This window comes from Micromesistius poutassou (genome assembly GCF_964030765.1).
Source record: "Micromesistius poutassou genome assembly, chromosome: 6".
Classification (NCBI taxonomy): domain Eukaryota; kingdom Metazoa; phylum Chordata; class Actinopteri; order Gadiformes; family Gadidae; genus Micromesistius; species Micromesistius poutassou.
This window is the reverse complement of record NC_140276.1, coordinates 7,156,029-7,227,877: the sequence shown is the minus strand read 5'-3', so window position 1 is coordinate 7,227,877 and position 71,849 is coordinate 7,156,029. Positions and strand designations below refer to the sequence as shown.

General features: G+C 43.5%; 5 protein-coding genes across 6 annotated transcripts; all 5 read right to left on the bottom strand.

Moving 5' to 3' along the window:
• Positions 1-26,244: 26,244 nt before the first annotated feature.
• LOC311344794 (uncharacterized protein) lies at positions 26,245-30,492 on the bottom strand (the record flags this gene model as incomplete). Its single annotated transcript, XM_084469134.1, has 13 exons — positions 29,850-30,492; positions 29,608-29,716; positions 28,623-28,723; positions 28,232-28,504; positions 28,029-28,122; positions 27,865-27,932; positions 27,492-27,740; positions 27,317-27,376; positions 27,049-27,195; positions 26,875-26,940; positions 26,645-26,722; positions 26,432-26,507; positions 26,245-26,315 (listed from the first exon to the last, which is right to left on the bottom strand). Exons 2-13 carry the CDS (start codon positions 29,714-29,716, stop codon positions 26,245-26,247), a joined length of 1,392 nt encoding a protein of 463 aa, XP_084325260.1. The 5' UTR covers positions 29,850-30,492.
• A 5,080-nt stretch (positions 30,493-35,572) lies between these two features.
• p2ry10 (P2Y receptor family member 10) lies at positions 35,573-38,962 on the bottom strand. Its single transcript, XM_084469341.1, has 4 exons — positions 38,718-38,962; positions 37,640-38,002; positions 37,082-37,262; positions 35,573-36,777 (listed from the first exon to the last, which is right to left on the bottom strand). The coding sequence occupies exons 2-4, from the start codon at positions 37,807-37,809 to the stop codon at positions 35,905-35,907; spliced, it is 1,224 nt and encodes a 407-aa protein (XP_084325467.1). The 5' UTR covers positions 37,810-38,002; positions 38,718-38,962; the 3' UTR covers positions 35,573-35,904.
• A 2,983-nt stretch (positions 38,963-41,945) lies between these two features.
• Positions 41,946-48,279, bottom strand: LOC311345002 (lysophosphatidic acid receptor 4-like). Of its 2 annotated transcripts, none has more exons than XM_084469361.1 (3): positions 47,835-48,279; positions 43,802-44,680; positions 41,946-43,506 (listed from the first exon to the last, which is right to left on the bottom strand). In XM_084469361.1, the coding sequence occupies exons 2-3, from the start codon at positions 44,375-44,377 to the stop codon at positions 42,988-42,990; spliced, it is 1,095 nt and encodes a 364-aa protein (XP_084325487.1). In that variant the 5' UTR covers positions 44,378-44,680; positions 47,835-48,279; the 3' UTR covers positions 41,946-42,987. The 2 variants fall into 2 exon arrangements, with proteins under 2 accessions (XP_084325487.1, XP_084325488.1); XM_084469362.1 differs by having other exon boundaries at positions 48,073-48,279.
• Positions 48,280-57,197: 8,918 nt separating this feature from the next.
• Positions 57,198-62,767, bottom strand: LOC311344914 (uncharacterized protein). The gene is made up of 7 exons (XM_084469253.1): positions 62,694-62,767; positions 61,168-61,344; positions 60,785-60,966; positions 59,711-59,900; positions 58,734-58,907; positions 57,929-58,110; positions 57,198-57,783 (listed from the first exon to the last, which is right to left on the bottom strand). The coding sequence occupies exons 2-7, from the start codon at positions 61,316-61,318 to the stop codon at positions 57,313-57,315; spliced, it is 1,350 nt and encodes a 449-aa protein (XP_084325379.1). The 5' UTR covers positions 61,319-61,344; positions 62,694-62,767; the 3' UTR covers positions 57,198-57,312.
• LOC311344793 (uncharacterized protein) lies at positions 62,448-66,143 on the bottom strand (the record flags this gene model as incomplete). The annotated part of the gene is made up of 3 exons (XM_084469133.1): positions 62,448-62,502; positions 64,705-65,304; positions 66,058-66,143. The coding sequence occupies 3 exons, from the start codon at positions 66,141-66,143 to the stop codon at positions 62,448-62,450; spliced, it is 741 nt and encodes a 246-aa protein (XP_084325259.1).
• Positions 66,144-71,849: the final 5,706 nt, after the last annotated feature.

Here is a 71,849-nt window from a genome sequence, read left to right as displayed (position 1 = left end):
CGTCACGTGCGGTCCTAACATGTGCACATCTTGCCAGCACACATGTTACGACGGCACGTGACGCGGCCGCAAGCCGGCGCGATTTTTTTTTAAAACTGCGCGCAGTGATGAACGGGACCTCGTAGTGGCGGCTGCAAGCCGGCGCGAGGTCCCGTTCATCACTGCGCGCAGTTTTAATTAGGGACCGAGCAGAACCTGCAAGGTCCCTATTGTTATTGGTCCGATTATTAGGGACCGAGCCAAACTTGGCAAGGACCCTATTGAAATCCTCATGTTTATTAGGGACCGAGCCAAACATGGCAAGGACCCTATTGAAACCCTCATGATTATTATTATTCTTCTTCTTATTTTCCCTCATCTTCGACTGCATTTTTCCCCCCCTGAACATATTCTAAAACTCAATTTTTCTTGGTGCATTTTGTGGGACTGGTGAAAAATTTGATATTCTAGCCCTCAAATTCACATTCGCCCCTAGGTGGCGCTATACCAACTATGCCAAAATTTCAACGTTTGCACAAGCATAACTCGTCACCGGTTGGACCTAAACTCATGAAACTTTGCACACATATGCAAATCCTCATAATGAACAAATTTGCAGATACTAACTTAGCACTTCCGGTAGCCAGATTTCCCGCCATTTTGAATTTAGTTAAAAACAGTAAATTCCCCAAGGATCCCAGGTTTTTCGACTTTGACATAAATCCTTTGGCACATATCATCTATGGCCCATTATCTTCAATCTGACATAAGGATTAGTCTGTAGGATAAATTTCAAAGTACCCATGAGCCATTGAGTTCAAAAAGCGGTGTGTTTTTCACCCCAAAAATAGTAAATTACACATATCTACATTAATTGTACTCCTATGGTGTTGGACCTCTCTACTAAAGTTGTTCAGAATCAAATTCTGAACAAGATTAATTCAACATTTTTTCAAATGGGGCGTGGCTTCGAAATGGGCGTGGCCTGTTACTAAAATAGCCACAGTTCATAGACGCAATGTTTGATTTGAGCACGACCAACTCAATGGCCGTTAGGTACCAAAGTTCTAACTGCTCAATTAAAATTAAGTCGATTTAAAAAACAACATGGCCGCCAGAGGCTCAAAATCACTCTGCGGACACCGTAATAGTTATGAATATGAAATTCACAGGACACGTGTAAACTGATGCCGATAGCTCACATACCAAAATTCGTGTTTCTATTTTTTGTAGCGCCCCCTACAGGAACTTTAAAATGCAGCCCCTACGTCACATTTCACCAATATGTATGAAACTCAGTATTCACGTACAATGTGCCCATACCTACAGAAAAGCCTCTTGGACCCATGCCCCAAACTCCACAGGAAGTCGGCTATTTGCATTTCTAATTTTCACTTTTGGCGGCCATTTTGAATTTTTTTCACTTTTTGGCCTTGTATTTGAATGAACTCCTCCTAGGGAATTTATCGGATCTGCTTCAAAATTGGTCAGTACAGTCAATAAATGGTGCCGAACCAACGCCGTGCTATTTGTGACTGTACGTTGAAGGGCGTGTCCGTGGCGTGCCGTCAAAGTTGGCCATTTTTGAATTCCGTCGCCTTGTATTTGAACTAACTCCTCCTAGGGAATTTATCGAATCTGCTTCCAAATTGGTCAGTACAGTCATGAAATGGTGCTGAATAAACGCCGTGCTATTTGGGACTGTACGTTGAAGGGCGTGTCCGTGGCGTGATGTCAAAGTTGGCCATTTTGAATGGAATTTCACTTTTTCGCATTGTATTTGAACAAACTCCTCCTAGGGAATTTATCGCATCTGCTTCACAATTGGTTAGTACAGTCAAAAAATGGTGCTGAACCAACACCGTGCTATTTGTGACTGTACATTGAAGGGCGTGGCCGTGGCGTGCCGTCAAAGTTGGCCATTTTTGAATTCCGTCGCCTTGTATTTGAACTAACTCCTCCTAGGGAATTTATCGGATCATTGATGTAGGGTTAATAATGTTAGTTAAAGTTGTTACAACATGTAATTCAGTTAAATGTGCTCTTACATGTTAATGTCAAAACAATCAGTAGGACACCACAGGGCACCTCTGCTTCTACAGATTACATAAATTTGCGAATTTTTTTTTAAACTGCGCTTTTTTAAAACTGCGCGCAGTGATGAACGGGACCTCGTGCCGGCTTGCGGCTGCGTCACGTGCGGTCCTAACATGTGCACATCTTGCCAGCACACATGTTACGACGGCACGTGACGCGGCCGCAAGCCGGCGCGATTTTTTTTTAAAACTGCGCGCAGTGATGAACGGGACCTCGTAGTGGCGGCTGCAAGCCGGCGCGAGGTCCCGTTCATCACTGCGCGCAGTTTTAATTAGGGACCGAGCCAAACATGGCAAGGTCCCTATTGAAACCCTCGTGTTTATTATTATTATTATTATTATTATTTTTAGCCACTTCGACTGCATTTTTCCCCCCCTGCACATATTCTAAAACTCAAAATTTTTTGGTGCAATTGTGGGGACTGGTGAAAAATTTGATATTCTAGCCCTCAAATTCACATTCGCCCCTAGGTGGCGCTATAGCAACTGTTCAAAAGTGCAAACTTTGCACAAGCATATCTCGCCACCGGTTTGACCTACACTCATGAAACTTTGCACACACATGCATATCCTCATGATGAACAAAAAAGTCTCTTGAACTGAACACTTCCGGTAGCCATATTTTCCGCCATTTTGAATTCAGTTAAAAACAGTAAATTCCCCAAGAATCCCAGGTTTTTCGACTTTGACCAAAATCCTTTGGCAAATATCATATATGGCCCATTATCTTCAATCTCACTTAAGGATTAGTCTGTACAATAAAGTTTAGAGCACCAATGAGTTCTAAAAGGGGTGTGGTTGAAACCTCGAAAATAGTTAATTGCTCATATCAACGTCAAGTTGGACGCCTATGATGTTGGCCCCAATACAAAAGTTGTTCAGAATCAAATTCTGAACAAGATAAAGTCAACATATTTTCAAATGGGGCGTGGCTTCGAAGTGGGCGTGGCCCGTTACTAAAATAGCCACAGTTCATAGACGCAATGTTTGATTTGAGCGGGACCAACTCAGTGGTCGTTAGGTACCAAAGTTCTAACTGCTCAATTAAAATTGAGTCGATTGAAAAAACAACATGGCCGCCAGAGCCTCAAAATCACTGTGCGGAGATCATAATAGTTATGAATATGAAATTCACAGGACACGTGTAGACTGGTGCCGGTAGCTCACATACCAAAAATCGTGTTTCTCATCTGTGTAGCGCCCCCTACAGGAACTTTAAAAAGCAGCCCCTGCGCCACGTTTAACCAATATGTATGAAACTCAGTATTCACGTACAATGTGCCCATACCTACAGAAAAGCCTCTTGGACCCATGCCCCAAACCCCACAGGAAGTCGGCTATTTGCATTTTTAATTTTCACTCTCGGCGGCCATTTTGAATTTTTTTCACTTTTTTGCCGTGTATTTCAACTAACTCCTCCTAGGGAATTTATCGAATCTGCTTCCAAATTGGTCAGTACAGTCATGAAATGGTGCTGAATAAACGCCGTGCTATTTGGGACTGTGCGTTTAAGGGTGTGTCCGTGGCGTGCCGTCAAAGTTGGCCATTTTTGAATGGAATTTCACTTTTTCGCTTTGTATTTGAACAAACTCCTCCTAGGGAATTTATCGCATCTGCTTCCAAATTGGTTAGTACAGTCAAAAAATGGTGCTGAACCAACGCCGTGCTATTTGTGACTGTACGTTGAAGGGCGTGGCCGTGGCGTGCCGTCAAAGTTGGCCATTTTTGAATTCCGTCGCCTTGTATTTGAACTAACTCCTCCTAGGGAATTTATCGGATCATTGATGTAGGGTTAATGAACATGGAATTTCACTTTTTCGCATTGTATTTGAACGAACTCCTCCTAGGGAATTTATCGCATCTGCTTCACAATTGGTCAGTACAGTCATGAAGTGGTGCTGAACCAAAATCGTGCTATTTGTGACTGTACGTTGAAGGGCGTGTCCGTGGCGTGCCGTCAAAGTTGGCCATTTTTGAAATCCGTCGCCTTGTATTAAACTTACTCCTCCTAGGGAATTTGTATTTGAACTAACTCCTCCTAGGGAATTTATCGGATCTGCTTCAAAATTGGTCAGTACAGTCATGAAGTGGTGCTGAAACAAAATCGTGCTATTTGTGACTGTACATTGAAGGGCATGGCCGTGGCGTGCTGTCAAAGTTGGCCATTTTGAATGGAATACTTTCACTTTTTCGCCTTGTATTTCAACTAACTCCTCCTAGGGAATTTATCGGATCATTGATGTAGGGTTAATAATGTTAGTTAAAGTTGTTACAACATGTAATTCAGTTAAATGTGGTCTTACATGTTAATGTCAAAACAATCAGTAGGACACCACAGGGCACCTCTGCTTCTACAGATCACATAAATTTGTGAATTTTTTTTAAAACTGCGCTTTTTTAAAACTGCGCGCAGTGATGAACGGGACCTCGTGCCGGCTTGCGGCTGCGTCACGTGCGGTCCTAACATGTGCACATCTTGCCAGCACACATGTTACGACGGCACGTGACGCGGCCGCAAGCCGGCGCGATTTTTTTTTAAAACTGCGCGCAGTGATGAACGGGACCTCGTAGTGGCGGCTGCAAGCCGGCGCGAGGTCCCGTTCATCACTGCGCGCAGTTTTAATTCTTCTTCTTCTTCTTATTTTTCCTCATCTTCGACTGCATTTTTCCCCCCCTGCACATATTCGAAAACTCATTTTTATTTGGCACATTTTGTGGGACTGGTGAAAAATTTGATATTCTAGCCCTCAAATTCACATTCGCCCCTAGGTGGCGCTATACCAACTATGCCAAAATTTCAACGTTTGCACAAGCATAACTCGTCACCGGTTGGACCTAAACTCATGAAACTTTGCACACATATGCAAATCCTCATAATGAAGAAATTTGCAGATACTAACTTAGCACTTCCGGTAGCCAGATTTCCCGCCATTTTGAATTTAGTTAAAAACAGTAAATTCCCCAAGGATCCCAGGTTTTTCGACTTTGACATAAATCCTTTGGCACATATCATCTATGGCCCATTATCTTCAATCTGACATAAGGATTAGTCTGTAGGATAAATTTCAAAGTACCCATGAGCCATTTAGTTCAAAAAGGGGTGTGTTTTTCACCCCAAAATTAGTAAATTGCACATATCTACATTAATTGGACTCCTATGGTGTTGAACCTCTCTACTAAAGTTGTTCATAATCAAATTCTGAACAAGATTAAGTCAACACTTTTTCAAATGGGGCGTGGCATCGAAGTGGGCGTGGCCCGTTACTAAAATAGCCACAGTTCATAGACGCAATGTTTGATTTGAGCGGGACCAATTCAATGGCCGTTAGGTACCAAAGTTCTAACTGCTCAATTAAAATTAAGTCGATTGAAAAAACAACATGGCCGCCAGAGGAGGGTCGATCACTCTGCGGAGATCATAATAGTTATGAATATGAAATTCACAGGACACGTGTATACTGGTGCCGGTAGCTCACATACCAAAAATCGTGTTTCTCATGTGTGTAGCGCCCCCTACAGGAACTTTAAAATGCAGCCCCTACGTCACGTTTCACCAATATGTATGAAACTCGGTAAGCACATACAAGGTCACAATATCTACAGAAAAGCCTCTTGGACCCATGCCCCAAAACCCACCGGAAGTCGGAAATTTTAATTTTTTCATTTTCACTCTCGGCGGCCATTTTGAATTTTTTTCACTTTTTGGCCTTGTATTTGAATGAACTCCTCCTAGGGAATTCATCGGATCTGCTTCAAAATTGGTCAGTACAGTCAATAAATGGTGCCGAACCAACGCCGTGCTATTTGTGACTGTACGTTGAAGGGCGTGTCCGTGGCGTGCCGTCAAAGTTGGCCATTTTTGAATTCCGTCGCCTTGTATTTGAACTAACTCCTCCTAGGGAATTTATCGAATCTGCTTCCAAATTGGTCAGTACAGTCATGAAATGGTGCTGAATAAACGCCGTGCTATTTGGGACTGTACGTTGAAGGGCGTGTCCGTGGCGTGATGTCAAAGTTGGCCATTTTGAATGGAATTTCACTTTTTCGCATTGTATTTGAACAAACTCCTCCTAGGGAATTTATCGCATCTGCTTCACAATTGGTTAGTACAGTCAAAAAATGGTGCTGAACCAACACCGTGCTATTTGTGACTGTACATTGAAGGGCGTGGCCGTGGCGTGCCGTCAAAGTTGGCCATTTTTGAATTCCGTCGCCTTGTATTTGAACTAACTCCTAGGGAATTTATCGGATCATTGATGTAGGGTTAATAATGTTAGTTAAAGTTGTTACAACATGTAATTCAGTTAAATGTGCTCTTACATGTTAATGTCAAAACAATCAGTAGGACACCACAGGGCACCTCTGCTTCTACAGATTACATAAATTCGCGAATTTTTTTTTAAACTGCGCTTTTTTAAAATTGCGCGCAGTGATGAACGGGACCTCGTGCCGGCTTGCGGCTGCGTCACGTGCGGTCCTAACATGTGCACATCTTGCCAGCACACATGTTACGACGGCACGTGACGCGGCCGCAAGCCGGCGCGATTTTTTTTTAAAACTGCGCGCAGTGATGAACGGGACCTCGTAGTGGCGGCTGCAAGCCGGCGCGAGGTCCCGTTCATCACTGCGCGCAGTTTTAATTATTCTTCTTTTCCCTCCTTTTCGACTGCATTTTTCCCCCCCTGAACATATACGAAAACTCATTTTTATTTGGCACATTTGTGGAGACTGCTGTAACTTAGATATTCTATCCGTCAAATTCACATTGGCCCCAAGGTGGCGCTATACCAACTGTTCAAAAGTGCAAACTTTGCACTAGCAGCACGTGTCACTGGTTTGACCTACACTCATGAAACTTTGCACACACATGCACATCCTCATGATGAACAAAAAAGTCTCTTGAACTGAACATTTCCGGGTTGCCAGATTTTCCGCCATTTTGAATTATGTTAAAAACAGCAAATTCCCCAAGGATCCCAGGTTTTTCGACTTTGACAAAAATCCTTTGGCACATATCATCTATGGCCCATTATCTTCAATCTGCCATAAGGATTAGTCTTTACAATAAAGTTTAAAGCACCCATGAGCCAAAAGGTGTGTGGTTAAAAACGCTAAAATCTTTAATTGCTCATATCAACATCAACTTTTACTCCTATGATGTTGACCCAGATACAAAAGTTGTTCAGAATCAAATTCTGAACAAGATAGAGTAAAAAAAATAATGTATGGGGCGTGGCTTCAAAATGGGCGTGGCCTGTTACTAAAATAGCCACAGTTCATAGACGCAATGTTTGATTTGAGCGGGACCAACTCAGTGGCCTTTGGGGACCAAAGTTCTAACTGCTCAAGTAAAATCACGTCGATTGGAAAAACAACATGGCCGCCAGAGGAGGGTAAATCACACTGTGGAGACCGTAATAGTTATCAATGTCAAATTCACAGGACACGTGTAGAGTGGTGCCTGTAGCTCACATACCAAAAATCGTGGTTGTCATGTTTGTAGCGCCCCCTACAGGAACTTTAAAAAGCAGCCCCTGCGCCACGTTTCACCAATATGTATGAAACTCGGTATGCATGTACAACATGCCAATACCTACAGAAAAGCCTCTTGGACCCATGCCCCAAAACCTACCGGAAGTCGGAAATTTTCTTTTTTTCATTTTCACTCTCGGCGGCAAGTTTCACTTTTTCGCCTTGTATTTGAACGAACTCCTCCTAGGGAATTTATCGGATCTGCTTCACGATTAGTCAGTACAGTCAGAAAATGGGGCTCAACCAACGCCGTGTTATTTGTGACTGTACGTTGAAGGTCGTGTCCGTGGTGTGCCGTCAAAGTTGGCCGTTTTGAATTCCGTCGTCTTATTTTCGTTTTTTTCGCCTTGTATTTGAACGAACTCCTCCTACGGAATTTATCGGATCTTCTTCACAATTGGTCAGTACAGTCACAAAATGGGGCTCAACCAACGCCGTGTTATTTGTGACTGTACGTTGAAGGGTGTGTCCGTGGCGTGCCTTCAAAGTTGGCCGTTTTTCATGAATTTTTTTCACTTTTTCGCCTTGTATTTCAACAAACTCCTCCTAGGGAATGTATCTCATCTGCTTCTACAGATTACAGAAGTTCGCAAAAAGTTAAAATTACATAAGTTCGGGAAAAATTAAAATTAAAACTGCGCGCAGTGATGAACGGGACCTCGTGGCAGCGCACATGTTACGAGGTCCCGTTCATCACTGCGCGCAGTTTTAAAAAAGCGCACATGTTACGAGGTCCCGTTCATCACTGCGCGCAGTTTTAAAAAAGCGCACATGTTACGAGGTCCCGTTCATCACTGCGCGCAGTTTTAAAAAAGCGCACATATTACGAGGTCCCGTTCATCACTGCGCGCAGTTTTAATTAGGGACCGAGCCAAACATGGCAAGGTCCCTATTGAAACCCTCGTGTTTATTAGGGACCGAGCCAAACTTGGCAAGGACCCTATTGAAACCCTCGTGATTATTCTTATTATTAGGGACCGAGCCAAACATGGCAAGGTCCCTATTGAAACCCTCATGATTATTCTTCTTCTTCTTATTATTTTTAGCGACTTCGACTGCATTTTTCCCCCCCTGAACATATTCGAAAACTCATTTTTTTTTGGTGCAATTGTGGGGACTGGTGAAAAATTTGATATTCTAGCCCTCAAATTCACATTCGCCCCTAGGTGGCGCTATAGCAACTGTTCAAAAGTGCAAACTTTGCACAAGCAGCACGCGTCACCGGTTTGACCTACACTCATGAAACTTTTCACACACATGAAAATCCTCATGATGAACAAAAAAGTCTCTTGAACTGAACACTTCCGGTAGCCATATTTTCCGCCATTTTGAATTTTGTTAAAAACAGTAAATTCCCCAAGGATCCCAGGTTTTTCGACTTTGACCAAAATCCTTTGGCACATATCATATATGGCCCATTCTCTTCAATCTGACTTAAGGATTAGTCTGTACAATAAAGTTTAGAGCACCAATGAGTTCTAAAAGGGGTGTGGTTGAAACCTCGAAAATACTTAATTGCTCATATCAACGTCAAGTTGGACGCCTATGATGTTGGCCCCAATACAAAAGTTGTTCAGAATCAAATTCTGAACAAGATAAAGTCAACATATTTTCAAATGGGGCGTGGCTTCGAAGTGGGCGTGGCCCGTTACTAAAATAGCCACAGTTCATAGACGCAATGTTTGATTTGAGCGGGACCAACTCAGTGGTCGTTAGGTACCAAAGTTCTAACTGCTCAATTAAAATTGAGTCGATTGAAAAAACAACATGGCCGCCAGAGCCTCAAAATCACTGTGCGGAGATCATAATAGTTATGAATATGAAATTCACAGGACACGTGTAGACTGGTGCCGGTAGCTCACATACCAAAATTCGTGTTTCTCATCTGTGTAGCGCCCCCTACAGGAACTTTAAAAAGCAGCCCCTGCGCCACGTTTAACCAATATGTATGAAACTCAGTATTCACGTACAATGTGCCCATACCTACAGAAAAGCCTCTTGGACCCATGCCCCAAACCCCACAGGAAGTCGGCTATTTGCATTTTTAATTTTCACTCTCGGCGGCCATTTTGAATTTTTTTCACTTTTTTGCCTTGTATTTCAACTAACTCCTCCTAGGGAATTTATCGAATCTGCTTCAAAATTGGTCAGTACAGTCATGAAGTGGTGCTAAACCAAAATCGTGCTATTTGTGACTGTACGTTGAAGGGCGTGTCCGTGGCATGCCGTCAAAGTTGGCCATTTTTGAATTCCGTCGCGTTGTATTTGAACTAACTCCTCCTAGGGAATTTATCGGATCTGCTTCAAATTTGGTCAGTACAGTCATGAAGTGGTGCTGAACCAAAATCGTGCTATTTGGGACTGTACGTTGAAGGGCGTGTCCGTGGCGTGATGTCAAAGTTGGCCATTTTGAATGGAATTTCACTTTTTCGCATTGTATTTGAACGAACTCCTCCTAGGGAATTTATCGCATCTGCTTCACAATTGGTCAGTACAGTCATGAAGTCGTGCTGAACCAAAATCGTGCTATTTGTGACTGTACGTTGAAGGGCGTGTCCGTGGCGTGCCGTCAAAGTTGGCCATTTTTGAAATCCGTCGCCTTGTATTAAACTTACTCCTAGGGAATTTGTATTTGAACTAACTCCTCCTAGGGAATTTATCGGATCTGCTTCAAAATTGGTCAGTACAGTCATGAAGTGGTGCTGAAACAAAATCGTGCTATTTGTGACTGTACATTGAAGGGCATGGCCGTGGCGTGCTGTCAAAGTTGGCCATTTTGAATGGAATACTTTCACTTTTTCGCCTTGTATTTCAACTAACTCCTCCTAGGGAATTTATCGGATCATTGATGTAGGGTTAATAATGTTAGTTAAAGTTGTTACAACATGTAATTCAGTTAAATGTGGTCTTACATGTTAATGTCAAAACAATCAGTAGGACACCACAGGGCACCTCTGCTTCTACAGATTACATAAATTTGCGAATTTTTTTTAAAACTGCGCTTTTTTAAAACTGAGCGCAGTGATGAACGGGACCTCGTGCCGGCTTGCGGCTGCGTCACGTGCGGTCCTAACATGTGCACATCTTGCCAGCACACATGTTACGACGGCACGTGACGCGGCCGCAAGCCGGCGCGATTTTTTTTTAAAACTGCGCGCAGTGATGAACGGGACCTCGTAGTGGCGGCTGCAAGCCGGCGCGAGGTCCCGTTCATCACTGCGCGCAGTTTTAATTATTATTATTTTTAGTCGACTTCGACTGCATTTTTCCCCCCCTGCACATATTCTAAAACTCAAATTTTTTTGGTGCAATTGTGGGGACTGGTGAAAAATTTGATATTCTAGCCCTCAAATTCACATTCGCCCCTAGGTGGCGCTATAGCAACTGTTCAAAAGTGCAAACTTTGCACAAGCATATCTCGCCACCGGTTTGACCTACACTCATGAAACTTTGCACACACATGCATATCCTCATGATGAACAAAAAAGTCTCTTGAACTGAACACTTCCGGTAGCCATATTTTCCGCCATTTTGAATTTAGTTAAAAACAGTAAATTCCCCAAGGATCCCAGGATTTTCGACTTTGACCAAAATCCTTTGGCACATATCATATATGGCCCATTATCTTCAATCTTACTTAAGGATTAGTCTGTACAATAAAGTTTAGAGCACCAATGAGTTCTAAAAGGGGTGTGGTTGAAACCTCGAAAATAGTTAATTGCTCATATCAACGTCAAGTTGGACGCCTATGATGTTGGCCCCAATACAAAAGTTGTTCAGAATCAAATTCTGAACAAGATAAAGTCAACATATTTTCAAATTGGGCGTGGCATCGAAATGGGCGTGGCCTGACACTAAAATCGCCACAGTTCATAGACGCAATGTTTGATTTCAGCAGGACCGACTTAGTGGCCGTTAGGTACCAAAGTTCTAACTGCTCACCAAAAATTTAGTCGATTTAAAAAACAACATGGCCGCCAGAGCCTCAAAATCACTGTGCGGAGACCGTAATAGTTATGAATATGAAATTCACAGCACACGTGTAAACTGGTGCCGATAGCTCACATACCAAAATTCGTGTTTCTATTTTTTGTAGCGCCCCCTACAGGAACTTTAAAAAGCAGCCCCTGCGCCACGTTTCACCAATATGTATGAAACTCAGTATTCACGTACAATGTGCCCATACCTACAGAAAAGCCTCTTGGACCCATGCCCCAAACCCCACAGGAAGTCGGCTATTTGCATTTCTAATTTTCACTTTTGGCGGCCATTTTCAATTTTTTTCACTTTTTTGCCTTGTATTTGAATGAACTCCTCCTAGGGAATTTATCGGATCTGCTTCAAAATTGGTCGGTACAGTCATGAAGTGGTGCTGAACCAAAATCATGCTATTTGTGATTGTACGTTGAAGGGCGTGTCCGTGGCATGCCGTCAAAGTTGGCCATTTTTGAATTCCGTCGCCTTGTATTAAACTTACTCCTCCTAGGGAATTTATCAGATCTGCTTCAAAATTGGTCAGTACAGTCATGAAGTGGTGCTGAACCAAAATCATGCTATTTGTGATTGTACGTTGAAGGGCGTGTCCGTGGCATGCCATTAAAGTTGGCCATTTTTGAATTCCGTCGCCTTGTATTTGAACTAACTCCTCCTAGGCAATTTATCGGATCATTGATGTAGGGTTAATGAACATGTAATTCAGTTAAATGTGGTCTTACATGTTAATGTCAAGGGTTAATGAACATGTAATTCAGTTAAATGTGGTCTTACATGTTAATGTCAAAACAATCAGTAAAACACCACAGGGCACCTCTGCTTCTACAGATTACATAAATTCGCGAATTTTTTTTAAAACTACGCTTTTTTAAAACTGCGCGCAGTGATGAACGGGACCTCGTGCCGGCTTGCGGCTGCGTCACGTGCGGTCCTAACATGTGCACATCTTGCCAGCACACATGTTACGACGGCACGTGACGCGGCCGCAAGCCGGCGCGATTTTTTTTTAAAACTGCGCGCAGTGATGAACGGGACCTCGTTCTTATTATTCTTTTTAGTCCACTTCGACTGCATTTTTCCCCCCCTGAACATATACGAAAACTCATTTTTATTTGGCACATTTGCGGGGACTGCTGTAACTTAGATATTCTAGCCGTCAAATTCTGATTGGCCCCAAGGTGGCGCTATAGCAACTGTCCAAAAATTCAAACGGAAACAAGCAGCACACGCCACCGGTTTGACGTACACTCATGAAACTTTGCACACACATGCAAATCCTCATGATGAACAAAAAAGTCTCTTGAACTGAACATTTCCGGGTTGCCAGATTTTCCGCCATTTTGAATTATGTTAAAAACAGCAAATTCCCCAAGGATCCCAGGTTTTTCGACTTTGACAAAAATCCTTTGGCACATATCATCTATGGCCCATTATCTTCAATCTGCCATAAGGATTAGTCTGTACAATAAAGTTTAAAGCTCCCATGAGCCTTTCAGTTCTAAAATGGGTGTGGTTAAAAATTACTCAAAAGTTAATTGCTCATATCAACATCAACTTTCACTCCTATGATGTTGACCCAGATACAAAAGTTGTTCAGAATCAAATTCTGAACAAGATAGAGTAAAAAAAAAAATTTATGGGGCGTGGCTTCAAAACGGGCGTGGCCTGTTACTAAAATAGCCACAGTTCATAGACGCAATGTTTGATTTGAGCGGGACCAACTCAGTGTCCTTTGGGAACCAAAGTTCTAACTGCTCAAATCAAATTACGTCGATTGGAAAAACAACATGGCCGCCAGAGGAGGGTAAATCACTCTGCAGAGACTGTAATAGTTATGAATATGAAATTCACAGGACACGTGTAAACTGCTGCCTGTAGCTCACATACCAAAAATCGTGGTTCCAAGATTTGTAGCGCCCCCTACAGGAACTTTAAAAACCAGCCCCTGCGCCACGTTTCACCAATATGTATGAAACTCGGTAGGCCCGTACAACATGACAATACCTACAGAAAAGCCTCTTGGACCCATGCCCCAAAACTCACCGGAAGTCGGCTGTTCTCTTTTTTAATTTGCACTTTTACCGGCAAATTTCGCTTTTTCGCCTTGTATTTGAACGAACTCCTCCTAGGGAATTTATGGGATCTGCTTCACAATTGGTCAGTACACTCAGAAAATGGGGCTCAACCAACGCCGTGTTATTTGTGACTGTACGTTGAAGGTCGTGTCCGTGGCGTGCCGTCAAAGTTGGCCGTTTTGAATTCCGTCGTCTTATTTTCGTTTTTTTCGCCTTGTATTTGAACGAACTCCTCCTAGGGAATTTATCGGATCTGCTTCACAATTGGTCAGTACAGTCAAAAAATGGAGCTCAACAGACGCCGTGTTATTTGTGACTGTACGTTGAAGGTTGTGTCCGTGGCGTGCCATCAAAGTTGGCCGTTTTGGGTATTTTTCACCTTGCATTTGAATGAACTAAGGAATTTCTCGGGTCTGCTTCAAAATTGCTCAGTACACTTCAATAATGTTGCTGAATGAATGCCGTTCTATTTGTGACTGTACGTTGAAGGGCTTTGAACGAACTATGGAGAAGAAATCATGTGAATTTCATCTGAAATTTGTGTAACAGTACGTGTTTGAGATTGTTATTTGTATCATTGTTAGTAGTAGTTATAGCATACATTTACTCATACTAATATCACCAAGAGCAAACAGCATGCAAGACCTTTTATTAGTTTCATCATTTTATTCACATTAACATAAAACACATATGACATGCACATTATCAATGTCCCTGTTCTAAACTCCTAGATGTAAATGAACATAGAATCCCTTCATGGTCATACATGTTTATGTAAAAACAATCAGCAGGACACCACAGGGAATCGAACCCCATCCCAGTAAACCAGGAGTACCATTACTAGTGTCTTTTTGCTTTTTGATAATACATGAAAGGTAAAGCAAAAACTGCATCAGCAATAGCATTTAAGTGTTTACAATTCTAAATATGCCATAGTTGCATTTCTTTTGGGAGATTTTATATATCTTACTTTAATGTCTGCAGTTATTAATAACTGTTGTATAATATCAATGATTATCAATACTTTTTTTAGTTACAAATGCTGTTGCCAATGCAGAAACGAAACCCTTTGATATTTAACATGCAGTACAATAACCTATATATAATTCATAAAACATCATTTAATTGACATTAACATAATTCATAAAACATGATATAAACATAATATATAAACATTCATGAAACACAATGGATGTCAGCAACATCCTAGATGTAAATGAACATGGAATCCCTTCATGGTCATACATGGTTATGTAAAAACAATCAGCAGGACACCACAGGGAATCGAACCCCATCCCAGTAAACCAGGAGTACCATTACTAGTGTCTTTTTGCTTTTTGATAATACATGAAAGGTAAAGCAAAAACTGCATCGGCAATAGCATTTAAGTGTTTACAATTCTAAATATGCCATAGTTGCATTTCTTTTGGGAGATTTTATATATCTTACTTTAATGTCTGCAGTTATTAATAACTTGTATAATATAAATAATTATCAATTCTTTTTTTAAGTTACAAATGCTGTAGCCAATGCAGAAACGAAACCCTTTGATATTTAACATGCAATACAACAAAATATATAATTCATAAAACATAATTTCATTTACATTTACATAATTAATAAAACATATATACATTATATATAAACATTCATAAAACACAATGGATGACAGCAACATGACACTATTCCACACACTCCATCTCTAAAACACCACGCCTCGCCACAACTTCAACAACTCTATAGAAAAACTGCTCTCACTATACACAAAGGAATGTACAATAACCACATCTTACACTATAACGACTCAATTTCCTGCACCAAAAAACACCACTACTCCAGCTTAATCACTGCCAATCAATACAACTCCAAGTCACTTTTCTCCCTACTCCACAATACCACCAAACCCCAGGACTCTCTCCCCTCACCTCTATACAACCTCCTCATCAACAACATCCACCATACCCTTGGATCAATGCCTCACCTCAGCACCTCCACCGACCTTACACCACCTACACTCATTCTTCTCCATCCATCTCCCCACTATCTCAGAAAACACAGGGCTTATTACAGACATTATTATTTTATGATTTGATTCACATTAAGATAATTCATAGTTTCATGATTTTACATTACAATAATTCATAAAGCATGATTTCATTATTTTATTTTCATTAAGATAATTCATAAGCCATAATTTTTTTTAAAATTCACATTAACGTAATTCACAAGCCATAATTTTTTTTTTATCCGCATTAAAGTAATTCACAAGCCATAATTTTCGTATTTTATTCCCGTTAACGTAATTCATAAGCCATAATTTCTGTATTTTATTCGCAGTAATGTAATTCATTAGCCATAATTTTATTCCCATTAATGTAATTCATAAGCCATAATTTCCGTATTTTATTCACATTAACGTAATTCATAAGCCATAATTTCATTCATTTATTTGCATTAAAGTAATTCATAAGCCATAATTTCATTCATTTATTCGCATTAACGTAATTCATAAGCCATAATTTCATTCGCATTAAAGTCATTCATAAACCATAATTTTCATATTTTATTCTCATTAATGTAATTCATAAGCCATAATATCCGTATTTTATTCACATTAATGTAATTCATGAGCCATAATTTCCGTAATTCATAAGCCATAATTTCATTAATTAATTTGCATTAAAGTAATTCATAAACCATAATTTCATTAATTAATTTGCATTAAAGTAATTCATAAGCCATAATTTCCGTATTTTATTCACATTAAAGTAATTAATAAGCAATAATTTCCGTATTTTATTCACATTAACGTAATTCATAAGCCATAATTTCCGTATTTTATTCGCATTGACATAATTCGTAAGCCATAATTTCATTATTTTATTCGCATTAACATAATTCGTAAGCCATAATTTCATTATTTTATTCGCATTAACGTAATTCATAAGCCATAATTTCATTTGCATTTAAGTATTTCACAAGACATAATTTCCGTATTTTATTCTCATTTACGTAATTAATAAGCCATAATTTCCATATTTTATTCGCATTAACATAATTCGTAAGCCATAATTTCATTATTTTATTCGCATTAACGTAATTCATAAGCCATAATTTCCGTATTTTATTCACATTTAAGTAATCCATAAGCCATAATTTTATTATTTAATTTGCGTTAAAGTGATTAATAAGCCATAATTTCCTTATTTTATTCGCATTAAAGTAATTCATAAGCCATAATTTCCGTATTTTATTTGCATTAACGTAATTCATAAGCCATAATTTCCATATTTTATTCGCATTAACATAATTCGTAAGCCATAATTTCATTATTTTATTCGCATTAACGTAATTCATAAGCCATAATTTCCGTATTTTATTCACATTTAAGTAATCCATAAGCCATAATTTTATTATTTAATTTGCGTTAAAGTGATTAATAAGCCATAATTTCCTTATTTTATTCGCATTAAAGTAATTCATAAGCCATAATTTCCGTATTTTATTTGCATTAACGTAATTCATAAGCCATAATTTCCATATTTTATTCGCATTAACATAATTCGTAAGCCATAATTTCATTATTTTATTCGCATTAACGTAATTCATAAGCCATAATTTCCGTATTTTATTCACATTTAAGTAATCCATAAGCCATAATTTTATTATTTAATTTGCGTTAAAGTGATTAATAAGCCATAATTTCCTTATTTTATTCGCATTAAAGTAATTCATAAGCCATAATTTCCGTATTTTATTTGCATTAACGTAATTCATAAGCCATAATTTCCATATTTTATTCGCATTAACATAATTCGTAAGCCATAATTTCATTATTTTATTCGCATTAACGTAATTCATAAGCCATAATTTCCGTATTTTATTCACATTTAAGTAATCCATAAGCCATAATTTTATTATTTAATTTGCGTTAAAGTGATTAATAAGCCATAATTTCCTTATTTTATTCGCATTAAAGTAATTCATAAGCCATAATTTCCGTATTTTATTTGCATTAACGTAATTCATAAGCCATAATTTCCATATTTTATTCGCATTAACATAATTCGTAAGCCATAATTTCATTATTTTATTCGCATTAACGTAATTCATAAGCCATAATTTCCGTATTTTATTCACATTTAAGTAATCCATAAGCCATAATTTTATTATTTAATTTGCGTTAAAGTGATTAATAAGCCATAATTTCCTTATTTTATTCGCATTAAAGTAATTCATAAGCCATAATTTCCGTATTTTATTTGCATTAACGTAATTCATAAGCCATAATTTCCGTATTTTATTCGCATTAACGTAATTCATAAGTAATAATTTCCGTATTTTATTTGCATTAACGTAATTCATAAGCCATAATTACCGTATTTTATTTGCATTAACGTAATTCATAAGCCATAATTTCATTTTATTCGCATTTACGTAATTCATAAGCCATAATTTCCGTTTTTTTATTCGCATTTATGTAATTCATTTCATTATTTTATTCGCATTTCATAATAAATAAATAAATTCATACAAATAAATAAATAAATTCATACAAATGAATAAATAAATTCATACAAATGAATAAATACATTCATACAAATAAATACATTCATACAAATAAATACATTCATACAAATAAATAAATTCATATAAATAAATTCATACAAATAAATAAATAAATTAATCCTTATTTCATTCACATTAACAGTTATTCAAGTAGTCCCTGCTCTAAACGCCTAGATGTAAATGAACATAGAATCCCTTCATGGTCACTGAAATATGTCGGCACGACAACAGCCTGTACATCATAATGTGATGTTTTCACATACACATGATCAATTAATGTGCCTTTTTCAGTTGTAGCTTGTTTGACTATTTGGATGAATCCTTTATCGATCATGAATTTGCAGACAGTTGATGATTTCAAAATGTCATCATTGAAATCTCCCATGACAGCAATTGTGGTACTCTGGTGATTTAGCCAATCAAGTACTTTGTCAAGGTTTTCTTTGAACAATGTCATGGTATATGATGGTGGGCGATAAATAACTGCCATTAATATATCCTGTGTAGTGCAGTGGTAAACCAAACATTCTAAATTTACAGTTGGTACCTGGATAATACTGTACGCCAAATTGTCTGCACTATACATGCCAACTCCACCATGTTGTTGGTCTTGAATTTCTTTGAATAAGGAGTTGCTGCTATCGTACGACAGACTCCTTGGATGGTTGTGAAAAGCATAACCATCCAGTCGTACAGTTTCCAATGAGGAAGCTGCCGGCAACCATGTTTCAGTAACAGCAATACAGTTAAGCTGCAGATGCTGTGTACACAAAGCCAAATCTGTCACATGTCGAGTCAAACTTTGCACATTCATCAAAAACACATTAAATGGTGGTGTAGTGAAATTACTACCTGGAATATTAGTGACCAAGAAGGGAGGCATGCTTGCAATTGCATCCTGAATTGTGTCTTTGCAATATATTGCTTTCTCGTTAAAGTCCTGAATAACTAAACCCGAATAATCTCTAACGCGACTTAGAGCCACATATGCTTGACCAGCTGCAAAGATTTTCTTTAGCGAAACTACCGCTTTATCTACAGTAAGTCCTTGTACTTTATGGACTGTACAAGCCCAGGCAAGCCTTATTGGAAATTGCCGGCGCGATCCACCGTGTTTGGTAACTCTTTCCTCTTCTGCTTCAATGCCTGTGGAAAGCATTTCAACAGCAGAGGAAAATGAAGAGCAATTCCTCCTTTTGGTTCCAATTTGATGATCATCAAACTTTACGTAAATGGTCTTTGGGAACCTATCATCATTAGGTGGATAAACGATGTGTGTGACTATTCCACACACACCATTCACTAAACCGTCATCGCAATCCAGATTTTTCAGCAGCATGACACGAGCACCCACTCCCAAAAGCAGGGTCTCTTGCAGACATGTACTGTATGATAGGGTATGATGTCCTTCCCTCACCTCAAGCTTGCCTGTTTTCTTGCTAGTTACAAAATCTTTCGCTTCGATCGTAACATATGCGGGACAACTCTTGAATAACTGTTGAATGTTATGCTCATTTACTTGCCGGTTCGTTGGGAAAATGTGTAAAGCTGAGCTCACTTCACCAGTTTCGCAACGCCTTAATAATTTAATGTCCGAAGACAGCATGGGGGTCCCTTTCACACGACATCTAACCCTGTTCAACAAATCTGCAAAAACACCATCTTTCTGACGGACAACAGTTTTCAGTTCCACTACCTGAAAATGAGTCCACAAACCGACACCAACATCCTCTGAATACAATGCTTTCCCTTTCACTGGAGGCAACTGATAAAAATCCCCAACTGCAATTATGCTAACGTTTCCAAACGGGGAATAGTCACCAGACTGTTTAATTTGTCTTAAACGTCCATGGACGTAGGCCAATAGGTTATGATCAACCATGGAAATTTCGTCGATTATCAAAATCTGCAAGCTAATATATTTAGCACGCAAAGAATTGAGCTTCGCCTCACCCAGTGGAATGTAAGGCAACCGCACATCTTTACCAATGCTAAATGAACTGTGAATAGTACCTGCGTGTAAATTGTGTGCAGCTATCCCCGTAGGAGCGGTTAGCAAAACGCAAACGTCGTCCGGATTTCGACAGCCTCGTGACAACAACCTCAGTGCCTCGTACTGCACAGCTCTTATTAAGTGGCTTTTACCGGTCCCTGCACCACCTGTGACAAAAACCTGCAACGCTGCTACCTTATCTCCATTCACCTTACTCAAACACCACTGCCTAATCCGGTAAAAGACAGAGAGCTGGGTCTCATTAAGAGATCTAATCAACGCCAAGCCATCACTCCTGCACAGTACATTCTGTCTCTTCTCCAAATCACCAACTTGTCTGCTATTAACCGCTAAATCCGGAATAAATTCTACAGGCCCATCTGAAGCTTCTTCAGTCTCCCTACGCTCTTCCAAACACTCTAAACGCTCCTGCTCTTGCTCCGGGCAGAGCTCACCCCAGGCGTCCTCTAAAACCACATCACTATCTACCGAATTCCTTATGTCATCTAACTCCTCAGCATTCATTTCAAACCCCCTGCGATTCGAATCCACTATCGACTTCACTAAATACAACAATCCATCACTCAATCTAACATGACCACGACTATGAAACTCTTCAAATGTTTCAAAACCTGCTGGCCTCAGGTGCACATCTAAACGAAAGGGTAAAAACAACTGCATAACACTCTGGTAAAACAATTCTGGATTCTTTGTTTCTGAAAAGCGCGCATAACGAATAACTGCAGGTTCGGAATGCGTTCTTTTCAGAATGAATCCACAATTGTTTTCCAGTTCTATCCTGTTGGGAGACCGCTCCGATTTACTCAATATGCGGTACTCCGAGGCAAACAAAGCCATACACATGTCCTCAAACACACTACCTCTTGGCCTATTCCTATACCTATCCACAAGACTAGTCATCCACATGTCCTCTGTGCTAAGGTCATTGGATGATGCCTTCCGTTTTAACACTGATAAAGGCAAACTCATTCTAACACTACTCTCCCCAACTGGAACAAATACAACCTTCCTCGAACACTCCCTCAAATGCATTCCTGTCAACCTGTACACAGACTCTTGGGCACACACATCTCTATTATGCAAATACACACTTCCTAACTTTTTAAGGGCATCCTTTGCACTACTATTCCTATCCTTAGCAGATTCCCTCTGCGCATTCCCTAACAACAATCCTATCTCACGCTCCGCCTTGGAAATATAAGAAATAATGTACACTACACACGCATACGCGTCTACCACATACTGGATATCAATATTCGCATTCCAACATTTTAAGACCGGTTTGCTATATTGATTGATCCAAACCTCACTAGTTTCCCTGCTCAAAACAACACTCGTCTTCCTAGCACAAATACCATACGCCAACTCAAACACCCTTTGGTCTACCTGTAAATGATCAAACAACTGCTCTACACTGTCAAAACTGAGATTGTCATCTGAAAGGGCCTCTTTTATTTTGGTTATAGTGCGCACTGCCATTTTTTTTTGTTCCAATTTAGTCCGTTTCCTAATTTGACATGCACATTCTGACAATGTCAGTGCCCCGTCTTCTTGACATGTGCATGTTTTGTCCTCCTCCTCCTCAATAGGCGGGCGAGATATAAAAGTTCTCGCAGACGGAGGCTTAGGGAAATTAAAACGACAAACAGTTGCATTTTTCTTACATGTTTTTGAATGCCGTTTGGAATGCTTTTGCACGGATGAAACTATGTCCAATAGTGTCTCATCCTGTGCGGGTAATTCACATGTTACGTAATTATCTATAAATTGAATTACCTCTTCATCTGTATTTCTATCAATTATTGGTGCATTTTCGATCCAAAACAGGCAGTGAACATGTGGTGAACCACGCTGCTGGAATTCAACCCTATAGAAGTAATCCTTAATTTTCCCAATAGGGTTAGACGGAGACATCAAAACCTCTTTCAGAAAACAATGCCACCTAAAATCAAACATCCTCGCCGCAGTAACCGGATTACGCCTCAAAAGCTCACACCTATCTGCCCACTCCAGCTCTTCGGCCGTCTCCGTCCTACCTTCCTGCTTCAAAATACTACTCAAAAGATTCTTCCACCGCATGTCGGCAGAAGAAAACGAACAAAACCACGTCGGGATACCCAGCTGACGGACACAAGCCAACAAATCACGCTGCACACCCTGCCAAAATGATGGGGTACCTCTAATAGGTTTAAGAAAACGATACCCATCGTCAAAATGCAACAACTGCTTCAACTGTTCCTCATCATTCAATACACTAGTGCTAATCTTTCTAAATTGCCCTCCTTTCCCCTTCCGCAATGCTATTGAGACATTTGACACTACTTGCTGAACCTCAGACATGTACTGAGCAAAAAATATGTAATCTACATTTTGTGCAAACCTACCATCTGCATGTAAAATCCGATTATTAAAATAACGGCACAAAGTTAGGCGGTCAGGTCTGCCGTCATGATACGTCGCAGATCCTGTCGGAAACAACACCGGGAAACATTTTGCTTCATTTGAATGATCAGACAACAACTTGACAGGATTGTTTCCCTCTGCTGGAGCCAAATTTAATATGTTATCTAAATATTGATCAAGGGCTTCTTGACCAATGTCAACAGGCATAAGACAAGTGTCTTGAAACATACAATGCTGTTGTCTGTCATGCAGAAGCTCATCTTCCTCGGCAGCATTGTTTCCATTACCATGTACTGCTATGTCATCTACTGCCACACTCTCTTGTTCTCTACAAAAGTCATTTATCCACACTTCATTGAATTCTATATCCTTATAATGTGCATTATTCCGTTTAAGATACTGCAAAGCCTGCTTGATGCGCATACTATCAACATACTGGTACTCATAATGCCCTTTGTATGTGAGCTTTCGCTTCAATTTAACGGGTAACAAAGACCCAGCCATGTCAGAACGTGGTAGCAAATTGCTCGTCTGCACAATATTAGCAGGAACACACGTCACAGGCCCATGGACGCCATTTTGCCCACCTTTAGGCAATGCTAGTATCTTCATAAACGGAATATGCAGTGCGATTAAATGTTGCTCTAAATTATTCAGGCATGCCAATTCTGGGGGAATGTGACACGTCTCCAAATTATTTAGAGCACACTCTGGTGGCATTTGACCTGTAGTAATTTTATGGTGACAGCTAGAACAAATCCACAACTTTGCCCTAGCTGTATCTAACCACTGACAAGGCAACACACAATCTGCACTACATTTATGCAAATATGCTTCACTAATACATTTTCCTGCAATTTCAGTTATTTTTTCACTTTTACTATAATCCTTGATGCTACAAGGTGAAACTTGATTCCTAAACAACTTTCTAAAACACACACAGCAGACGAAATCCGGGCCATCATTTACTTTAGCCAAAAACTGCTGCATAACTAAATCAAAATCATTCAATGTTGCTTTTATATGTTGCCTTCTCAATTTATTACCTGCAACTACGCGCTGCCTATGCTGACTATTTTCATGATATTTATTTATACTTTTGGATTTTACATTCTGCCTGTGACACTTATTTTTTAGATATTTTGATGCACTAATTTCCTTTAACGTGTCCCTGTGAGACTTATTATTACAATATTTAGATATACTCATTTGCTTTACTGTGTCCCTGTGAGACTTATTATTACAATATTTACTTTTACTCATTTCCTTTTTTGTGTCCCTGTGAGACTTATTTTTACGATATTTGGTTTTACTAATTTCTCGCAATTTTTCCTTGTACCAATTTTTTTCCTGATAATTCTTTTTCATCTTTTCTATAACTTTTTGCCTGTTTACCTGATATTTTAATTTTTTTTGTAAATTCTTTTTATTTATGAAATGTTTAGACGGAGATGTAATACACGGTTTTATTAAATTTTGTTCAATAATGTCTACTTTAGATTCAAAAATTGAGGATGCGACCGAAGTTAAATTGTCTGCACAAGCCCTATGTTTTCTGAGATTGTAACTAGACCCACCCCCTTTGCAATACCCATAGCAACACTGCATGTTTGGCTTCTGAACACAAACCACATTCTCATAATGATTACCGTTACAATTTTCTAAGTAAATTCCCTGATCTGACAACAACTCCAACTTACAACTATATTCAAGCCAGCGACCACCACAGTAAGTAAAAATACTAACTCCCAACATATCTGCTGCTGCTTGAATCTCCACTTCAGTGGCCCAACTACCAACATACGCCATTTTTGAGACTGTGAGATATTCCTCCATCGAACTATACTCACTTCTCAAAACACCACCATTAGCTTTCAAATGCCTAACTACAGCTAGTCTAATTTTCCTATGATTCTTTTGTGTACCACACACAGACTGACTAACTGCTCTAAAGAAACAATTACCATCCCCGACTATTTTCCCATTTTTACAAGGAGCACCCAATGGACCAACTTGTGTAGAAACTAGATCTGCCTCCTCTGAGTCAACATTTAACTGATTGCACAGAGTTTCTACAACTTCCCCAGAAAGCGGCTTAAATTGGAGGCCTTTACTCAAAACATCACCTACAAAAACAACATCCGAATCATCATCACCCTTCCTAAATTTCTTTGATGAACACCCACTCGGTGAAGCTTTACGCTTTACACTCGAGCTAACCGTTGGTTCTACTTTTAAACTGGATCTCTGGACAACACTAACACTAGCTATCTCAAACGGTTTGGGTGGTTTTAATCCTGTCGCTAACTTGCAGATGTGCTCAAAAACATCATCTAAGCACGTGAAATACAGTACAACACTCTTCCCTTCCCCGTCCACCATCCCATCTGCACTGCGCGCATGCGAATCTACAATAGCAAAACGTCCACCTTGACTAATGACTGCACATGTACTACCACCTAATGTAAGAAAACACGTCTGATACTTTACCAACATCTTTAACAAACCAGATCTGAGACTGATGACAAAACCACAATCAATCAGCTCACCTGCCACCACATCAACATGGCCACAAACATGTTCCCCATATTCAAAGTCGAAAGCGTGTCCATCGATAACAGAGTGTAGGGGCAAATCAGGAACACTAAGCAGTGGCGAATCATCGCTGGTGACATTGCTGTCCCTCAACCGATTGTAAAGTTGATCCCCCAAAAAAACCACCTTGTCGAGATTGTCTGTCTGCCACGAAAACACGCCATCAATGGAGTGTTTTGCTATGGCTACCAAACTGATAGCCATACACTGAACGCCAGCGTGGCGAAACCGACAATCTCCCTGATGGAAAGATCCCCTGACAGAACTCGATTTACTCGGTGAACTGCCACCCTCAACTACGGTTGTGACATCAACATCTACAAGCAATGTCGCACTGTCAATGTCTGAATCTACCCCCACAGACAGGCTGCTAATGGCATACCACTCTGCACCCAAAGACTTCTTAAGACTTTGAATATGTAACATCAGGTCGGCCAGGCACGTGTTAAAAACCGCTACAGACCTACCAATACCACATGGAAAACCAGATACGTCACAACTACTACAATCAACTACAACAAAGTAACCATTGTGCTCAATGACAACACTCACCGCACCGTGCAGGTTCAAGAGACACAATCCATCAGTCAACAAAGGTTCCTGTAGCTTTTCGAAGAACACAGAGTCGTCTGAGCCGAAACCTCTGTAGACTGATGGACCAATGGCTACTTTCCACTTTCTGCCAAAAACACTGTGCTGTTTCAAGAACTCGCACAGATCACTATCAAAGCCACTATCCCTACTTGATGTACCTACAGAACTAGCCAACTTCTCACCTTCTAAACAAACACTATCGACATCTCGCGCACCCCATGTACAAACAGGGGCAATGACATGTTTAAGTGCGGCGACAACACTGCACGCAATTGACACGTCAGTCGTTGTCGCCGACACTTTCCCACTACCACCACCTCTAACTACACTACCAGACACAACAGCCTGTGGCTTTCGCTCGCCACACCTGCAAGAGGGAGGGTTAGCGTCAACCTTACTTTGGATGAATCTTCTGCTGACCTCCTCCCCCTCCGGCACCGTCACAGCACTCGGAGTCGCGTCCCCCTAAAAATAATTAAGAAAATACATTAACAAAAGTGTCATTATCGCATTTGAGAGAACTTGCTAATCATATACAATAATTTGGAACAATTTGTTTGATCTGATTTAGAATAGTGTACCAACCTCCTCCGCAGCAGTGGTAGGTGATGGCTCCTCCCACACGGCCGCAGCCACAGCACTAGCAGTCGAATCCCCCTAAAGAAAATACATGAACAAAAGTGTCATTATTGCATTTGAGAGAACTTGCTAGTCATAGCAATAATTTGCTATGTGTATTACACAATATGTACATGCACATAGAATTAAACTGATTAAGGATAAAGCGTACTAACCTCCTCCTCTGCAACCACGTCCACAACGATGCCACGTGTCAGCCTGGGAGACACCCCAACGCTGGGTGCCGCCTTCACCTGTTTACACGAAACAAAACCATGTATTTTATTAATTGTTTTCAATACTTGCCAAAGTACTAAACAAGTAAAGCAAAGAAACAATTGCATTATCGGTGCCTACCATTTGTACTGCGCAATTCAGTGATTACATTAATGAAATAAAGACAAACCTGGCACAATGCAGGTCTCCTCTTGCAGGCCACACGTTTCGGACGTCGCTCCACCACACACCGTGTCTGATTAAAGAAAATCAAACACACTTTTAGAACATATAAAAGGAGTGTTTTAAGGGAGACAATACAGTTTTAAAAGACCTCAATCAAAACGTCACATTTTCAACTTACCTTTGTGTGTTGTGGAACGGCTGGGCAGTCAGGGCTCGAAAGATGAGCTGGAACCACGGCGTCCATCGCAGCCAACATGGCGGTGCTGAAGTGGACAGGATTGAGTGGGATGAAACAATCCTTCAGCACGATGGCACGTCCGTCCTCCTGTGAAATAAACACAGAAACAGAATATTAGTCACAATTGCTATTGAGTAAATCAATGTGCACAGATATACAAATCGATATACATATGTTAACAATTAACGTTACAATATATACTACAAACCTGATGCCGAACCACACGTCTCTTTGAGGGCCTGAAGAGCTGATCCGCAGATTGGATCCTCTGCAATGACAAATAACAATTATTTGATTAAAATGAATGCATGGTGAACATTTTTGAATTTCAACCATCAACTATTTTGCAAATATGAGTGGGAAGTACTGTATGCCAATATTACCTTCTTGCCGTTCACCACTTCCATCCAGACATCGCAGGGGGGAGAAGAGGGAGAATCCCTCACAATCACCCTTGGAGGGGTGATTGGACCCGGCGATGCTGGTCGCGCCTGTGCCGGTGCTGGCACAGGCACGGGAACATCCGGCGCCTTTGGTGCTGGCGCCGGCACTGGCACGTCCAGTTGCGTGTAGGCAGCATGCCACAGCAACTCGGCAAAAATGCCCATGCCAGCCTCGTCGCTCAAGTGAACCTGAAAAGGATAAAATAATACACTCACTAACAATAACATCAACTTTCAATAAATAATACTATCAATTCAACTACAAATGAGTGTAAATCATCAACCTTCTTTGCACACAGTATATGCTACTTACACTATCCCTGACCCAGAGATTCAGGTCGCTGAAGGGGAAGTGTTCGAACGTCGAGTAGTACGCCATACCTAAGAAATGATAAATATATATATAAATCATTCATATACTTACATATATCAACAAATAAAGTAAGCATGTAACATAAACATCTGTTTGAAACATACCCATGGACTTGGCCACAGAACGAAACTCCCGGCTCATGTGCTCCTGCAGCTCTGGAGCGACACTCAGGCGTGGAACGAAATCCACGACAAAAACCTTGAAAGACAATGACATTCCATTTAAACACATGTACGCTGTACTGCAACACGTCATTAACGCATTTTAAGAACTGAACAAAATACACACAATCAACTAAATTACTTACATTCTGCCAACGCTGACTTGCACTAATCAAGAGCTTCCCAAACTCTTGACCAGCCAATTCATGAGTAGTGCTGGTGGTCAGGTTGTTACCGGGGGCCAGGATGCAGACTGCATCAGGTGTCCGGGGTAGCGTAGCGTGGACCAGCTCCGTCCTAAGATGAGACGCGCTGGCCCCAGGGGTCGTCATGATCCCAAAGGAAAGCCTTCCCTTGGAAATCCCGACCGTTCCATCGGCAAAGGGGCGCAGATGGGAATCCCCTATGATAAGAACAAACTGAAACATAGAAAAACCTATTTAGAAATCATGTTTTTCAATTTAAAAAAAAAAAAAAAAAATTAAAAATTATTAAAAAAAAAAAAAATTATTAACACATTCTTAAACAATCAATCACCTTCTTATCAGCCGAATGCGCAGGAACGAAGAGCTTGTGTGTCTTGCCTGACACAGACACCGGGTACTGGGTCACACGACGGCGTGTCCCTGTACCACGGCCTATTCACAGAAAGAAGTATATTAGTATTTATAAAACGGATGGCTTAAATCAAGCAATCTGATTGGTTCCCAACTGTTGTATATTGAGCATATACACACAGCTATGACGCCCGTTTGGTTTACAGAGTTCAGTATCACTCCGCGCCTAACTTGAACTGTTTTTTATTTATATATAAAAGCAATAGAATAGTTCACTGAAGCCTAAAAACATGTTGATTGCTGGATAGGCTGGAAATGTTGTAAAGCAATAGGCACACGGTGAGTGAACTGCTCGATAGTATTGAGTATTGGGTGTAAAATACACATACTGTACCCCTGAAATCTCCAATAAAGACGTTATAATACAGTATCAAAATATGCTCCCAGTATTCTTACAGTGTACATGGAGTGAGTAGTGGTGTAAAATAACATGTTTCTGTAGTGGGAGCATCGCTTGATAGAGGCAGTCGGTCAACAGATTAAATACGCTACCAAACACATAACTTTTTGATAGGGTAGCATGATTCTATAGACTCTGATACTGTATTATAACGTCTTTATTGGAGAGTTAAGGGGTACAGTATGTATATTTTACACCAATACTACACCGCGGATCAATAGTGTCGTCATGCGCATGCGCAGAACCACTAGGTAGCAAAATCACCAGAGTGAAGGGGGTCGCCGTCCCTCCGCTGCGCGGCGGGATGGACAACGCCCCTTAACTGTGGTATAATGACCGTATACCACAGCCTGGCGTGATCTATTGCTTAAATATAGTAAATACTATATTAGTAATAATATTACTCATCTAGATTACACAAATATTGACCTCATTTACAATTTCAAAAGCTTCACTGTGCACATAGAACTTGATGACAATGGAAAAAACCCAACTCCCTACTTACGTGCAACAAACTCGGGACGGTCAAACGACAGTTCCACGTCGACGGGACGTAGGGCTGCCTCTCTCCTCTTGGCCGCCTGAGAGAGACGGTACGACTTGCCGCGAGGCATCTAAAGACATATAAACAGAATATGCGATAATACGATTAGAAAAAGCGAATGAAACCTGTAATGAAACATACTTGCATCTTAACTACCACACGTTTAAATGGAATGATAAATGAAGTATGAGAAATAAACTCACCGTCGTTCCAAGGAGGATCAAGCGTCCAAGTAAATCGATAGATAGATCGACGGATAGATAGATAGAGAATAGATAGATAGATAGAATAGATGGATAGAATAGATAGATAGAATAGATAGATAGAATACTACTAGTAGTACTAATAGTAGTGATAGTATACCTGAAAAGGTATTAAACTATCAAGCACACTCTCTCGATTGAAATATCTCTGTGTAGAAATATTTCGCACAATCGCTCTAAACCTTGCAATAAAACACAGCTCCGAAGCTCTGAGTCTCAAAGAAGGCGACAACTGCCGTTCGGACAATCCTTTTATAGCCTACCTGGCGTCACACACATTTGAATCACAACAGCCAATCGCAGCACAACATCAGCCAATCACGACACAGGGATTCAAATAAGCCAATCACAAAACTGTCAACAAGCTCTTGATTTCGCGCTGTCCACCATCTTGTGTATGCTGCTCCGCGACTCGTAGTACTTCCGCTCTGAGACGGTGGCCGCATTTGTAGTCAGGATGGTTTATATCGTTAATCTTAGTATTGTTTAGCATCTAATTTTGGTTTTTGGTCTGTCTGTTTTATAATGGTGTCTTGTTAGCCCTTGTGGGCTGGGCATGCTGATGCATGACACAATAATAATAAAAAATACTAAACTAAACTCTAGCGTCAGTGGAACATAATACGTCAATGCCACCTCCATCTTGGGGCGGCCTAACCACCCACCTGAATGAATGAATGTCGGTCTTCTGTCCCATCGACGTCTATCTATGATATCTAGTCAGTATACATATATGAGCCAATGCGACGTCTACTCTTTAGAATGTCTATGATAGCTGTTTAGCAAATCACACACTATAAATATGATAGAGAAGCAGAAACAGGGCGAGTAAAATCAGCTATTTTAATATGTTGAAGAAACAATTAACATATGATTAGGCTATATATAAATACACACATAGCCTACATAATATATATATTCTGGCAACTCCGATAGTCGGCGGGGGGGTTCTCAAATCACACGCACAAACAGGGTTGCAGTGCAACCGTTTTTATTTCATGCAACTCACAAAAAAAGGAGAATCATAAAGCAACACAGGTTATTCCCCAGCGGGCCAAACAACAAGGGAAAGCGTCTCCGAATCGGGTCCGTCCGGGAGGGTGGCGTGGCTCTCGCTCCCGGCTTCCCCCCGCTCAGCGCTGTGGGAGAAAAGTTCCGGCGTCAGTGCGCTATGTGGATATCGGTGCCTTACCCCGACTGTCTTCCACTCGACTTACTCCTCGTCTCCAACGTGCCCGGTCCTTAAAACCCCTCTGCCGTCTTGCTCCCCCAGGTGATCCCAATGTCCCCGATTGCCCTGGTTTGCTGGATGAGCCCTCCATGGCACGTAGCCTATCTCTCGCGGACTACCTGAGCCGCTCGGGGTGCTGGCGCTGTTCGTCCACGCCAGACAGCGCGGGGTTGCCACAATATATATATATATATATATATATATTATATATAATATAAATATAACTTGTGAAACACACACACAAGCAAGTCCGGTTGTCACACTGAGTCCGACAGCTGAAGTGTACTGACTCACGTGTTGCTTGTTGCTGTCGTGCGGTGAACGGGGGGCGTTCAAAGACCGTCGGAAAGTTGAATTAGTAAACAATAGCCGTACCGACACTTTCGGGTGGCAGAACGCGAGTGGCTACCACTGACCTGAAGCCATCCAGCCGGCTGTAAACATAGACACATAGTCAAAAAACGAAGAACATAGTGTGACGTCATGGTGAATCGTCGACTCACCTGTTGCTCTGTTGTCGTGCGGTAAACGGGGGACGTTCAAGGACCGTCGGAAAGTTGAATTGTTTTCAAACAGCATAGTAACGCCATTGATACACAATACATACACACAATACACAGCTGCACAGTGCTCCGACATCTTGTTAGGGACTGAGGCAAAACTGGAATTACATCAATTCGCGAAAATTTTTAAAAATGCGCTTCTTTAAAAGTGTGCTTCTTTAAAACTGCAATTCTTTAAAGCTGTGCTTCATTAAAACTGCGCACAGTGATGAACGGGACCTCGTACTCCGACATCTTGTTAGGGACTGAGGCAAAACTGGAATTACATCAATTCGCGAAAATTTTTAAAAATGTGCTTTTTTTAAAAGTGTGCTTCTTTAAAAGTGTGCTTCTTTAAAAATGTGCTTCTTTAAAAGTGTGCTTCTTTAAAAGTGTGCTTGTTTAAAAGTGTGCTTCTTTAAAAGTGTGCTTCTTTAAAACTACAATTCTTTAAAGCTGTGCTTCATTAAAACTGCACGCAGTGATGAACGGGACCTCGTACCGGCTTGCGGCCGCGTCACGTGCCGTCGTAACATGTGCACACTTGTCAGCGCACATGTTACAACGGCACGTGACGCGGCCGCAAGCCGGTGCGAGGTCCCGTTCATCACTGTGCGCAGCCAGAGGCTCAAAATCACTCAGCAAAGACCGTAATAGTTATGAATATGAAATTCACAGGACACTGGTGCTGTAGCTCACATACCAAAATTCGTATTTGTCATGTTTGTAGCGGCCCCTACAGGAACTTTAAAAAGCAGCCCCTGCGCCACGTTTCACCAATATGTGTGAAAATCGGTAGGCAGGTATAACGTGGCAATACCTACAGAAAAGCCCATGCCCCAAAACCCACCGAAAGTCGGCTAATTGCATTTGTATTTTTCACTTTGGGCGGCAAAGTTCACTTTTGCGCCTTGTATTTCAACAAACTCCTCCTAGGGAATATATCGAATCTGCTTCACAATTAGTCAGTACAGTCAAAAAATGGTGCTCAACCAACGCCGTGTTATTTGTGACTGGCCGTTTAAAATTTGGTGGCTTATTTTCGCTTTTTTCACCTTGTATTTGAACAAACTCCTCCTAGGGAATTTATCGGATCTGCTTCACAATTGGTCAGTACAGTCAAAAAATGGTGCTCAACCAACGCTGTGTTATTTGTGACTGTACGTTGAAGGGCGTATCCGTGGCGTGCCGTCAAATTTGCCCGTTTTGAATGGAATTTTTTCACTTTTTCAACTTTCACATTTCAACAAACTCCTCCTAGGAAATTTATCTCATATGCTTCTACAGATTACATAAGTTCACAAAAAATTAAAATTACATAAGTTCGCGAAACATTAAAATTTAAACGGCGCGCAGTGATGAACGGGACCTCGCACCGGCTTGCGGCCGCGTCACGTGCCGTTGTAACATGTGCGCTGACAAGTGTGCACATGTTACGACGGCACGTGACGCGGCCGCAAGCCGGTACGAGGTCCCGTTCATCACTGCGTGCAGTTTTAATGAAGCACAGCTTTAAAGAATTGTAGTTTTAAAGAAGCACACTTTTAATTATTATTATTATTATTATTATTATTCATTAATTCAGCCTTGTGTTGTTTGGGAATACTGTTGAAACTGGCCCCACATTCAGACCTCTACTCTACTCTAGCATATTCTGCTATACTTTATACCGTACAGCTACCCTACTTTTTTGCCACTGCTCTACTTTACGTGCAATGGATCAAAGGTTCTGTGCAGGTGCATCCGTTGCACACTGCTTGTTGTTAGTGGTAGGTAACCTCACCATCTAGAGGAAACCCACACACTGTAATATAATATTTATTCATAACGTTATATTTCTAACGTTCACCTAAACTCTATGATAATAAGATAATTCTATGGTGTGTTGAGTAATGCGTGTGCATAAATTAATCATTAGGCATAGTCAGGGCAGTTGCTAGGAATTCTGGGCCCCCTGAATGAATATCGGTGTGGGCCCCTCTACCCCATTCATTTCCACCTTAAATGTTCTTGTTTTTCAGTGTTCTTGACGGTGCCTGGTGTAATACACCCAATTTGTTTCCTTTTTTACATTTAACGACTTAACAAGTCAGAGTGTTATTATGTAAATTATGTATTATTAACTGTCTTATTCTCATTTCCCTGATTTGCAACACGTTATTACACCTCTGATTGCAAATACATTTACCACTCAACAAATAGGTGTGGGTATTTTATTGTATTTAACAATCAAGCACTGATATGCAAAAAACAAAGTGTCCTGGCTCAAGATAGTCCACAGGTAAATATGTAGCATTTAACTTAAATGTGCAAGTGAAACAAAGAGCACATGGAATACGTTATATCAAAAACAACAACAAGCCTCATCTAATGTCAATTAAAGTTTAAATTGGATTGTTTGTTCACTGTAAGTCTCATCGCTCACTCACTTCCGATGAGGAAGAACCATGGGAAGAACCAGGCACGTGCACACATAGGGCCCTAGGGGTGCTTGAGCCCCTGCCCTTTTTTGCCTTGTATTAAAAAGTGCCCTCTGAGTGTTCTTCAACAATCGCACCCGCAAAAATGCTCGTCCGCGATTGAACGCCCCCCCCCCCCCCCTAATAATTTTGTCATAGAGGCTACTGGGGGCTGTGTGTGGGCCCTAGCGGGCTGTGGGCCCTTATAATTGTCATAACCTTTCCCCCCTATACGACGGCGCTGGGCATAGTGGTTAGCCATGTTGATGAGGTGCGTACAGGAATCAATTACGTCCCATCACCACTGCAACCACTACAGCTATGGCAGATTAAGTTACCCCATTGACTTTCTCCCCTTTGTAACTACAGGGGCTCTGTAGATAGTCTCACTGATTACTGAACAGTGCCTTATCTGCAGCCATTGGCTCTGTTGCTCTGCTTGTAATTAAAAAGTGACCAATTAAAAAAAACGGCACCCTGCTTGAAGACAATGAAGCTACTCTCAACGAAGCAACGTTTGCAGAAGTCTTTCATATTGCATGACATGACAGCCTGCTCATCTCCAGTGTCATCAACCTAAATAAGAACACCGCTAAGTTTATTTTTGACACTCTAAGAGTCTGACTCAAAACCAGACTCAGAATGTGGTCTCCTCCCTCTCAGAAAGTAAATTGATGTTAATATTTGTTAACTCGAAATTGAAACCATTCTAAAATAAACACCATCACCTTCTGACGAAGCCAGCACCCCCATGTCCACCCTGAAACAACCCTCCTGCAGTTCACCACCTCTGGACGAACACAACGTAGACGACACAGGCATCTAAACCAAGACCTGTATGCTGGCTCCTCTCCCTACAAAGGTTCTCAAAGACGTCTTTCAAATGGTGGGAGCTGCTATGGTCACCGTCATGAACCTCTCTCCCTGTCTACTGGAACTGACCCCTCTAGCTTTAAGACTGCTGTGATAACAGTCACTCTTTCCTTTGGCACCTCGGGGTACAAAACCAGCTGCTGTTGCTTTTGCCGGGACTGATGCTGAATGCGTGGACGGGTGTCAGTGTCACTGTCAGTGTCTGACTATGTGACTGTTTCTGTTTGTATTGATGGGTGTTTGTGTAGTCACTTAATTAGCAGTGGTCTACATGTTTTGTGTGAACCTTCCCCGTTCTAATTCATTATTCTGTCTGTTTTTTTGCGTTTTGCGGTGACTGCGACTGGATGCCTGGACTCTCCTCACGGTTAACTGGCCAGCACCCCATCACTATAGACTACTATTTACATTCATTTTTTATTAACTAAATGTTTTTTAAATGTTTTGCCTGTATGTATGTCATAAATATATGGCCTGTTAAGCCATACGTTGAGACTGGACATGTGATTAAGGGCAATACAATTGAATTGAATTTTATTGAATCAGAGCACAGATTGTATGAAAAGATTGGTTACATGAAAAGTTATTTCGAAAAACCAGGACGCACAGAAAGTTCAGCAGATACACTCAGAAACAATTAATAGTTCTCACGTTCTAATCTGGTAAAAGTTTCACATTTAGCTAAAAAGGGGCGTGGCACCACACCACAATCTGGGTCCCTATGGGAGTACTTGGGCTTGGGCTCTTGGACTTGGGCTCTCTCTGTTCATAACAACCTTGCTTCCCTCTAGGCCGAATATATATATATATATATATATATATATATATATATATATATATACCTCCTCTCTATTCAACCTGACCAAGCAGCCCTTCCCTCGGGCTCATCGCTACCGCCTGAGCGACACGCTGCTGTCGCTGCTCCCCTCGCGCTTCTTCTGGCGGCCCGAGCTGTAGGCAGCGACGACGGGGGAGGAGAGGAGCTTGGAGGAGATGGTGGAGGCGCGCTTGCCGAGGTGCCTCCTGAACTCGGTGGTCAGGAAGTAGTAGAGCAGGGGGTTCAGGCAGCAGCTGAGGCCCGCCAGGCACAGCGACACGGGGTGGAAGCGCTTGGTGGCCAGCCTCAGGCCGCAGTCGGACACCACGTCCTGCGTCACCAGCAGGTACAGCACGAAGTTGACGTGGTACGGCGCGAAGCAGACCAGGAAGAGCGCCGAGCAGCCCAGCACCATCCGCAGGGCCCTGCTCTTGTCCCCGGCCGTCTGCCTGTCCCCCAGCGACTCTGACTGGGAAACGTAGGAGGTGACGGTGGAGGTGCGCTCCCTGGGGTGGGGGTCCACGGGACCCTGGTACTGGGTCTTGAGGAGGGAGTGGGCGATGCGGGCCGAGCTGTAACCGATGGCAGCCAGGGGAAGCAGGAAGCCAAACAACTCTCCCAGAACCATCATGGTGACCGCCGTGGACAGGGACAGCTTACGGGTGGGCAGGTCTTTGAAACATCTGTATTCAGAAGAGCTGGCGTTGCCGTACCCTGGGCTGAAGCCCGTGGGTCCAGCTGTGGATGTTTGGGTGGGAGAGGAGTAAGGGGAGTGGGCGACACTGGTGTTGTTGTCATGGCCGCCCCTCACCAAGATGAACGGAGAGCAGCCAAATCCGACCAACAGCCAGACAATAACACTGATCAGCAGGTCGTATCGCTTCCTCCAGCGGCGAGCAGCGAACGGCTTGAGCAGGAACACACACCGCTGCACGCTGATACACATCTGAGGACAAAGAGGTGCAGACGCTGTGGGTTCGCCCTCACTGGCCCGCAGACACCCAAACTATATCGAACCCATCAGCTAAGAGTTGAGGGGCTGATGGGCGGGCAATGCTCCATAATGACAATAATACAAAACGATTGGATTATATTTCATGTATTTCATGTATTTTCCATTTTGGCTGATTACTAAATTTCTGTTGAAATTTGTTTGAAATTCTGTCGAACTTCTGTAAGACCTCCCCCAGCCCCATATCGCCCCAGTAATGAGTTACATCGTTCGGTCTGTATTATGATGGGCTGCTCACCAGGAAGACGATGGCAGCGTACATGTTGAGGTACTTCAGGTAGAAGCAGAGCAGGCAGGCGGTGTGGCCGAAGGGCCAGGTGCCAGTGAAGTAGTAGTAGATCCGGAGGGGCAGAGAGAGGACGTGCGCCAGGTCTGCAAAGGCCAGGTTGATCATGAAGATCAGCGTCTTCATTTTCTTGCTGTAGCGGCGTGACATGCAGCCGAGGAGCGAGACAGAGATACGTTATCCAAAAGGCTGAAACTGAGAACCATACAATTATACATGTGTGTGAATCTGGAGACAAAGATGTTTTGTTTATCCTTAAGCGTTCGCTGTATAATAACAGGTCTAGTAAAGGCTTTTAAGCTTGTTTGAACCTAACCCATCAATATTTCTTCCCAAAATGTTTGGATCTTTTTCTCCTTCTTTGTAAATTTGGATCCAAATAAAAGCATTTAAATGTGTGTGTGTGCGTCCGTCCGTGCGTGCGTGCATGCGTGCGCGTGCGTGTGTGTGTGTGTGTGTGTGTGTGTGTGTGAATGCGTGTGTGTGAATGCGTGTGCATCGGTAGAATACCTAATATGCCTGCAAAGGACCCAAAGGGCGACGGTGTTCAGCACGAGCCCGGGGACGAAGAGGACCAGGTAGAAGTAGGTGTACAGCCTGTCCATGTCCTCCTCCCAGCCTGCCATGTTGTCGTCATTACATTTCGAGGCGATATCCGCTGACTGGTCGTCGGAAGTCATTCTTTGCTCTTGTCTGAACCTTCTTTGTTTATTGAAGCAAACACATCGCCTTCCATGTGCCACAAGTCCAATGGGATAGTTTGGAATCTGACGAGCTGTGATGAAATGTCTCAGATGACGGAGTGTGGGGATGATGGGAGTCAGCGGTTCCCGTGGACATCGGTTCTGCACTCGCACATCATTGAAGACACACCTGCGGCAGGGCCAATCAGAATGCTCGTAATGGGAATGAACAGATTACAGGGTAATGAGAAACAAATTATTTTCCTTGTGAATATCTATCCAAAAAGCTATTTTTCTCTTGTGCCGTAGAGTGAACGACTGTGGAGCTAAAAGGCCTCAGCTGCCAAGACTCAAGACAGGAAGCACATTGGTGGAGGAGAGAGAGAGAGAGAGAGAGAGAGAGAGAGAGAGAGAGAGAGAGAGAGAGAGAGAGAGAGAGAGAGAGAGAGAGAGAGAGAGAGAGAGCAATCATTCTGCTTATCCCCTGAACCACCGCTCTGTTATCTGTCAATGCGAGAGCAACGCCCTTCCTATTCAGGCCGTTGCCTAGAGGGGACATGACGGCTGAGAAAGAAGGAAAATAAAAACAGTAGGAAACAGGTACTTCACATTAAGACGTGTACACCTCCTATAATTCAACAGAAATGTGAAAATGTTAGGATTTACAACAAACTTTGCAATTTAATAACGGCTGCAAATACTTAGTCAAATTTCACCTTTTTTTTAATGTAGGATGCTGTTAAGTTTCTTAAGTCAAACAGTCCATGTTGTACACTGTTATCCCCAACTAAAAAGCAGCCAACATTTTCAAATTCAAGTTATTTATCATTATTCCTATTCTTCCTCATGAGTGCATGAACAACACTACATCCACACGCACATTTCAAATAATAATCATGACTTACACGTTCCAAAGGTAACATCTGCAGCGTTACATTTTCTTTGGTTTGTGGCTTTCCTCTCCAAGAGTTAGCCCATCGGCAGTGCTGTTCTCAGTGGGCAGTTCTCCTCGGCCCTCACACATGCTACACCGGCTGACCCACCGTCCTGCACACCTTTTGGAACCTGGAGGTTAGCTCAAGCACTATCCTCCGCATTAGCCAGGGGTCTCACGATGTGACAAGTGCTCGGCGCGAGTCTGTCAGGTTGCTTTGACTCCCGTGCATGTCCACCGCAACACGGTGACAAAAAGGAAGTCGTTTTTTTTTTTGTAGTGAAACGTGTGTGGGTGCTGCTGAGGCCATCCACTACAGCGCACCATGGTAGCTTGGTTGCACAAGGAAGAGAAACTGTGAGAATGACTTAACACAGAGGAGGATGTTGTAGCTTAGGTAGAGAGGGAGAGAAACAGACAGACTGGCCAACGGACAGACACACAGACATACAGATCTTGATCAGACAGATGGAAAGACGGACAGGCATACAGGTAGACAGACAGACAGACAGAACGCGGTCAGACAGACAGACAGACTTTACTGTCTTAACTTTGCTGTATCGTAGAGCAGGTTTTAAGCTTATATTTTGAGAGCGGCCTACTGTATAGGTTTAAATACTTCAAACACTCTAGAATACCATTGTGGTTATTTTTGCCTTAGTGGTAATAATCATTATCATAATAACGCTCTCTTAACAAGGCTACTTGGTTAATATTTTGACGGCCCCATGGCGCCATCTGGTGGTCTTAAAGTCTTCTGTTCCACACTTGCTGGCTCGGCCATGAAGTCTGAGGGAAACATTCATTCCACCTTTTCCCTGGTCGGTTTGTCACATCACCATGATCAACGTTTGGTTTTGAGTATTTGTTAACATTATTGAGAAAAAAAACATTTAAAAATGGTGATGGTCATTATTTGTGGTCTCCCCGTTTCTGGTCAGACCAAAAGAGCCAGGTTATGACAATATAAACTCAAGTCAGGTGAATGTTATTTGTATAGCCCTTAACACAGCTACAGTTTCATTTACAGCTTTGCAGGCCATATATGTGAAACACTCACTAACCCTAACCCTCCAAAGGAAATAATCTACAAGGTAGAAATTTGAGAAAGAATGCACGTTGGGGTATCCCATCTTCCAGGGATAGTTAGGAGTGCAGTGGGTGGTGCCATAATAGACTTGCATAGAAGGATTATGCAAACCAAACACAACGTTGACTTTATTTTTCTTTAATAAATATTAAACATGGTGATAGTTTGTTGCCTGAGCAAGCTGGTAGCCGTCAGGGGGCGGCCATGCAGGTATCCACCCAGCAAAACACTAAACCAGACTGGATGGGGAAGGATGGACAAGGAACACGTAGGGAACGTAACCTCAGTAGCAGGATAGGCTGGTACTGGCTATAGAAGCAAGGCAACTTTTTTCATACACAAGGCAGACTCAAAGTGCTTCACATATAAACATTGTCATACAATAAAAGAAAATAATAGATAGCAGGCGCTTTTAGAAGAAGTGAATGCGTTTTTTTCATCTGAGCACAGGCTGTCACGCCATGCAAGATGTTAGACTTTGTCAAACGCCATTTGCGTTTTAGTTTTCTGCAGCCTGGGTGGACGTGCGAGTGTCTTCATTGAATCACGGCGCATCCCGGCTTCTCTGTTCTGCGATGCACAACATGAAAGTTTTTTTTTTCACGTCTGTTTGTCTTGTTCCTTGTTTGTGTGTATGAAATATGAAACAGTTCCTGTTTCATATAAGATAACCGTAAATCATTACGTGTTTATTTCAAAGTGAAATAGGGATTCGGTAAAATACTACAGATGGTTGTGATTTCGACAAACAAACACAACATTTCCAACTCGGTATCCGTCTGAGGTCAGTATACAGACCTGAGAGGCCCACACCGTTATGCTGCCAAGACACGAAATAAGTTGGAAGTGGGGAAAGTGCTTCAAGTAGGCTACTCTCTGCCCATCTAGGGTCAGAAATCTAGAAAAATAAAATAAAATCAACATCCAGATGTTAGTGCTCGGGGCTGCAGCTGGCTGACTGTGAATACATTGAGGACAGCACCACTAGAGGGAGGTGATTCTCTTTGCTTCAGTAAGCATGTAAACACACTTACAGCCAAATCCACGGGCAGAGTTAACGTCCCTGAGTATTTTCACCACCATCTGCCCATGAACAAAATAAATCCACAAGGACACGTACACGTACCTTGTCCATCTCCCCGTGTTTACCCCATTTACAAATGTTGCTGTTCTTCAGTCTGCAATATTCTCACACTTTTTTTTAACGTTGGGGTAGGACATCATCATAATATATCATATGGGCATTGTTTTTTTTAATCATCATAGTTGATTTACCCTAAGGATATCATTTTAACTTTGAGCAAAACAAAAAACAGCTCCTCTAATATCTAAGTTAATTACTTTGGATTACGTCTGTTCAGTGTGTTTATTTCACTGTCTCTCAAGACCTCTGCACCAGTTAAAGATTATTTTAGTAAGACACAGATATGACTAACCAAAGGGGATTTCCGGCACAGGGCTCATAGATTGGCATTGTAATCTTGTGGCCTTAACCTTGTTTACAACATGTACATTTAATGAAAGCACACACCCAAAAGATAAAGACAAATGAAAGACTCCATCTTTTTGATTTGCTGACAACAATGTTATATTTTGCGTGGATAATTAATTGTGTGTGTGTGTGTGTGTGTGTGTGTGTGTGTGTGTGTGTGTGTGTGTGCGTGTGTGTGCGTGTGTGTGCGTGTGTGTGTGTGTGTGTGTGTGTGTGTGTGCGTGCGTGTATTAAGCAGTGTGTGTAAGAGACTTAGAGGCCAGATTAAGACAGAGACGGCTCCTTCAGCGGGAAACAATGGACCATTTCTGTAGTCATAATAAGCAGTAGGCCTCTGATTGAAACTGCAGCACATAGCCCCTAGCTGGGAGAGACTTTTCCAGAAATTAAGAACTCCACCACGCCAACCTTCCCTAATTATTACAATTAGTGCTGCAACTAAAGATTATTTTCATTGCTGATGCAATGTATATAAATATTTTTGATTCAACCAATTACCAAAAATATATGTTTATGGAATCAGCTCTGAGATGACAAACTCCACCACACCAAACTGCCTTCACTAGAGACAATTTGTTGTCCTGTCTATACAATGCCATAATAATGTTACCCACCAATAATATCTAAATATATGTATTTATTTATTTATTTATATATAACAGTAACCAGGGCCAACAGTGATGTATTGAAGTTGAAGCAACAAAATAACTGGCTTCCTGAAGCTACACCCCAACACATTATCGGAATAATCATTATTTGCCAAATGATGAATTCATTTTATGGAGGTCAGAATGCTTGACTAATGCCACGACTTAATGATTGCGATTACTCTTTGATGATTACGACTCTTCCGGCGAAGGCATTTATGATCCATTTAAAAATAGCAGGGTCAGACCAGGGACTGGCCTGCAACAATGAATACATCCCAGAAAAGAGTTTAAAGGTTTAATGGCTCCTGCCTTCCATGTGAGTCACACTCCTCCACAGGTCAGGATGGGCCACAGGATGAACCTCGTCACGCCAGCCCGTGTCCTCGTCTGAAGCTTCTATTCTCAATATGGGGACACAGCTCGAACAATACAACAATAAAAAAAAAGACTGCAGGCGTAGTGTGTGTTGTTTGTTACAAGGCTAATCGTTGTGGCATGTCGCAGCGACAAGGACAAACAAAAAAAAAAAAAAAATCTCGTATTCGCAATAATCCAGTGCATGTGTGTGCGGTGTGTGTGTGTGTGTGTGTGCATGTGTCGTAGTCATTTGTATATCTTTGTACACACCTAATAATACTTATAGTTTTCATGGAGGTACCCTGGAGGTACCACCACGACCCTGGTCCATCACAAGGCTTGTTATGGCATGGTACCACCTCTAGTCCCGATGGTAAACTACCTAACTCCTTTCACGCATTCCTCTTCCCTTCCATTTCGTAATCCGTAAAGCCCGGGCCGAACCTCAGGACTTAGCCAGGGACGACTAATCTGCTGAGTTATGTGTTTGTCAACCCGCTCTAAAAACCACCAGCTCACGGCCTTATTTCTCAAGCCCCGGGGTCCAACTCTCTGGAGAGCCACGTCCCTTTAGACTAGTCATTCAGGGGTATGCGTCCTTACATCTTCTCCCGACTCCGGTCCGTTCTCCTCTTCTTCCAGCTCGCCCCCATCAGAACTGGGTCTCAGACAGCCTTGTCTCTTTGCCGTTGCTGGCGGGCTCGGGCGGGGCGGCGGCGGTGTGACTGGTGAGCGTGCCCGCACCCCCCTGGGTGTCTGTGTCCGCACTGGGGTGGGTGTCGCTGCGGGGGATGCTCTCGTGCCGCGCCCCGGACCCCTTCCCCCCCGCGGTGAGGCTCTTCTGGAAGCTCTCGGAGGTGAAGTAGTACACCACGGGGTCCAGGCAACAGTTGAGGCTGGCCATGCACAGCGTGATGGGGTAGAGCGTCCGGGCGAAGCGCTCCACGCTGCAGCTGGCCAGCGCCTGGGTGCGCACCAGGGCGTAGAGGAAGAGGATGGAGTTGTAGGGCACGAAGCAGATGATGAAGATGCCCAGGTGGACCAGGATCATGCGCAGGACGCGCCGTTTGCTGTCGCTGCCGTGGCCCGCGGAGGCGGGCTGGCGGAGCGTCTGCAGCACCAGGGAGGAGCACACCAGGTTGGCCAGCAGGGGGAGCAGGAACCCAAAGACCTGGCCCCAGACGTAAACAAATGATTACAAACAAAGGCATTCAACAATTCACGCTCAATATCCTCATACCCTCAAAACAGTGCTCTTTTTATTGTGCTTACATCACCAAGTCAAAGCGCGGGTCACGTTCCACTACTTAAAGGATCGGCCAAGTGCTCTGAGGATTCCCAAATCAAATCATAATATATTCCGTTCCTTGTAAATATTCTCTTATTATTTTGGTAAACTTTTGAAAAACACCATTCCACCAACCGGTGTCATCCACCCACCGGTGTCATCCACCCACGGGACTCACCTCTATAAAGATGGTGATTTTGGACAGGTAGTTCTGCCAGGTTTTCTTGGAGAAGCCCTCGAAGCAGGTGGTGGCGCTGTTGGCCCGGTTGATGGTGGAGAAGAAGGTGACGGATATCCCCCCGCCCACGATGGTCAGCCACACGGCGGCGCACACCACGGCGGCGTTGCGGCGCGTGCGGATGGAGCGCGAGCGGAAGGGGTACACGATGGCCAGGAAGCGGTCCACACTGATGCACGTGAGGAAGAGCATGCTGCCGTAGATGTTGGTGATGAAGGCCGTGCCCGAGATCTTGCACAGGCCGTCCCCGAACGGCCAGTGACGTTTGACGTTGTAGTAGACCTTGAAGGGCAGCGTGATCACGAACACCAGGTCGGAGAGCGCCAGGTTGGTCATGAACATGGTGGTCTCGTTGCACATCTTCATGCGGAAGCAGAAGACAAAGAGCGCGGCGCAGTTGGTGATCAGGCCCAGGACGAAGACCACGCTGTACACCACCGAGTACAGGTTGTACTTGAAGGAGTCGTCGATGCCGCAGTCCTCCATGCCCGTCTCGTTGATCACCAGGCTGGCCATGATGCTCGCTTCACCGGGAGAGAGAGAGACAGAGAGAGAGAGAGAGAGAGAGAGAGAGAGAGAGAGAGAGAGAGAGAGAGAGAGAGAGAGCGAGCGTCCTCTGATCAGGTGTGCAGGGGAGGTTGTAAGGAACGGATTTGTGGCCCGAAATCCGCAGCACGGTTGCAGTGGGTGGGTGGGGGGGGGGGGGGGGGGGGGGGCAGGTGGTGGAGAGTCAACCAGTCAAGCCATCATGGACGCTCGTAAAAGCAAACACACGCAGACACACTCAGGATGCGGGAGGGTCCGCCGGGCTGAGTTCTCCTGCAGGGAGAAAGGAAAAAGCACAAGGTCACTTCCTCCCAATAAAACCACGACGCGGCCCTGAGACGCACACAGGCTCGTCAAAGAAACCGTTAAGATGCTGTGGTATTTCTTGAGGTCTCTTTGTTATTATGTACTCAACCTTGACCATGGGCCGACCATCTGAAAGTGACACTGTAGAAATACTGTAATGACCTAACGATATTAAGACTAATATTAAGCTAATCATAAAATGTTGTTAAAACTACAAGCTAGTGGTTTTAACACGTGGTTTGTTTGAAAGGACTCGGGCCATGTAGGCCTAATTTTCAAATTACGAAAGACCAAGTTAATCAGATAAATTTGCTCGGGCGCAGTTCCTTTTCGATTTTTGGAGGCCATTGTTGGCCACACAAACGAATGAATGTCTGAAGCGGCAAATATTATAATCATAAGCCCACGATTTAACATATGCATGAAAAGACACAATGTGTCCTTCATTCCGCCCCGCAGGGCAGAATAAAAGTTGAATACTGAAACCACGTTCCTACAGTATAATCATGAATGACGGATTGTACTTGAATCGTATGTTATTCAATCAAAACAAGAAAGTTTGGTAATTTCCCACATTATCAGCCATTGCAAACCATTCACATAAAGATGTTTTCAAATAGTACCACGATAAGCAGATCAGGTTCCTGATAGCAATAGAATGAAAGGCTTCCACTGAACAGAGTGGAAGGCTCTCTGTTAACTATATGAGGTCCCAGGGCTAGTCCTTGTGCGTACATGCCTGATTCAAATGTTCTTGTTTTGCGTATTTCTGTGTTGGCTCAATGTTGAATGTTGAATGTTAAGTGTTGCCCGTAGCGAGTTGGGAGCCTGTGACATGACAACCGGAGTGATTCCAGGACCCTCCGTCTGGGAATTCTACGTGGTTATGGCTATAAACACTTCCCAGTGTTAATGCTTAACCCTTCACCCTACACGTTTACAGCCATACACACCATGGACGCCTTCTCTCATGCTGGAAACACCCAGCCCACAGGGTAGGGTGAATCTAAATCCAATTCCCTTCTTAGCGCAAATGGTTGATGCTTCATTTGAAGAGCTTCAGGTCAAGCTGAACTCTCTCTCACTGTTATCAAGGGGCCGTGTATTCTATGATGAGACAATGTGAGGGTTATTCATGGGATAGCTGTACTACAATGAACGCATCCTGCCTTGCAACCAGCTCTGTTTCCACCCACTAGAACAATGATGTCTTGAAGTGTTAGTGTCGTTGTTGTACTGCTACAGACGGCAGTCTGGACCTCATGGATTAGCCATTCTCAGTTTAAGTTATGATTAGGTTGTGATTAGGTAATGTTTGGGTAATGATTAGGTCATGATTAGGTAATGTTAAGGTAATTATTAGGGAATATTTAGGTTATGATTAGGTAATGTTTGGGTAATATTTAGGTTATGATTAGTTTATGATTCAATTATGATTATGTCATATTAATTATGATTAGGTTACGATATGGTTATGATTAGGTTATGTTTAGGTTATGATATGGATATGTTTAGGTTATGTTTAGGTTATGATTAGGTTATGATATGGATATGTTTAGGTTATGAACAGGTTATGATCAGGTTATGATCAGGTTATGATCAGGTTATGACTATATTACGATTAGGTTAAGATGACCCACCTAGTCCTACCTTCATCCAATCCCATAAAAATGCACATGAACACACACACACACACAGTGTGTGTGTGTGTGTGTGTGGAAGCTGTCCATCAGTGTAGTCCCGTGGCAGCTGCAATGTGACATCTTTACTACGGTTTCACACGCCTCCTAAAAGCCTCCACTGACTGCAACAATGACAACACTGTACGCTAGTGCGCACGCGCACACACATACACACACACACACACACACACACACACAGACATACGCACACACACACACACACACACACACACACACACACACACACACACGGAGACAAACACACACACACACACGGAGACAAACACACACACACACGGAGACAAACACACACACACACACACACACACGGAGACATACACACACACACACACACATACACGGAGAGAAACGCACACACACACACACACACACACAGACAAACGCACACACAAGAACAACACTCACGCATACACACACAGATAAATTTCCGTTACCTAATGATTCACTATAACATACACACTGCCACCACACACATGTACTGAGACACGCAAACACACGCTGTGTGCACGTATGCATGTGTGTGTGTGTGTGTGTGTGTGTGTGTGTGTGTGTGTGTGTGTGTGTGTGTGTGTGTGTGTGTGTGTGTGTGTGTGTGTGTGTGTGTGTGTGTGCGTGTGTGTGTGTGTGTGTGTGTCACACAGTCAGGGTCTTGACAGCTGCAGCGTGACTGTGTTTCTCCCTCTCTCTTGCCGGCTGCAGGCGGTCAGACTCTGAGAACATAGCCGCTGGGAGACTGCTTTAAACGTATCGGATTCAGGTTCAGATCGCATCCAGCTGCTGCTTTCTCTCACACACACAGCGACAAGGAGGACTTAAAAGCCAAGGATAAACGCGCATAAAACCTGCTAAGCTGTATTACAATTTATGGCCCAAAAAATGATCCCGTCCGGATACGTGTTAAAAGTTTGGACAGATTTTCATTACACAGGTCACGTGACGGGGCTACATTAAAGCTTTACGTCGGACAAGGAGGCAGGAAGCGGCCCTACCGTTTGTGCGGGAGGCCTACACATAAGACATAAGATAATTAATCTACACGGAATATTATGCAATATAAATAACTTTAGTCAAAGTTTAAAAAGTTTACCACAGACCTAAGAAAAAGATGTGCAAAAAATTGGGAAAATATTAAGAACTGTAATGTTGCAATTATTTACCTATTTAACATTAGCATTTTAATGACTAAAATCTCTAAAAGTCACATTTCAAACGTTTCAAAAGCTTTTGTTTGGTTTAACATATTTTGTATTCAGTTTTTTTTTGTTAACAAACATTTTACACACATTGACCACAGATGGCAATATGGAATATCTACCGGAGCAGCACACTCTGTGTCTTTGAATGAGCGCTAAAAAACAAACACGGATCAAGTCATCCACCACATCAAGATTTACCCAGCAAATAAGATGACAGCTCACCTCGTACTGGTTGTTTGGCAGCAGCGGCGCAGCTGTCAATAGAACACCTCCACAGGCAATTAAAATGATAAATGCAAATATTGACATAGGTTGGTAAACTTTGTGTGAGTCTGCGATAGTCCGAACTCTTTTTCTTTTGACTCCAGTGCCGATGAGAGCGAAAAATACGTGCGAAATGATAATAATTGATCAGCCTTCACTGAAATCAGACATAAAAAAAAACCCTTGCGGTCCTAACCATCATTTAACTCGGACGACTCCGCTCCGCTTTGGATATGCTGTCGGGAACGCGTCAAATCCACCGCGCGCACTCTTCCCCGTGGTTGTGCGCGTTCTGGGCCCGTGCTCAAGGCGTGAGCGCGTCTGTGTGTCTATGGGGGTGCGCGCTGTTTGTGGGTCTGGACGTGTTCGCACGCGGGGCGAATATAAGTGGCTCGAGGGAGTCTTTCTTGCTTTGGCCACAGGAAACGAGACAATAGCACCTCGGCCGAGCGCGAGGGGGGGACCGCGAGGGTGGTGAATGGCGAACCGTCGAGAGGAGGGAGTGAGTCGAGGGCAGTGCCGGTGTCACCCATGGCTAAATTAAGAAGCTGGTAGCTATTTTAAAAATAAGTGACCCTGGAATTTTGTGTCGTTTTTTAATAGTGATAGCAGGATGTATCTAAAAATGATTGTGGTATAGACCTCAGAAGGCCAAGTGTTCTGGTCTGGATGGAACCGGTTTGGACAAAGCAGCGCAGCTCACTCTTGACCTATAGCCTAATTGGAATTTGATGGCAGACAAATTTGCACACACACGATTCATCTACTATAATAAATATACTGGGTTGTTTTTTTTTCTGCGAAACGAATGCTAAGATTTAGTTATGCTTGTAAAACCTAGTAAGGATTGTTTTGTAGAATACCTACTGTACTACAACTTGGATAATACTTTAATACTACGCTGACATTATATAATAGTAGGTCATGAGAAATACATATTATATAAATCATAGTACAATAAAAAGCATATGGAATTACCCCAAAACACTTTAAAATACAGTTTAAGATCAGCAATGGCTTCTACAATATCTAATATGGCTTCTAACATCTTATGATTCTTCTGTTTTAAATCTATACGAAACACGGCTCTTTAAATATGGTGCGATACCTGTGTGTCAAAACAACACTACTTTTCTGAGGTTCAGAAGTCATTGTTACACTGCAATCTGAATGTTTTAGATTACCAAAGCTGCTATTTATAATCAGGTGACTGGTTGGGCGCTGTACAGGTTACCATTGTGTTAAGGCTGGCATGGGCTGTATGTCCACACTGTGTGTGTGTGTGTGTGTGTGTGTGTGTGTGTGTGTGTGTGTGTGTGTGTGTGTGTGCGTGCGTGCATGGATGTGTGTACTTATGTGTGTGTGTGTGTGTGTGTGTGTGTGTGTGTGTGTGTGCGGTTGTGTGTGTGTGGTTTGCGGTTGTGTGTGTGTGTGTGTGTGTGTGTGTGTGGACGCTTGACATAGCGGAAGTGGCCTTTATGGGGGGGAGAGTCTGACAGACTAACCACTCGACAATAGATACAGGACAGGACATCCTGCTTACTGCATGAGCTCAACACACACACACGCAGCACCACACGCACATGTTAGCGTGTTTGTGTGATGGAATGCAAAAGGTCTTGTGTCACACACTTTGATTTGAATTTGATTACGTAACATGGCTGTTTGTTTTTTATTGTTATGTGACCAGAGAGGGGTCAGGTCACATAACAAAAACAATTTTAATAGTTTGATCAAGGTTAAAACACCAGATGTACAAAACGGTCCACCTTTTGTTGAAGTAAACAATGACCTTGAGGAAGATGTCCTAAAGCCGCGTTCACACCAAAAGCACCAAAAGACACTCCATCCAAAGTCAACGTATAGACGCGTTCCAGGCGCCTGGCGCCTGAACGCGTCTATACGTCTGGAACGCGTCTATACATTGACTTTGGATGGAGTCGCGCCGCCCCGTCGCTTTTGGTATGAACGCGCCATTAACACGTAACCCAAGGGATTTGTTGGTGTGTTTAAACGACGAGTCCAGAACGAACACGATTCAGCCCACCACCACCATGTTCGCAAAGTCGCCTGCTTTTTCGCTTGCCAGTATCACATATGTAGTAGGTAGAGCACACATTACGCAGTATTCAGATGCAGCCCATAATATTTGATGTGTCCCCTTAAATCTCTCTCCCTCTGTCTCTCCTGTCTCCCTCAAACTGCTTTCCCATGCTTTATCTCTTTTTCTACCCCCCCACCCCCTCTGTTTCTCTCTCTCTCTCTCTCTCACTCTCTCTCACTCTCTCTCTCTCTCTCTCTCTCTCTCTCTCTCTCTCTCTCTCTCTCTCTCTTAAAGTTTTCTAAGTCTAAGTCTCTCTCTCTCTCTCTCTCTCTCTCTCTCTCTCTCTCTCTCTCTCCCTCTCTCTTAAAGTTTTCTAAGTCTCTCTCTCTCTCTCTCTCTCTCTCTCGCTCTCTCTCTCTCTCTCTCTCTCTCTCTCTCTCTCTCTCTCTCTCTCTCTCTCTCTCGCTCTCTTGTCCCCAGTGTCTCTTTATAGTGTTTGGTAACGCAAACAAGGCCCTAGCCGTGGCGGGGGCTTCTCGATTCACAGAACAAAGCCCCATTACTGCAAACCCCCCCCCCCCCCCCCCTATCTCTCCTCTTTAACGAGACGAAGCGTTGTCTCTGTTTCCTCCGGGGTGTTTCCCTTGCGTCTCTCCTCCTCTCCTCTCCTCCTCTCCTCTCCTCCTCTCTGTTCCTCCTGTCCTCCTCTCCTCTCCTCCTCTCTGTTCCTCCTCTCCTCCTCTCTGTTCCTCCTGTCCTCCTCTCCTCCTCTCTGTTCCTCCTCTCCTCCTCTCTGTTCCTCCTCTCCTCCTCTCTGTTCCTCCTCTCCTCCTCTCCTCCTCTCCTCTCCTCCTCTCCTCCTCTCCTCTCCTCCTCTCTTTGGCTGGGAGGGGCTCGGGGTGAGGAGTTGCACCTCAGGCCCAGCATACTTGGCCCCTGACAACAAGGCGCGGACAAAGGCTGACAGTCCAGGAGCCGGGCCCTTACAGACTTTATGGACTGACAATAACACGGTCCGAGTGGGGCTTGTGTGTGTGTGTGTGTGTGTGTGTGTGTGTGTGTGTGTGTGTGTGTGTGTGTGTGTGTGTGTGTGCGCGCGTTTGTTTCCTTGTCTTCATCACTTTCTATTTCTCTTTCTCTCTCTCTCTCTCTCTGACTCCCCCTCATTAATGTCTCTCGCCTGCTCCTCTCTCCCTCGCTCTCTCTCCCACACTTCATTCCTCCCTCCCTCTTTCTCTCTCCCCACCTTTCATCCCTCCCTCTCTCTCTCTTTCTCTCCCTCTCTCTCCCCACCTCCATCCCTCCCTCTCTTTCTCTCTCCCCACCTCCATCCCTCCCTCTCTTTCTCTCTCCCTCTCTTTCTCTCCCTCTCTCTCCCCACCTCCATCCCTCCCTCTCTTTCTCTCACCCCACCTCCATCCCTCCCTCTCTTTCTCTCTCTTTCTCTCTCTCTCTCTCTCTCTCTCTCTCTCTCTCTCTCTCTCTCTCTCTCTCTCTCACTCTCTCTTCTCCCTCGTCCTTCCATGCCGCTCAAACCCGAGCCCTTTGCACCTTGGAGTCAACGTCCAGTGGCGGGAGCCCTCACACCCTCGCAGGGGGGCCCGCCTGCACCGCAGTGGAGCCCGGGTGGATCAGTGGTGCTTCAGCTGTTGCTGTTACTGCTGCTGGAGAGGGGGCCCGGGACGGGACGGGGGGGGGGGGGCGCCTGTTTACCCCACAGCACTGATGAGGTGCTGCATGAGCAGCCATGGGTGCACAAGCATGCCCTGGAGGGAGACAGGCTGGAGGGGAGGAGAGACAGACAGACAGACAGACAGACGGGGGCCCAGGCTGAGCTCTGCCCCGCGGAGCAGAGGTCGACCCAGTCTGACGCCCCCCCCTTGGTCGTCGGGGAACTCCTGCTTACTGCTGGTTGCTATGGGTCGACGCTGTCCTGGTTGGTTACTGCTGGTATACCACTGGTTACTTTTTGGTTACTGCTGTCCGGGGTTGGTTACGAGGGGTTAGTAATGGTTACCATTGGTTACTGCCATCCTCTTTGGTTAATGCTGGTTGCTATTGTTACTGCTATCCTGGTTGGTTACTTCTGGTTACTATTGTTTACCTCTATACTGGTTGGTTACTACTTGTTCGTACTGGTTACTACTGATTATTTCTATCCTGGTTGGTTACTGGTTTCTGTAATCCTGGTAGGTTACTTCTTGTTATTGCTATCCTGGTTGGTATTAATTGATGCTATCCTGGTTGGTTACTAATGATTACTTATATATTTGTCTGATTACTACTGATCTCAGGGTTGGTTAATCCTGGTTACTATTGGTTATATATCTATAAAGAGTATATCTTTATTATTTAATGGCTGCTATAAGGTTGTTATTATAGTATCAGTATTGAATCAGTGTAACATTGAATTTATTGAATCACAATTTTTTTGAATTATTATCTTCATTTTCACTTCCTTTAAGTTCTAGATTTTGTAACCCACTTTGACCGTGTGATTTTATTTATCTGTAATCTGAATATTGCTTGGCATGATACCAGAGTAAACCGTTTTTGGATCGTTTTGAATACTCTCAGCTACATGGCACCGCCTACTGGACTTACCCAGTACTGAGATATATAATAATTATTATTATATAATATTAGTGCTGTCAGATATATTTATATATTTACTAAAGTGTGTTTGTTACTTAATCTCTTATTATTTAAAATAATATTGCAATTAAATAGGCGTACTAGATGTTCACCGCAACGACAGACAGCCATGCACACAGGATGTCAGACACACACACACACACACACACACACACACACACACACACACACACACACACACACACACACACACACACACACACACACACACACACACATATACACACACACAATTCACCACAAACGGTGCAAAAAATAGCAAACATTTTTATGAATCAAAGTATATAACTCGCCCTCGACCTCGTTGCAATTCAACACAAGAACATGACACCACAAATGATCTATCCCACACACACACATCCTCCTGGAGCCTGGGCCAACTAGTTGAAGGCAATGGCATTTTTCTTAACTTTAGTATGGTTGTTGGCTGTTTTGGACCTGAGTCCAAGCAATTGCCCCTTGGTGAGTACCTCTAGCAATGTGTCGATCATGCAAGACATTTACTATAGTGGCACTAATGCTAATGCTGTCGGGCATCTTCAGCAACCACAGTCTCATTTGGTTTGGGCCTTGAACTTGTGGTTGGACCCGCCTAAGAACTTACCTAAACTTCAAAGTTTTGCCCTATATAAACTTACTCTTTCGATTAGGGAAAGGCATTACCTGGCTTCAACATATGAAAAGAGTGCTTTAAAATGTAATGTGAAGCGAGGACTGATGATTGTCCTACTCTTACTTCTGTCTGGAGATGTGCAATCAAACCCTGGTCCTGAGCTGCATTGTATCCAGACTCCCACTGATTTCAAATTAATGTCTGCTCTCAAATTTGTTCATCTTAATGTGCGCAGCTTATTACCCAAGATAGACATGGTCAGAATTTGGACTAGATCAACAGATGCAGATATTGTGACAATTTCAGAAACCTGGCTGACGAAATCTTTTTGACACTGTGGACCATGCTGTTCTAAAACATAGGCTTCTTTGTTTGGGTTTGTCAGATCATGTAGTTTCCTGGTTCACAAATTATTTGAGTGACAGGACTCAGTGTATTAAATGGTCTGTGTTCTGAATTTGTGAATGTCCACAAGGGTGTGCCACAGCGTTCGGTATTAGGACCCCTCCTGTTCATTATGTACATTAATGAGTTGGGAAAAAATGTGTTTGATGCTAACTCGATCAACTCATGCTAAAGCTGTTGAATCTCTGCAGAGAGCTTTTGATGTGGTCCAGCATACACTCCTGCAGCTAAAACTAGTCCTCAATGCTGACAAGACTAAACTAATGTTGTTTTCAAACACTAAGAAATTACCTCAAATTGTCCCCACAGTGTCCACTCTTGAGGGAAATGACATAGAGGTGGTTCATATGTACAAATACCTCGGTGTCTTGCTTGATGACTCCCTCACCTTCAAGCCCCATATTGACAATCTTGTGAAGAAACTCAAACTTAAATTGGGTTTCTTCTTCCGAAATAAGTTTTGTTTCTCTTTTGAGGTGAAAAAGCGGCTTGTCACTGCAACTTTTTTTTAATCCATTTTAGATTATGGGGACCTGGTGTATATGAATGCCTCAGCTAAGTATCTATGTAAGATTGACGCTGTTTATCATGCATCGCTGAGGTTTATTACTAACTGTGGAGCCCTGACCCATCATTGTGAATTGTATTCTCGAGTGGGATGGCCTTCTTTGTCCACCAGGAGGCTGGGACACTGGTGCACTTTTATATTCAAGGCCATGCTTGAACTATTACCCTTCTACTATCTGTAATCTAATCACACGGAGAAGTGTTGATTCTTATGGTTTGCGTTCAAATTATCAGTTGTTGCTGTCTGTTCCATTTGCCCGCACAGAATTGGGAAAAAGGGCTTTCATGTACTCTGCTCCTTCTACATGGATCATGCCAGTGGCGTCACTAGGCTGTTATATTCTGGGCTAAAGCCCGCCCGCGACCTGCCCCCGTCAACTATCTCGTCCTCCCGCGATCGCGCGATACCCCCCACTGAGCCCCGGATGTTTAAGAAACCTAGAATCACGCCTGGATCATGCTGCAAAAAGACTGGAAAATAACGGAACTGATTTCTTTGAATGCTTTTAAATCCCGGCTGAGAGCACTTGAGACGACCTCCTTTACTTGTAACTGTTTTTCTTAATTTTAATTGCTGTCTGTATGTTGTAACTGTAACTTTTGCTGCCTTTTTTGCTGCCTCTTGGCCAGGACTCTCTTGAAAAAGAGGTTCTCAATGGGACTTTCCTGGTGAAATAAAGGTTAAATAAATAAAATAAAAAATCCCTTTAAACTGTGATAAAAACAAGATTAAAGTGAGGCTATTTAACGCTCATTCACTATGACTTCTACCTCAACAACGTAATACTCACTCCACCCCATTGGGTTACTCCTACACATTCAGATGCCTGATGCATGCAGTCATTCCTTAACATCCACCAAACCCTCAGGCTCCTCACCCGCATGATATCCAATTCTGATCTTATCCTCTTTGAGTGAGTCAAGCAATTCAGCAACAATGGCCAAAATTGACATGAAAATAAATAGACTACAAGAGATAGCTGCTGGGCACGTTCTCTATCTGATTCTTTATGGCTTTTTTCCAACGACTTAATAATTTATTGATTCTCGGCACAATTTAAAATCCCATTTGTACACAGGCTAATGCACATTCTAAATGGCGAAACACACAAAAACACATACACAACATATAGCTATATATGCCGAGTACCCATTTGTCATCAAAACAGCAAATTACACCCACTTGGGTGTTATCAAACTGTTAATTATCCCCAGAGTCAACACGAAACATGGGGAAGCAGGATTTAGTTACTATGCAACAAATAGCTGGAATAAACTCCCTGAGGATTTTAGACTTGCCCCAACTCTGACAACTGAAGACTTTTATGTTTGCTTTAGCTTTCTGCTAAATCTTAAATCTACAATGCTTCTATTTTTTATTTTATTACTAACTTTGCCTTTATTTTCTCACTTTCTAAAATACTTTCTTTTTCAACTTTGCCTTTCTAAAATGTTTCTAAAATGTTTTTTTTTAACTTTGCCTTTATTTTCTATCTATTTTACATCTTACTTATCTATTATTTTCTTTTATTGTATGACAATGTTTATATGTGAAGCACTTTGAGTCTGCCTTGTGTATGAAAAGTGCTACATAAATAAAGTTGCCTTGCCTTTTGTGTGTGTGTGTGTGTGTGTGTGTGTGTGTGTGTGTGTGTGTGTGTGTGTGTGTGTGTGTGTGTGTTTATGTACCAGCCTCCCCCAGCATTACCGCATGCCGAGGCAAGATGGTAAATACCCACGTCTCAGTAAAGTGAAGATGTCGACTCACAACTCCTGTCTGATCATGAACAGGGTGAGTTGAACTGATCAATTCTGTACCACATATTCCTCTCTCGTAAGAGTGGAGACCTCTGATGCACAGCTTTGTATTGAGCAGTCTACCATGCAGTAGCTCGGCAGGGGATACCGAGGTTGTGGCTCTGTATGTGTGCAAACGCTCGGTCTGTAAACAGTATTTGAATACTAATGTTGAAGTGTTCCATTTCCCCATTTGCTTGTGGTCACTACACAGAGCTGCCGCAATGCTTGATATCTCTGTCAGCAGGGAAGGAAACAATCTGTGGGCCATTGTCAGTGACCACTTCAAGTGGATATCCTTCCCTAAACACAGTGGCAAAAAAAGGTCTTCACAGTCATTGAGGTAACAGCTGGACAGAAGCTAATCTCAGGCCACCGGCTCTAGTAGTCAACGAGAGTAATTGCAAAGCGGAATTCAGGAGGTGGCGGTGCGGTTTGTATACCCTAGGACAGGAATAGGTTTCTAGAATGTGCTCTGGTAAATGTGCTCCGGAAGTATTGGCACTGCTGAACCAGTATCTACAAGCAGATCTGTGGTAAGTGCCTGACCATCTTGTGGTGTGAAGAGACACAGTACAGGTAAGACGTTGGGTCTGTGACACATTTGTAGTGGTGACAATGTTTAGGACTGTGAGATGAGGCCCAGCAACTTCTTGCACGTTGCATGTGGCTGCTGCGCTGCGACAAAATGTCAAGTCTAATGTCTAGTCTCGTGCCAGTAATCCAAAACATGAAAACAGGAAATGAGGGAACGGAGTGCAGACCATTGATGATCAGATTAGAAAAACAAAGTGCACACAATTGGCTCATTATTCGTTTGACCTGAGAAGACATTTGTAGAACACAATACTTACTGCCAAAGAAGGATCATAATGGCTGAGCTGATGGTCGCCATGTCTGCTCTCGGGCTCGTTCTCGTAGAGACGTAAGGAGAAACCGCACCAAGTGGGTGAAGTCGTGAATCCTACAGCGGCAGGCACAAGGAAGCTTATCCCAATTTGTGTCGGGAACTGGCAATGAAGTGCCAGACGTTGGAGGAATAAATCAGTCCCATTATTCAGCGTAAAAATACACTATCGGGATTCAGTATCTTCCAGAGAGCCGTCTTCATAGTTTACCCACATCTTATTTTACCACTACACCCCTGCATATAGCCTACATTCAAATAACAAAAGAGACATGAAGACAACAGCTTATCAAAATATGTGTCTTTATGTATCTAAAGTACCACGTATACCAGAGCAGCATAGAGCGAATAAAAAGTGGACAAATGTATAAAAAGGGAAAAGGCACAAATATAAACATGGTAGAGGACTTATGTCCTTTCAGTCTGTTGCCAGAGGAGCGAGGTCCTTTCAGTCTGTTTCCTGGATCTGGTTCTGGGAAAACCTGTAGAGCAGGCTGTCCATCTCGTACTCAACCTGTGGGAGTTGATGCTGCGGGAGCATGCGTAGCCGGTGCTCAATGCGCTTGCAGTACACCGAAATGTAGTCGTTGTGCTCCTCTTGCCGTGGCGCTCCTGTTGCCATCCTCTCCAGGGTTTTGCCGATGGTTTGCATGAGCACCACCTCCTCATCCGCGGCCAAATCCTGACGCTTCTTTTTCCGCTTTGAAGGCCGACGCTGGCTTGGGTCGGTACCTTCGGAGGTCAAACTGGACTCCAAAACCTCAGGGTGTGTGCGGTCACAGACGGTCGACTCTGCAATCGGGGAGCCGGTCCACGGGACGTCCAACTCGGGCTCCTCTGGCTGTGTGCTGCCATTGCCTTCCGCAGATGAATCAGTCACCATGCTGGCTCCCTCAGGTGACCCAGCATCACACAACTCCTAAACAAAAGAACAGGGGTGGATGTAATACCACAGTGTCCTCCTGTTCATAACAGGGCATGCTTGCCATTTACAAAAAAGAAGAGCACACAATATTTTTTCCAGACCATCTTTTAGTACGGGCAGAGAGGATAGATTGTGTTACCTTGCGAGTGAGGGTGGACGCGCTCTCCTTCCTCTTGGTGTGTGGCTCAATGAACTGCATCCGGTTGAGGGTCCACTGTTGTCTCGTGGTCCTCGGGGCCCCTGAGCTTCCCGAAAGAGCAGTTTTTTTGAAGCGATTGTAGGTCGTACGGAGGTTATCCCATTTCCTCCGAACTTCTTTGCCTGAAAGGCGCCCAAGACAGTTCAATGATTTGTCCCTTTTCGCATGTCAGATTTACGCTAGACAAGCAAGTAGACGAGCAACATCAAACTGATTACCAACGCGACAAACACTCGACTTCTGTGTACATAGCACTGATTACAAGGCAATAGGGGTGTAAATATTAATCGATGTGTATCGATTAATCGATTATACAGCCGACGATTCGATGCATCGATTCGTCCGCAAAAAAACTAATTATTTTTACAGTGAATAGGCTAATTGCCATACTAGACCTGCACAGTAAGCACTAAAGTGTGTATAGAATACTGTTTCTGTATTCTCAATAAAAGGAAAATTATATATTTTTTTGTTGATTTATTTGATAGATATTATATTAATAGATATAATGTAAAAAAATATTATCGAATTGAATCGTATTGTGGGGAATTCTGAAGTATTGAAAATAATAATATCGTTTTGAATCGTCACAAAGGCTCCGATTTACACCCCTACAAGGCAAGCCATGGTAGTCCTTTAGAGTTTCGAGTTTAGATTTTTTTACTGACCATTTTCAGGTCTTGCTTTTCATGCATTGTTGCGCTCATACATTGATTGCAAGTTGTGCAGAAGTAGGAGATATTACCTGACAAATGGAGCTCGCCTTCGATCTCACGCCACAGTTCCTTCCTATTCCGGTTGGAATAGCCCTGTAGCGTGATGTTGTACAACGGTGGTCTCTCTTCCACCAGGGAAATCAACTGCTCCTCCATTTCTTCGGTCCACTTGGCCATTATACGTGAGGAGGACTCTCCCTTAACTCTCGGAACAAGAAAAGGCCCGTAAAACTTCACATGCAGACTTGTAAGTCATCCTGGTGTCAGGAAGTGTAAGAATCATTCGCTGGCCCTCCGTGCCCAAACAGTGAAGCAGAAGTGTGGTCTTACTAAAAGTTGTACACATCCGGAAATTCCCAAAGACATTTCGGAGATATATCCGAGGCCTGGGCACTAAAATCTCTTTGCGGTCAAACGACTGTATCTAGAAACACACTTACTGTTGTCAACTTTAATATCAATCTGCCAAAGCGAATAACATAGAAAGCAATTAACGTTTTTTACAGCGTTGGAGTTGCCATGGGTCAGATATTATGAGTTGTTATCAATTTAAATTAGTAAAACAAATAATTTAATTATTTGTGCTATAATTTTTATTCATGTTATTTGGGCCATGATTTGTAGACCTACAGTTTGAATTTTCTAACAGTTGGCTGCTATTATTTGGGTATTATCCTATGTTTCCAACCGTTATTTGGCCAAAATCAATAAAAAATGACACCATTAAAATAGTAATTTGGTGTTGTAATATGAAAAATGATTATTCAGCTACACTACAGAAACACTTTCAGCTTTGCTGATTCCGTCGTTTGCACACAAAGAGATTTTATTGTCCAGGCCTGTGAAATGTTTCCGAAATGTCTCCGGGATTTCCGGATGTGTCCGACTTTTAGTAAGACCCGCAGTAGTGCACGTTTTCTCCTTGCCAGCATCTCGTCAGCAGTGAGTGCCACGAGATAATTTTCAAACATCTTTATCCACGATGTAAACAACATTGTCGGCTCACCAGGAGTGTCCAGTGAAGCAGGAGGTTTTGAAAAGGTCCCAAGAAAAGCACAGATGGTCGACTCTGCAATCGGGGATCCAGTCAGCGAGAGGTCCAGCTCGGGCTCCTCTGGCTGTGTGCTGCCATTGCCCTCCGCAGGTGAATCGATCACCATGCTGGCTCCCTCAGGTGACCCAGCATCACACAACTCCTAAACAAAAGAACAGGGGTGGATGTAATACCACGGTGTCCTCCTGTTCATAACAGGGCATGCTTTCCATTTACTGTTCAAAAAAGAAGAGCACACAATATTTTTTCAAGACCATCTTTTAGTAGGGGCAGAGATGATAGATTGGCCGTGTCCCAATTCAGGAGCTGCATCCTTCGAAGGATGCGTCCTTCAAAGGTGTGGCCTTTGTAGACCGCAAAGGCCACACCGAAGGCCGAACGAGCGTTGTGGAATGGGACGGTCTAGCCCACGGAGCATTTCCGGATTGCGTAACCAGCCGTTAACGTCCTTTACCTTGCGTGACCACGCGCCGCTCCTGTCTTCTAGCAACCCTGACAGCTGCGGTTCAAACCGGACAGCGGAGGAGAAATATGGAGCCAGAAATCATAATTTTATTTGTTATGTTTTATCTTTTATTGGGAGAAGATCCACCGCCGGGTGAAGAGGAAGAGAGGACGTTGGCTTAACGTTAATTAGTTTAACGTTATATGTCTAGCGTTAATGTCATTGAACTTTTACAATAAAGTTACATATTTAAAATGGTCCCAACCTTACTTTAATATAAAAAAAATGTTTTTACATAGTTTTGTCATTAAATATGTATTCGCTGCAGCTGCCGCTTCTGCTCTCTCCGCGCCATTTCTGAAAAAAAATCCAACGCGCAATGAATGTTGGGATACGTTGGGCCGTGAAGGATCCACCCGGTGGGTCCTTAAAATCCGGGAAACGAAGGCTGCATATCTCGGCCGTATTTGAAGGACCCTTCGAAATGGGACAGCCTTGACGCGCCGCTGTGACGTAAGCGGTCTTCAAATGCGTCCTTCGAAGGATGCAGCCCCTGAATTGGGACACGGCCATTGTGTTACCTTGCGAGTGAGGGTGGACGCGCTCTCCTTCCTCTTGGTGTGTGGCTCAATGAACTGCATCCGGTTGAGGGTCCACTGTTGTCTCGTGGTCCTCGGGGCCCCTGAGCTTCCCGAAGGAGCCGTTTTTTTAATGCGATTGTAGGTCGTACGGAGGTTATCCCATTTCCTCCGAACTTCTTTGCCTGAAAGGCGCCCAAGACAGTTCAATGATTTGTCCCTTTTCGCATGTCCGATTTACGCTAGTCAAGCAAGTAGACGAGCAACATCAAACTGATTACCAACGCGACAAACACTCGACTTCTGTGTGCAGAGCACTGATTACAAGGCAAGCCATGGTAGTCATTTTGAGTTTTGATTTTTTATTGACTATTTTCAGATATTACCTGATAAATGGAGCTCGCTTTCGATCTCACGCCACAGTTGATCCTTCCTATTCCGGTTGGAATAGCCCTGCAGCGTGATGTTGTACAACGGTGGTCTCTCTTCCATCAGGGCAATCAACTGCTCCTCCATTTCTTCGGTCCACTTGGCCATTATACGTGTAGAGGACTCTCCCTTAACTCTCGGAACAAAAAAAAGGCCCGTAAAGCTTCACATGCAGACTTGTAAGTCATCCTGGTGTCAGGAAGTGTAAGAATCATTCGCTGGCCCTCCGTGCCCAAACAGTGAAGCAGTAGTCTCATGGGTCTCATGGTGTGTTCGAGATGCATCGTAAACCACCCACACAAGCTGCAAAGTGGGAAATTCTTGCGACATTTCAGCGAGGCACGCCCCCTTTCGCTCGTACCCACTCTGGCTCCTGAGATTCCACCGAGGTCAGCGAGGTTAACCGTACGACTCGACACGCAAAGACGGCTGCGCCATCTTTGTGTGTCTTTATATTTTGGTCGTTTTAATGTCATTGAATGTTTCTTTGTGTTGTTTTAAATGCTCTTCCGCACTTGATTACATTGCTGCTTTAATCTGGTCACCAATTTCTGCATGTCACGATCTTGCTGTGCGTGCGATACAATGTAAAGTTGTGTTGTTTGTTTTTCAAGCTGGTTTGCTAAAGAGGCTAATGTAGCTAACAGTAACAATGACTAGCCGATGACCGTTCTTCCCTGACTCATCGTGTAGGGACGCCCAGTTGTCCACAAAGACAAACGGGAAGGCTATAAGTGCTACAAGCCAGGAAATTATGTTGCAAGAGCAACTTGTGCAGTTGGTGTACGATACATCTCGAACACGCCATAAGAACCAGAAATTTTAAATTTGGTAGATGTGATTTCCTGTATTCTGGTGCGTTTTGGGGATGGCCACTACCTAAAAAACATTCAGATTCATAGCCTGTGTTTGTTAATGAACCAACATACATTAATTTCATATTTTCATGCTCAAATGCCATTTTTAACATGTCTATACTCTTGTTAAACGACAAACACAAGTTTGTTTTAAAAGAAACAACAACAGCCACATGAGTGATTCTTATTTTTTTTCAGTGCAAAGGGCTCACATACATCATCATTCAATGATGGCACAAAACTGAAAAACAGTGGCCCAACATTAAGTGCGACAACTAGCATCATATTCAGTGCACTTTCTAAGCAAACTAGACACATGGGTTTGCCTTTGAAGTCTATGAAAAGACACTCTGCAAAAAAAAAAAAAAGATCTGCGGGCCTCACAGAGTGAGGATGCGGGCCGCATGTGGCCCGCAGGCCGCCAGTTGCCCATCCCTGAAGGTGGACACGCCCACGTGTGACGTCACACAACGGCTTGTATCGCTCACACCTGGTGGTATAATAAGTCACCTTTAAGACCCGCACTAGTGCGCGTTTTCTCCTCTCGGGCATCTCGTCAGCAGTAATTGCCACAAGATAATTTTCAAACATCTTTATCCACGATGTATACAACATTGTCGGCTCACCAGGGAGTGTCCAGGAAAACAGGTTGGTTGTGAAATCCCAAGAAAAAGCAATTCCTCGTCGCCAATATGTTGTGTATGTACTTGGGCCCACACACACACACACACACACACACACACACACACACACACACACACACACACACACACACACATACACAGCCCACAGCTCAAACCAACGGCCAACTGCCTTTATCCGACCACTCCGTTGGTGGTTGGACCTCCTTGGTGACTTCTGCCAACGGCACGGTGCGTTCTGCGCTTGCGCAAGATGCAAAGAAAACAGGAAATGACGGAACGGAGTGCATAGATTATCAGATTAGAAAAAACAAAGCGCACACACGCTTTAAGATGCTCCTCCATTTCTTCGGTCCACGCAGCCACGGCTTCCAGAAATATGTAGAAATATCCCCAAAAAATGCGATTCAACGACGTTAGTAACTCAACGCCCTCTCTGTTTCAGTGGTTTGTTTACCATCGTCACTTCCGTCCCTCCCACAAGCCGCTCTGATTCGCTGTGTTAGCAGCACACAGCCAATCAGAGTATCCGATGGCTCACCACTAACGCGCGGACCTATCGGACCAGACACAGTCCGTGCGGTTCCTTTCCTAAAGCTTCCAACACAGCTGAACACACCGAACAGATTTATTCCCGAACGCGTCCGTGTCTCCCCAAACGTTTCAGACGGCCAACGGTTGGGTCATCTCATAGAAAGCAGTCACAGGCGGAGAAGATTCATAACATGCTTTACTTTAACTGCATTACGCATAGTTCTCACTCTACTCTGGTACATGCGTATTGTATAAACAACTCGGGTGGCATAGTGTCACTAACTGGGCAGAATGGGAATTGCACCGGCGGTGGAGATGCACGACATTACTGGCCTGAGCGCCCCGGTTCGAATCCTACCCAAGTGACCCAAGTGCACTATACCGCAATACTTCATCTGATCTGTCTGTCTGGCTTGTCTGAAATGTGTCAAAAACGTGTGTCACACGGTGAAACCGTGAGAGTTGGCAGCTCTGCTTCTCAGCTAGAGGGGAAAAAAGTGTCTGAAGCAAACCCTGTTTATTGATCCATAAAATGTTGTAGCCTACTTACAAAAAACAATTACACAAGACGCATCAATATTTTATGAATTTGACTAATTCTTGGCAAACGAATGGTGCTGCTTGAGCCAGAAGATTATGCCGATATTGTGTGTGTGTGTGTGTGTGGGTAAATCGGAGGTGTGTGTGTGTGTGTGTGTGTGTGTGTGTGTGTGTGTGTGTGTGTGTGTGTGTGTGTGTGTGTGTGTGTGTGTGTGTGTGTGTGTGTGTGTGTGTGTGTGCGTGCGTGTGGCTTTATTTGGATGAACACTCAATGCACTTAACCAAGCTACAGTCCCCCGAGGCACTAGACTTGCCCAAACGGTACTGCTGAGAGAGCCTACTCTCCAGAAGAACTTGAACATCATTCATCATTCAACATGCCATGATTTAGGGTTTGCAGTCGTAATGTCAATTGTCAACAGTTCAAACCACATGGACATGTACGGGAATCTTTGGGAAACTATTTTAAAATCAAATCTTTCTTTTCCTTTGGCACAATGCAGCCTTCATTGGACGGCAACTTCTTTTTTTGTCCTACAGAGCAGCCGCTCTAATGCCACTACTGACACTGTCCTTATTTTGCATTTAAGCTCAGCATTCTAACAGGGCGTCAATTATGCTAAATCACAGATGTTCCCCCATGAAGCCCAATGCTAGATTATCAATAGATAGTCTTCTGAAACAACACAGCAGGATGAAAAAAATCCACATCCTGGAACTGTCCCCCTCAGTGAATGAAGTCTAGTGGAAGCAGCCGTCTCTCTTTTGCGGCCTGCGATGGATGACAAAATAGTGAAACCACACATTCACCAGCCAAAGAGCCCTCCTCAGATAGAGGGAGGAGTTTGGCAGAGCGAGCCCATAGCTCGCGCTCACATCATCCGTCCGGGCGACCGGTGGCGTCAGCACGCCAGCCGTCCACCTGACGTCCACCTCCGGCAGCAGTGGCTCCAGCAGCACCAGAACCCACACCAGGCCGCAGCTGAGCTGGGCGTACCGGGCCGTCCTGAGCCTGCGGGTCTGGACGGGCCAACGGGACACCAGCACCCCCTCCAGCCCCAGAAGCCCCAGCAGGATGAGCGAGGCCAGGAGGTGGGCGTCCAGGAGCTTCTCCGCCGCCAGCACACACGGCACCGCCCGGCTCCGCCCACACCACGCCCAGAGTCCGGCCATTTCCCAGGCCCCGCCTCCTCCCGGCGCGGCGGCCTCCGTCGCGGCGAGGTCGAGGGCGGTCAGCGCTAGCCGCAGAGCCAGGTAGGGGACCGGGAGGAGGCCGGCGAGGGCCAGCTGCCTCAGGAAGACGCTGGAGGGCTTGGTGGAGATGTGCGGCGAGCGCAGCAGCAGCAGGGCCTTCACGCTGAACACGCAGCCCGCCAGCAGGGGCAGCGTGGCGCCGCGGGGCGACAGAAGCACCGTCACTAGTTTCAGCAGGAGGAACCGCCGCAGGAGGCCCATAGGGGTGGACAGCGCCTTCTCCCCGGAGAAGATCAGCCAGCACCACCATCTCACACCGTGGTTTGATCTGCCATGGTTGAGAACAAATACAGGTTAAATAAAGATTGTCCCTGTCCTGTCACTGCAAGCCTATACAGCCCTTAGCACATTCCTGTGGACATTTTCTTTGATTTAGTTTATTCAGTATCTGTTATTGTCCATAGGATTCATGTAAATCTCTTTTTTATAATCCTGTTTATGCTGTATCTTATGTGTGATGTCTTTAAAGCTACTGTGACCTTGAGTTTCCCCTTGGGGATCAATAAAAGCATCTATCTATTTATCTATCTATCTTAAATGCATGTGTTATGCGTCAACAATTGTTAACGGTTTTAATAGGGGTGGTTTTGTGTTTTGTGTGTTCACTTACACCTGCACTATTAAACTATTCTACTGAGCTATTAACTGCAGCTCTGAACTCCTTTTATTTATCTGAACTATGTTTATCAAAAATAAAGCGTGTCTATCCATCCAGGACCCACTTGTGTGTGGGTTCATTTATAATAGAAGCCCACATCATGAAGAAATACAGTTTTGTTTGGAGGTGTGTGTTGCTATGGTATCACATTCCTTTCTTTGATCTGCCTCGATTACACTACACTACACAGACTATACTACACAATACAGTATGCTCCAGTAGAGTCTACAGTATAGAGTATTATAGATGGTAGATGGTATAGATGGTTCCAGAGAACACTGTTACCATTCCTTCCCCTCCTTCTGCCCCGGCCCCTGACATGTGGGAGTTGAAACCACCAACGAAACGTTTGTTTGGACTCACCTCAGTGTGGAACCAAAGCTGAACGTCATAGCCTTGGGGTTCCTTGCTTGGTTCTCTTCTCTGTGGCCACTTTTCATCTCCTCCATTTACAGACCTAGTCTCTTGTGGGGGTTCAGAACCCTTCTCACCACGTTTTACTATAGGAGCCTCCGTGGAGGAATGACATACTGTATAATGTCAAGCCTTATCGCGATCCGGGCGCGGCCTGACTCATGCGATTCAAGTCAAGTCAAGTCCATTTTATGTCATGAAGCACTTCCTTTTGTAGCAGTCTCAACGTGCTAACAACAACACCCCCCCCCCCCTCCCAATGCTAAGCCTCAGAATTACTAAGAAAAAAGGACAATAGAGCGTGCATTATGCTCTGAATGGGCAGGCATATGGGAAATGGCGATCTGGTGAGCTCATGGTGAGACACTCATACAGATAAGGAGAAGAAATATGGAGGGGGGCAGAAACACATACACACAAACACCTCTCTCTCGCCACCGAACATATAACGACAACTTCCTTCTCGCCGATTTCCCAGCGTTTAAAACACATCTTACAAGCTTTCTCATTTACATGATTAGATGAGATGATTATATAAGATGATCGAACCATTTCCCAGGAACAACAACGGTTTGTAATACTAATAATACTTCTTCCAAAGAATTCTCCTTATCCACTGTGTAGCAGAGCAGGAAAGACCAGTTGGTAGATGTTGAGTTAGAAAAAACTTATATTCCTCAGGTGCTAGGCTGAGTCTGATGTGTCAAGTTTAATCTTTAGTGTCAATGAACTAAGATCACGCTAATAAAGTCTCCCCATTGATCCATGAGATCAAGCTAGAGTGCTTATGTATTATGTCTTGTGTAATGTAGGCTTAAGCACTTCAAATCAACCCAATCATAACCAGATTATTTGTGTTTTTGTCCTCTGTTGAAAAAAAAAAAAGCCATTAATGACATCACCCAATAGTTAATGTGGTCATTTATGTCGAGCATGAAGTGAGGAACTCCTGAATCCGACTAACACGCCCTCTATGATGGAGGCAGAGCTCGAGGTTGATGGTGGTTCGTCATCAATTTCCCTGATGGAGGTCATTGAGGTAGTTAAACATTTCTGCAGTGGCAAAGCCTCAGGGATTGATGAGATCCAGCCAGAAATGCTAAAAGCTCTGGGTGTTGAGGGGCTGTCATGGTTATGACACGCCTATTCAACATTACGTGGGAGTCTGGCACAGTGCCAAAGGAGTGGCAAACCGGGGTGGTGGTCAAAAGGGGGGACCAGAGAGTGTGTGCCAATTACCGGGGTATCACACTTCTCAGCCTCCCTGGGAAAGTCTACTCCAAGGTGCTGAAAAGGAGGGTTCGGCCGATTGTCGAACCTCAGATTGAAGAGGAGTAATGCGGTTTCCGCCCCGGACGTGGAACTACGGACCAGCTCTTCACTCTCGTAAGGATCCTGGAGGGGGCCTGGGAGTATGCCCATCCGGTCTACATGTGTTTTGTGGATCTGGAGAAGGCGTATGACTGGGTCCCCCGGGAGAAACTGTGGGAGGTGCTGCGGGAGTACGGAGTGAGGGGGTCAGTCCTCAGGGCCATCCAACCTCTGTACTCCCAAAGCGAGAGCTGTGTCCGCGTTCTCGGCAGCCAGTCAGTTCCGTTCCCGGTGGGTGTTGGCCTCCGCCAGGGCTGCGCTTTGTCACCAATCCTGTTTGTGATATTCATGGACAGGATATCGAGGCGTAGTCGTGGTGGGGAGGGGTTGCGATTGGGTTGTGATCTGAGGATCTCATCACTGCTCTTTGCAGATGATGTGGTCCTGATGGTATCATCGGCCTGGGACCTTCAGCACTCACTGGATTGGCTGGCAGCCAAGTGTGAAGTGGCTGGGATGAGGATCAGCACCACTAAATCTGAGGCCATGACTCTTAGCAGGAAACCGGTGGATTGGCTTAGCCCAAGTGAAGGAGTTCAAGTTATTTCGGGGTCTTGTTTGCGAGTGAGGGTACGATGGAGCATGAGATTGGCCGAGAATCGGAGCAGTGGGGGCGGTATTGCTTTCGCTTTACCGCACTGTTGTGACGAAAAGAAAGCTGAGCCACAAGGCAAAGCTCTCGATCTACCGGTCGATCTTCGTTCCTATCCTCACCTATGGTCATGAGGGATGGGTATGATCGAAAGGACGATATCACGGATACAAGCTGCCAAGATGAGTTTTCTCAGGAGGGTGGCTGGCTGCTCCCTTAGGGCCGCTGCTCCTCTGCTTAGAAAGGAGTCAGTTGAGGTGGCTCGGGCATCTGGTAAGGACGCCCACTGGACGCCTCCCTTGGGAGGTGTTCCAGGCACGACCAGTGGGGAGGAGACCTCGGGGAAGACCCAGGACTAGGTGGAGAGATTATATCTCAACACTGGCCTGGGAACGCCTCGGGGTCTGGGGCCCCCTGCCTGAGCTGCTGACCCCGGATAAGCGGATGAGGATGAGGATGAGGATGAGTATGAAGTGAGCCAGTTTCCCAACAGCGACCTCTTACATTTATCCGTCAGAGACTGACTAGTACAGATGAGTCTCTCATTTCCAGTGGCGTAGCTTAGTTGCACTGGGCCCTGGTGCAAGTCTCGCGCCGGCCCCCCCGCAATCCGCCCCCCCCCCCGCCATCCGCCCCCACCCATCCCCCGTGCACGATGAACATGCATCCGCTCCCCATAGGGCATAGGCCTACAGTCGGGCACTCATTACTAGAACCATGGACAGTGACTTAGCATCCCTACATCACACAACACGTTCAAATCTGAGCAGAGAGGGAAAAGGATGCAAAAACAATCATTATTAGAACCACAGACAGTGACTATTTGCATCACTGACACACTGGCCCACGATCAAAAACCGAACGCAAATAATCCATTTGGCTGAACAACCATATTTCCGATGTTGTGCTGTGCTAATCAAAAGCAAACATAGCCAAAGGACACAATGGGCACAGCGGCCATTTAACCACAACCTAATAAGCCAATCAGTTGTAATAATAAAAGAAACCTGGACTCACCCATTCAGAAGTTAACTCTGCGTTAGCCTTCTGCTCAGCAAACTCTTTTCTACAATAGAGGTGTAGTTTTTTTTTCAAATTCAGTCTTAAAACGAGCTCTGAAGGCATGGAGCTGGCTCAGGACACACGGGCTTATGTCCCTGTTGTAGTGGTCAGCAAGGTGCTGTGCATGCTCAAACAGGGCATCATCATCAGTGGCACTATTCACTTCAGAGGGTTGGATAGCCTGGAAAAGTTCAGCGGTTTCACGCAGAGCAACGAATCTCTGCAGGAGCTGATTGATAATAATGTCAAGGCTGGCATTAAAAACATTGACCCTGAAGTGGCTCTCAGGGTCACTGAGCCTCTCATCCTCGCACAGCTCATCGTAATGTTGTTTCACCCTCCTTGCGTGAACGCACAGCGTTTCTCCACACTCCACACTCCAAAAAATAGCTACACCCCTGCTCATCTCCCTTTCCTTTCCAAACCACTATTGAACTGTATCCAAGATCTGTATCTGTATATAAGATCTGTATCTGGATCTCAACTATAATTTTGATGCCTTGGGTCCGGCTGGACCCAGCTGCTGGTAAGTCCTCAGTTCTCCTACTGTCTGACTGACCGGCTGACACAGTGAAGCCTGTTGTTGTATGTTCCATAGGGTACAATAGGTGTGTGTGGTCCAATCCCCATCAGCGGATAACTGGAGTGCCACGGAGGTCTGTTCTTTGGGGCTCTCCTCTTCTCACCTCACAGGGTCTGTCATCAGCAGTCTGCCTGGTGTTAAGCTACTATGTAATCTCTACATCGCATTTCCCTGGCTCCCTGTACCAGCCCACATCATCATCATTATAATAGTACTTAGAATAATAATCATATCAAACAAACGAACAGACAGCAGGGTCCAAATCACATCCCTCATCACACTTTGCCCAAGTCAATGACAAAGGACATGCAGATACAAAAGTATGTCATGTCTGTTGTGCTTACGAACGCTGCTCTGCTCTCTGTCCTGTTGTTGTTCCTGAAACTGGTTCATGCAGCCACGCAAGTGTAAATGTAAATGTAGGTTTATATTGTTAGGTACGTTAATTAGCATAGTGTGCTTATATACAGCAAACAAGAAGCATATAGTGAGAAGAAGTTGTGGTAGTGGTAAGTATGTATAAGTATTACTATATATATAAGTACTTAACCTTTTGAGTAAACCGTGTGCAAAAGAAATCTCGAATCCAAATACAGGGAGATGAACACACATAAGTGCATGTTTACACAGTGCTACAATGTCTACATGCTGATATAGCAATGTTTGACTATGATATTTGCAGCGCTTATTTGACAGACAAGAGCTAACCATCCTGGGTGTGTCTGTCAGCACCGCCAGCACCACCGCCAGCACCACTTTTCCAGAGGCAGACACGCTCATCCCTGTCATTCTCTAACTGGGCTGCCTTGGTCTGTCTCCGGAATATGAAACAGGTGGTGCCGCTTAGTGCTGTGTGGAACCGTTCCACACCATTCCGCTTTATGTTCTGTGTAACCATCGACATGACATAGAACTTTAGAGTACTTACCACTCCATAGAGAGAGGTAAGTACTCACATATGAAGCACGTTTTTAGGGAGTGGAATGGAATGGAAGTGTGTACATGCAAATCTCATTCCACTTTCTCTGGGAAGCGCATAGTTGTAGTTGTGATAACGAATATAATTACTTAATTACAAAAATGGATGTTGACAGATTAACAGGTGTGTGTTCAACCTGTTAAGTGCTTGGTGTGTGCTATTATTATTTTTTTTAAATTATCGTCATAATTATCATTCTTTGCAACAAGACATGCAACATTTGGCCGATGGAGGAGGGGAGATTTGAACCACAATCTCCACACCCATCAGCTGACCTAGTTTTTTCAGCAGCATCACCCAAATCTGAGGTCTTGATCTCGCTGTCCATAAATCTCACTCAGCATTACTGCAGCCCACTGTTCAGTCTGGTGGTGTCCCATTTTCCACGTTATTGATGTGCCTTCTGAGCAGATATGGGGTTGACCTACATTGACATCCTGGTTCAGTCAACCGCACAAGATTTCATCGCAAAACTTTTTTTAAAAGCCACTTCCCATGCTCATTTTTTGTTTTCTATAATGTTAAGATGTTTCTGCCATTATAGTCTTAATACCGTTTTCGGTCTTTGCTTCTTTCCTTTACAAAATGTGACCAACGTCTTTGATTCATACTGATAAAAACCCTTTTTTGTTTTACCTCTGCTTAACCAAACTCTTTTCATTTGTGATTAACAGGTGTGCTCTATTGACACATCACCGTGGATGAATTCATCAGTTAACAGGATAAGGGTCACTACTGTTTACTCTCTCTCTCTCTCTCTCTCACCCTTTTCCTCTCCCTCCCCTTTCTCTGTTTCTCTCCCTCTCCCTCACTGAGCTGCACAAATATTGAAAATGTTTCTGCAAGTGTTAATAATGGCTGTTGGCCCCGGGCCAAGCCCGCTCTCTATCCTCACATTTGAGTATATAGCTGTGGAGGTCTAAGCTGTCCCATGGGCAGTTACTAGTTACTTATTACTAGTTACTTGTAAATTGTAATGAGATTACTTTACTTGTTACCGTATTCTAAAAGTAAAGTAACACTACTTATTACTTTACTCTCCAAGGGGGGAGGGACCATGAACTGATCCTATTCCTCAGACCAAGTGATCCAATCCAAACAAAAAGGAAGACCAGTTCATTTGTTAACAGGAAGAGTAAACAAGTATCGCATTG

What these genes read in the sequence shown, in the direction of transcription:
- p2ry10 (XM_084469341.1), bottom strand. Translation starts at nt 37,809, where the DNA reads ATGACTTCCGACGACCAGTCAGCGGATATCGCCTCGAAATGTAATGAC. An exon ending in GTCCTTTGCAGGCATATTAG is followed by an intron (nt 37,263 to 37,639) that starts GTATTCTACCGA and finishes ACGCCGCTACAG; the next exon opens with CAAGAAAATGAAGACGCTGA. An exon ending in ACGCTGCCATCGTCTTCCTG is followed by an intron (nt 36,778 to 37,081) that starts GTGAGCAGCCCA and finishes CTTTGTCCTCAG; the next exon opens with ATGTGTATCAGCGTGCAGCG.
- LOC311345002 (XM_084469361.1), bottom strand. Translation starts at nt 44,377, where the DNA reads ATGGCCAGCCTGGTGATCAACGAGACGGGCATGGAGGACTGCGGCATC. An exon ending in AAATCACCATCTTTATAGAG is followed by an intron (nt 43,507 to 43,801) that starts GTGAGTCCCGTG and finishes GTCTGGGGCCAG; the next exon opens with GTCTTTGGGTTCCTGCTCCC.
- LOC311344914 (XM_084469253.1), bottom strand. Translation starts at nt 61,318, where the DNA reads ATGGCCAAGTGGACCGAAGAAATGGAGGAGCAGTTGATTGCCCTGATG. An exon ending in CGTCCACCCTCACTCGCAAG is followed by an intron (nt 59,901 to 60,784) that starts GTAACACAATGG and finishes TCTTTTGTTTAG; the next exon opens with GAGTTGTGTGATGCTGGGTC. An exon ending in AGGCGAGCTCCATTTGTCAG is followed by an intron (nt 58,111 to 58,733) that starts GTAATATCTCCT and finishes GGCGCCTTTCAG; the next exon opens with GCAAAGAAGTTCGGAGGAAA.